This window comes from Berghia stephanieae, chromosome 9 (genome assembly GCF_034508935.2).
Source record: "Berghia stephanieae isolate SIO BIC M18660-M18661 chromosome 9, UCSD_Bste_1.3, whole genome shotgun sequence".
Classification (NCBI taxonomy): domain Eukaryota; kingdom Metazoa; phylum Mollusca; class Gastropoda; order Nudibranchia; family Aeolidiidae; genus Berghia; species Berghia stephanieae.
The window spans coordinates 17133299-17205387 of record NC_088368.1 but is presented as its reverse complement, the minus strand read 5'-3'; the positions used below and the strand labels follow the sequence as shown (position 1 = coordinate 17205387).

At 37.1% G+C, this 72089-nt stretch overlaps 1 protein-coding gene across 1 annotated transcript; it reads left to right on the top strand.

The window, feature by feature from the left end:
- The first annotated feature begins 21821 nt into the window (after nt 1–21821).
- LOC144979313 (uncharacterized) lies at nt 21822–64369 on the top strand. The gene is made up of 2 exons (XM_078925944.1): nt 21822–22508; nt 63763–64369. The coding sequence occupies exons 1-2, from the start codon at nt 22497–22499 to the stop codon at nt 64342–64344; spliced, it is 594 nt and encodes a 197-aa protein (XP_078782070.1). The 5' UTR covers nt 21822–22496; the 3' UTR covers nt 64345–64369.
- Nucleotides 64370–72089: the final 7720 nt, after the last annotated feature.

Here is a 72089-nt window from a genome sequence, read left to right as displayed (position 1 = left end):
TGAATTAATAATAAAGTTTATCTTATCTTATCCTATCCTATCTTGTCGTATCTTATTTTATCTTATCTTTCAATACCGCTTCGTGACGGAGGGTCACATTTGAAAATGCATGCTTAAACAAACCATATGCTGTAAATTGAATTATAATCCTCAATTTTCCGGCGAATCATCATTTAATCCCAGTTTTAAACATTAGCTAAGGGAATTAGGGTAAAATTGTGCAAATTAGTGATGATAGCACCAAATTTGGTACAAAGTAACTTGAGACCACTATTATTCGATGTTGATATAGAACCACATTGAGAAATTCCTTTAACAGAGTATAATAGCGAGATGAAAATCCGCCTATATGAGCTAAACTAAAACAAAGGGACGTAATCCATGAAATATTTGTTGACGATTCGGCGCTTCAATAATATATTATTTTTAGCCCGTGTAAGCGGTTGATTATTTTGGCTTAAATAATTATCATTGTTAAAAATGTGACTTTATGTGATATAGGACAGTATGGGCCGGTAGTATAGCTTTATTATGAGGACTGGAAGGGAGGTGGTGGAGAGGAGGAGATGGTGCTGGTATTAGTTTTACTTGTGTTGTGTTGGTCGTCATCGTGGTGAAGATGATGGTGGCAGTGATGTTGGTGATAATGATGATGATGATGATGATGATGATGATGATGATGAGGTGATTGTGGTGATAATAGTAGTGATGATGGTGATGATGTTGATGAGGTGGTGGTGGTGGTGATCTTGGTCGTGATGATGATGATGTTGATGATGATGATGTGGTGGTGGTGATGGTAGTGGTAGTGATGTTCATGATGATGATGATGATGATGAGGTGATTATGGAGAAAGTAGTGTTGATAATGGTGGTGGGGATGATGATGAGGTGGTGGTGATCGTGGTAGCGGTGATGATGACGATGATGTTGATGATGATGATGATGATGATGATGATGGATGATGATATGAGATGATGATATGAGAATGATGATGATGATGATGATGATGTATGATGAGGGTGGTGGTGGTGACAGTGGTAGTGATTATGGTGATGTTGCTAACTATTAATTTCGAAAATGAAAGACTTTCTTGGTGATGTATATTAACATTTTTAGATGATTAGGATCCAACAAAAATCATATTTATTAGACAAATGTCTGTGGAACACATTTTTCTTGGTAGGCTTGAGAGAATTCAACAGCAGCCTTTTCTAGTTTATCCTGATCTCTTTGAATTATTTTAACGGCGCAAGATAAGCCAATACCTCGTTGTCAGCTTTTTCCATGGCAGTGTGTTCAAGAAAATCATATTATGTTGTCTTGTTGAATGCTAAAAATGTTTCCTTTCCCGAGGTTAGCCTGGTAGGGCCGGCTGGAGTCTGTCTCTGAACCTGATTGGGTGAACATACGACTGGGTGCAACCTCATTCACAGCATTCTTTGCTATACATCTTGATTAATTCTGGCAATTTATGGACCCCCCTCTCTCTCTCTCTCTCTCTCTCTCTCTCTCTCTCTCTCTCTCTCTCTCTCTCTCTCTCTCTCTCTCTCTCTCTCTCTCTCTCTGCCCTGTTCTATACTTGAATGTTTTATATATAGCATGGCTCCAAAAAGGAGCGCTTTTGTGAAACACAACGAATAACAACTTGCAACAACCTAACAGAAAACATGAAACAACTCCAAACAGATGCTATATTATTAGACTTTACTAAATCATTTGATAAAGTCAATTACCATACTTTGGCTGTTAAACTTTGGAGGTATGGAATCATGAGCAACACACACGACTAGATAATGGATTTTCTCACTAATCGTAAACAACTGAAAGAGCAATGGCAGACTCAGCTCCAGTATCACAGGTGTGCCCCTAGGTACCGTACTAGGTCCCCTCTTGTTCCTTATCTACATCAATGATTTACCTGAAAGATTGTCGCTAGGAACTCAACTGAGACTATTTCCGGATGACAGCCTTTTGTACAGACCAATAAGGCATAAGAAAGATTCAGAAATTCTTCATCGGGACCTTGGTTCCAGAAAATTACCAACAAAAGAAAGATAATACACAATACACAACAACACACTTGAAGACGTCACCAAAGCAAAATATCTCGGAATAACGATAAACAATCGCCTGACCTGGAAAGACCACATTGCAAACATACACAGGAAGGCAAACTCCATCCTGGGATTCTTGAGCAGAAACCTCTTCGGCTACAAAGTAACCATAAAATAGAAATGCTATAAAGTTTATGTTAGGCCAACACTCGAGTAAAGCGGTAAGGTATGGGGTCCCGATCACACCTCTGAAATTAGGTAAATAGAATCAATCTAAAAAAAAGCTATAAAATTCGTTCAACAAAATCCTCAAACAAATCAAATTCATATATGACACCCCATTTGGAACCATTGAAGGAAAGGAGAGAGAAGAATAAACTAAATGTTTTTTACAAAGGTCAGAAAAACAAGGTCAGGTGTCATTACACGGCCTCAAACAGAACAAGAGGAAACCTGGCAAATTTATGTTGCCACAATCTGTAGTGGACTACCCTCTTCATTCGTTTCTGCCCTGAACTATACGACTTAGGAACAATTTGGATAACTACCAGTAAAACAATTGGGCATGCTGCTGCTGAGCCTTCCATGAGGAAGTTTCAGCTTGAAGAGGACGAGGAAGAAGAAGAAACAATTTCAGCAACAGCAAAACTAGAACCAGCATTTTTTGATGTTCATAAAACGGACATGACAAATCTTCTGATAATGAACTCCCTGCACAATCAAATCGCCATTTGAGAATATGGAAGGAATCTGGACATCGTTTATAATTTCTGCAGCCACGCGGGTATTTTCGTTCCTGTCTTTTGTCATTATTGAATGGAGGGAAGCTTCATCTTATTGTTGCAAAGCATACAATATGTCCTATTTCTTGTGATTACGTCATCTGAGGGAAAACGCATATTCTGCCTCCTTGGACAGTGGGATGATGAGAGATTGTCTAGATCGGGATAATTTGACAAGTCTTCTTGTGATTTCTCATTTTTCACAGCGAGCCTTCTGATTTTTTGTGGCCGTATATCAAGAGCAACATAATTTGTGCCATTTGGTATCATTTTGCTTCAGGACCTCCAATGTATCCTCGGAACGGTCTTCAACAGACAAATCTAGCTTGTCACTATCATTTGCTAATCCGTTAAAAGTCTTAACACCATAGCTGGTAGAACCCTACACTACAAAATTCACGTACCATTGACCACAATTTCCACTTTGACAGAGCTGGGCATTCTAATTTTTTTTTTAATAATTTTTTACCGCTTGACAAATTAATCATTTTGACCAATCCACTTCAATACTACACTTTGCCATTATATAATTGTTAGTAGTTAGTACAAGATTTAGTACATTGTCAATGCCATGATTTAATGGGTTAAGTGACTTGATCACGGGATTGTTGGTTGAGGCGGTTCATGACGAATGTGTTAAAGAAGATGATGATACTGACATTTTCAACCTGAAATTTGATTTTAACCATATTATTACGCAAACCACAATAATAACATAACTGTATTGAATTAGCGTGACACATAAAATTGATGCTTAAGCGATATCTAGGTGCTCGGTATGCTGCTAATGATGATGGCCACGACGACGACGATGATGATGATGATGATGATGATGATTATTATTATTATTATTATATTATTATTATTATTATTATTATTATTATTATATTATTATTATTATTTATTATTATTATTATTATTAATTATTATTATTATTATTATTATTATTATATTATTATTATTATTATTATTATTATTATTATTATTATTATATTATTATTATTATTATTATTATTATTATAATATAATATATATATAATTAATAATATATATTATTATTATTATTATATTATTATTATTATTATTATTATTATTATTATTATTATTATTATTTTATTATTATTATTATTTATTATTATATTATTATTAATTATTATTATTATTATTATTATTATTATTAGATGGGTAAAAGGCGACAGAGTTCTAGTAGACACCGTTTCGTGACCTCGCCGACCCGAAGACAGACGACACAACTTCACAACGAGCAACCGCAGAATGCGATGCATTGTTTACAGATATCTTCACATGAGCGGGATTCTATTATTTTCAAATAATTCTTATTTAATAAGACATTAAGAAAATAAATATTATACTCCTTGAAAGCTATCGGAATATTCAAAACATGAGAGGGAAAATAATCTTTTTTTTTTTTCGTATTCGTATTCGGCCACCAAAACTTTGATTTCTTCGATTTCACAATCTCATGTTCCGCGTTCCAGTGCCGGTAAAATTTGAAATAATTTGGTATAACAAATTGGATTACTTTTGGATTAAAAACAAATACTTTTAAAAATTATGTTACTCTCTTGGTAAATGAATGAATTTGATAAGTTGTATGTTATGAATAATTGATAAGTTATACTTCCAATTTCGATTTAAGAAACTGTGTACTCGGTACCGATGACGTAGTCTGTGACCTTTTGACACCAAAGCAAAATGTCGTTGTGAAGGCGGCAAGTTTCATCACCACCGTGAATTTTTGCACGATTTAAATTGTTGATATCTCAGCTCTTGGAGTAATGAGAAAGTGGTTCTATATCACAATTTAAACCCTAGAGCACGAACTTTTTCTCATTAAAAAATCATGCTTTCATCACTAATTTGCACAATTCGGGGGTTTTGTGTCCCTAATTCCCCTTGCTACATGTGTTTACATGGCAAATGTACGAATAGAGAACGCAATTTCGACATAAGGAATCCAAATGCGGCAACGAGAATTCATTTTGGCGTGCAATTGTATTTGTTTTATTGTGAATATGAGTAGCCTAAGCACTATTAAAAGATACACATATTTAATAGCGAATTCAAATGCGGCATTGCGAATGCAATACGCTTCAACAGTCGCAACGTCACTTCCCTCGTAGTCAGGGTTGCCAGATCATTTTTGAGTAAGAGACCAAACTAGCTATAGCAGGAGGCCAGATTCCTCGGCAGGAGGCCAAATACCACCAAACCCACCTTAGCCTCGCGAAAACTCTTTAGATTTGTTAAACAATTTATTTCCCCCATTTTTTAAGAAGAAAAGAGAAAGTTAATTTAAAGGAACATTCGCTGTACTCACCTTAATCAAAACACCATTTCGCCATTGCAATTTGTCACTTCTGTGCATTTGTTGATATCGTTGAATTTTTCCTTTTAAACTTAAACAACCTCATAGGTCACATATTTGAGTTGTAATCAGCGCAACGAGAAAATAACGAATAATTGACTTGACACTCCGAAAAAATGTCACATACAACCGAATTATCACGATGGGAATAAAAAGTTCATTCTAGAGGTCTACACACCTGGAGAACTCCTCAACAAAAGTAACCTTTTTACAAATTAAACTGAATTCAACAGGCCGTTTCAACGAACCAAGAATCCATTATTGCTCAGCATTTTTACTACTACAAGTAAATGTGCTCGATCCCGAAGTACACTATTCGTTCTGGTTGTACATGGCAGCTGTAAACAAATTAATCATTTCTTTCCTAACTTGGAAATCCACACAGCATTGCTTTTTGAAAACAAATATGGGCCTTTTGGGCGCGATTGCGTGATAGCAGAGATTCTATAAATAGAAGCATTCGCAAATGCAATCTGTGGCGTTAGCATGTGTTGCATTTAGATATTTGGATTGCCAAATAAAATAAGTTTTACCGGTACCAAAGTAAAACGATATAACGGAGAAAGTCAGAGGAGGCCAAAAAGTTGGTCACAGGAGGCCAAGTGGCCAAACCAAATTTTGGGAGGCCAAATGGCTTGGGAAAAGGCCAAATTTCTCAAATTTGGCCACCAGAAGGCCAAACTAGCAACCCTGCTCGTAGTGACGCATGGTAACTTAGTAACTGGCTCTAAACTATCGGAACAATGGAGGACGCCCTTATGAAATATTTCTTCGACGAGCATAAAAGCGTATCCAGAGGAGAAAAAAAAAACATTATAAATCTGATCATGTTTTTACTTTTACACATTCTGATCACAAGACATATGAACAGTTCTAGCCAGCATGAAGAATAAAAAGTAACGATTTTCTTAGTTTAGAACCACGATGGCCGCCGTTGCTGGGCGATGTGACATCAGACTATTGAATCCAATTTCGGCACATTAAAAAAATAAAAAGCATTTGTCGATTGGGTTTGTTTTTGTTTTCCACAAATAATTAAGAAGAAAACATGGAAAATTAATGTTCCAAGATATCATCCTATGACATAAGAAAGCTTTTTGAAGCATATGAAAGAGTTAAAGATTATATAGGTCTTGACAAAGCATTAGCATTTGGGATGAAGCCATCTACTGCCTATCACATTGTAAAGCGATGAGTTGACAACAAATGGAATGATAGCAAAAGTTTTTAGTTTGGTGGAAAACGGGGTAAAAATGTTTACGCCGCCAAATAAAATCAGTTAAAGATGTCTTAAACTACCATGGGTTTCCCTCCGATAAAAAGAGAGGGAGAAGGGAGGTGTTCGAGAGTATAGATAGAATGAAGATGACGTCACTCAGGTCTTTGTTATTGTTTTTTTTTTGCCATCCGCGTTTGTGAGTTGTTCTCACTAAACTGTATTAACCAGACTATAAAAGTTCATGGTTACACACAGTTTGTGTGTTGGTCCGTTATACTTCCGGATGGCAATGTTGTGAACTCCTTGGCCAAGCGCATACTATCTTTAAAAATCCCCTCTTTAGGCGTACTGTGAAACTACGGAAGTCCTTCCTATGTGTCTTCCCAACGTACGGCAGTTAACTGGTAAATAAAAAAATCACATTTCGGTTCTGGTATATCGTATGAGTCCATAACAAGGGAGGCCTTCCGTAGTTTCACAGCACTTTTATTATAATAAATATTACTTAATCTTCTAGTCATTATGGACTTTCACATATTACAATGTCCAATAAATATTACTATTTATTTAAGATAAGTTTCGTTTTTTAATAATTGGTGTGATTTTTCGGGTTATCAGATCTGTAAATATGTAGACGTTGCTCCCGACCTAATGCAATTTCGAAGCAACGGGTCAAAACCGGCGTGCACTTATTTGCAGGTCTGATAACCGAATTCAATATGAGCTCGTTGTTGAAATGGAAATATCAAACAAAAAAAAACAAAAAATGACGCAAAATAATGTCCATTATAGATAGTATGCGCTTGGCTAAGAAGCTCATAACATTGCCATCCGGAAGTATAATGGACCAACACACAAAACTCTGTGTATCCATGTTTATAGTCAGGTTAAAACAGTTCAGTGAGCATTACTCAAAAACGCGGATGGCAAAAAACAATAACAAAGACCTGAGTGACGTCATCTTCGAACTATCTATAACAATGTTAAACTAGGCCCATAATTGCGTTCGGATGTCGGACCGGCATAGATATATATGCAAATGTCGTACAAAAATAATGTAACAGATAAAATAAGAACAAATGATACTTACAATTTTGGTGCGATCGCAATGAATTGGAATGAATTCAATAAATAGTCCAAGAACAATACAGCAATAACCATGGATGGAGTTCATTTGCACGGACGGATTATAACACGAAACTGCCCGTGTTAACACACTACACAGTTGGGTTCAAATGAAATATAAATAGAACGAAGATGACGTCAATCAGTTCTTTGTTATTGTTTGGGTTTTTTTTTTTTTTTTTGCTATCCGCTTATGAGTAATTCTCACTAAACTGTATTAACCGGACGAAAGATAGTTCGCGAAGATGACGTCACTCAGGTCATTGTTAATGTTTTTTGCCATCCACGTTTATGAGTAATGCTCACTGAACTGTATTAACCCGACTATAATCGTTTATGGATACACGCAGTTCTGTGTGTTGGTCCGTTATACTTCCGGATGGCAATGTTGTAGCTTCTTAGCCAAGCGCATACTATTTATAATTAGGAAGAGATCCTGTCCGTTTCATAATGGGCATGATGTATATTACATTTCCATGTGCTCCAGGGCATTGGTCTCATTGCAAAGTGTGCTCAAAATGACTCACATCGTGAAAAGTGTTCACAGTTTGAAAAATATCCAACGTCACAATTGGTCATTTTGATCAGCATGACTCATGTGTATGTTTACAACTTTCATAAACAAAGCAGCGTGTTTAGATACATTGAGAATTGTCCAATCGTTGTACAGGAACATATCATGTGATCGATGACTAGGTTGGACGAAAACATGAATATAGATAGTATGCACTTGGCTAAGAAGCTCATAACATTGCCATCCGGAAGTATAACGGACCAACACACAAAACTGTGTGTATCCATGAACGTTTTTAGTCGGGTTAATACAGTTCAGTGAGAATAACTCACAAACGCGGATGGCAAAATACAATAACAAAGGCTTGAGTGACGTCATCTTCGAACTATCTATAGAGCAATCCCATTCATATATCAAATATTGGAGGATAAAACTTTTTTTTTAATTCAAATTTTGCATGGTTATCACATATGACCACGACCAAAAAATTTTTGTTTCCGAATGGGCATGGTCTATATTAAATTTTCATGTGCTCGAGGTCATTGGTCACATTGCAAAATGTCTTCAAATTGACCCATATAGTGAAAGCGTTCACAGTTTTTTTAATATCTAACATCATGATTGGTTATTTTGCTCAGCTTGACACATTGAGTATGTTTATAACTTTTGTAAACAAAGAAGCGTGCTTACATTTGTTATGAAATATCCAATAGGCTTCAACAGTCGTAACGTCACTTCCCTCGTAATGACGCATGGTAACTTAGTAACTGGCTCTCAACTATCGGAACAATGGCGGACGCCCTAATGAAATATTTCTCCGACGAGCATAAAAGCGTAACCTGATCATGTTTTGACTTTTACACATTCTGATCACAAGACATGAAAAGTTCTAGCCAGCATGAAGAATAAAAAGTACCGATTTTCTTTGTTAAGAACCACGATGGCCGCCGTTGCTGGGTGACGTGACATCAGACTATTGAATCCAATTGTTTTACAGCAACAAATCATGTGATTGATGACCTGGTTGGACATTCAAATTGTTTCCTCTCTGAGTTTTATTTTACAAAATCAAACTGTAACAGAGATAGATATATAAAATATTTTGTTAAATAGTGTTTACTGGTGCAGTAAGTTACAATATTCCACATGAAATTGTTTTTAAAAGAAAACAATAACTCATCATAAGACTACCGTGAACATTGACTCACTCAATTCAATGCTTGTCTAAGAAGTTCACAACATTGCCATCCGGAAGTATAACGGACCATCACACAAAACTGTGTGTTACCATGATCGTTTATAGTCGGGTTAATACAGTTCAGTGAGCGTTACTCATAAACACGGATGGCAAAAAAAAACAATAACAAAGACCTGAATGACGTCATCTTCATTCTATATATATCAATCGGATCATAAACGTTTAAGATTGAACACAGTTTTGTGGGCTGATGGTATGTTTACTCAGACGGGCACATACAAGGCTTTCTATATAGCTATATACAGAAGGCCTTGGCACATAGCATAAATACCTTTCTTTTATTTTAAGTACGAAATGCAGCAAAAACGGAGATCTATTTGGTTCGTTGGATACACCCGTATTATGGCAATCAAATATTCAAGAAGACTTCTTTTTAGAATTCACCGACCAAACGCCATTTCTCAATTTTGGATAGAAAAATAGTTCAATCAAACATCGATCGACAAAAATGATCCCCAATTTCGTCGATGTCTCTAACTCCTAGGACACACTCGGTCAGCATGGAGTTCAGCAATGGGAGCGATCTGTATTCATGTTTTCGTCCAACCAAGTCATCAAATACATGATTTGTTGCTGTCCAACGATTGGATATTTCTTCAGAAGTGTACACACGCTGATTTGTTTATGAAAGTTGTAAACATACCGGTGTCAAGCTGAACAAAATGACCAATCGTCATATTAGACATTTCAAAAACTGTGAATACTTTTCACTATTTGGGTCACTTTGAGCACATTTTCCAATGTGACCAATGACCTCGAGCACATGGAATGTAATATAGATCATGCCCATTGCTAACGAGTCTGGGAGTCTCGGCCTTAAGATACAATTTGACAAGTTGGCGGTATTTTACTCCATTGATATATGAAGTTAAAATTTCTGGCCAAATTGTAAAAATTGTATTTTGGCTTTTTGAAAGACGTGTCATTGTTATGAAAGACAAAGAAAATAGGGAACTTTATATATAGATAGAATGCGCTTGGCCAAGGAGTTCACAACATTGCCATCCGGAAGTATAACGGACCAACACACAAAACTCTGTGTAACCATGAACTTTTATAGTCTGGTTAATACAGTTTAGTGAGAACAACTCAAAAACGCGGATGGCAAAAACAATAACAAAGGCCTGAGTGACGTCATCTGCATACTATCTATACGAACAAGAAAGGAAGTGAGTTGGAAAGTCCAGAAGACAACAGAGAATAGAACTTCTCGGCGGCGATGGGGGTTCGAACCGTGGCCTTCGTAAAGTTATAGTTAGTATGCGCTTGGCTAAGAAGCTCATAACATTGCCATCCGGAAGTATAACGGACCAACACACAAAACTGTGTGGATCCATGAACGTTTCTAGTCTGGTTAAGACAGTTCAGTGAGCATTACTCATAAACGCGGATGGCAAAAAAACAATCACAAAGACCTGAGTGACGTCATCTTCAAACTATCTATAGTGACAAAAAAAATGACGTCAAAATGCCAGTCTTTTGCCACAAAAGAAAAATCATGAGTTGTATTCAATAGTTCAACCAATGAAATGACTTGTTTCCATGAGCTCTACTAACGACAACTCACTGGGCAGTGCAAAAAAAAAAAACAAATAATGACGTCAAACTGCCAGTCCTTTTGGATTTCAGTATCAGGCTATAGATAGTATGCAGATGACGTCACTCAGGCCTTTGTTATTGTTTTTGCCATCCGCGTTTGTGAGTTGTTCTCACTAAACTGTATTAACCTGACTATAAAAGTTCATGGTTACACAGAGTTTGTGTGTTGGTCCGTTATACTTCCGGATGGCAATGTTGTGAACTCCTTGGCCAAGCGCATTCTATCTTTAGATAGTTCGAAGATGACGTCACTCATGTGTTTGTTATTGTATTTTGCCATCCGCGTTTATGAGTAATGCTCATTGAACTGTATTAACCTGACTATAAACATTAATGGATACACACAGTTTTGTGTGTTGGTCCGTTATACTTCCGGATGGCAATGTTATGAGCTTCTTAGCCAAGCGCATACTATCTATAACATAACGAATAACGATGGCTACGCTCGAACCCGAGACCTTACTGGTGCGACAACTCCGCCTGGCCGGGGAGATCGTGACTCTACCGTATGAGTTATTATTCACGACCCCTTTAGGTAAAATATTGTTATTGGTGGTTGGTGCTTTCTTTGAACAATATTAAATATCGATAGTAGCGCTTGGCGAAGAGAGCTCATAACATTGCCATCCGGAAGTATAGATAGTATGCAGATGACGTCACTCAGGCCTTTGTTATTGTTTTTGCCATCCGCGTTTGTGAGTTGTTCTCACTAAACTGTATTAACCAGACTATAAAAGTTCATGGTTACACAGAGTTTGTGTGTTGGTCCGTTAAGCTTCCGGATGGCAATGTTGTGAACTCCTTGGCCAAGCGCATTCTATCTATAACGGACCAGCACACAAAACGTGTAATCATGAACTTCTATCGTCGGGGTAATACAGTTTAGTGAGAATCACTAACAAACGCGGATGGCAAAAAACAATAACAAAGGCTTGAGTGACGTCATCTTCTTTCTATCTATAACAACAGCTTCAAAAACAAAAAATAAAAAAATATCAAACACGAAACATGTCTGTTTTTGTCCTGTCAGGAACTATAAATATTTAGGTGTTGCTGATTTGACGTTGTTCAACAATACGCTTCAACAGTCGTAACGTCACTTCCCTCGTAATGACGCATGGTAACTTAGTAACTGGCTCTAAACTATCGGAACAATGGCGGACGCCCTTATGAAATATTTCTCCGACGAGCATAAAAGCGTATCCAGAGGAGAAAAAAAAACGTTATAAATCTGATCAAGTTTTTGGACTTTTACACATTCTAATCACAAGACATATGAAAAGTTCTAGCCATCATGAAGAATAAAAAGTACCGATTTTCTTTGTTTAGAACCACTATGGCCGCCGTTGCTGGGCGACGTGATATCAGACTATTGAATCGAATCAACCAGTAGATTTTTGACCAATAAAAATATGGAATTTGTGACACAACCTTAAACGTGCTCGGACAAGCATGGTTAGTTGTTTATAAACAATAACGTGAGTAGATAGTATGCGATTGGCTAAGAAGCTCACAACATTACAATCCGGAAGTATAACGGACCAACAAACAAAACTCTGTGTAACCGTTGAAAGTTTATAGTCTGGTTAATACAGTTTAGTGATAATTACTCATAAACGCGGATGGCAAAAAAGCAATAACAAAGACATGAGGACGTCAACCTCATTCTATCTATAGATAGTATGCAGTTATCATATATGAATGAATACAACCCAAGATTTGTTTTCTTTTGGGGCAAAAGACTGGCATTTTGACGTCATTTTTGGTCAGTATCAGCGTGGCCTTCGTAAAGTTATGGCCTGATACTGACGAAAAAATTACATTAAAATGCCAGACTTTTGCCACAAAAGAAAACAAATCGTGAATTGTATTCAATAGTTCAACCAATGAAATAACTTGTTTCCATGAGAACTTCTAACGACAACTCACTAGGTGATGCAAAAACCAAATAATGACGTCAAACTGCCAGTCCTTTTGGATTTCATTGTCAGGCTATAACATAACGATGGCGACGCATAAACCCGCATTGTCGATAGTCGGCCCTGACAAATTAGTTTGTTGAGTAGGAGGAACGAGCATCCATTAATTACATAAGCTTTGAAATCCATTGACAGTAAAATCCTGACTTATGACGGATGGGGGGGGGGGGGCATTTACTGTTTGGTTTTGGGTGCGGATTATTGGGGTTTGTTTTTGTTTTTGTTTTTACCTTTTGTTCGATTGATTTTTGTTTTGTTTTTTGTTACTGATTTTTTCTTGTTTCGCGGAGGTTGAAGAGGAAAGAGTTGATTATTGTTTGTTTGTTTTATCGATTTGTTTGTTGTTGATTTTGTTTTGTTTTTAGTGTTTTTTTTTTGTTTGTTTCTTTTTCTTTTTGGTTTGTCTCTTCTTGTTGTTGTTGTTGTTGTTGTTTTTGTTGTTGTTGTTGTTGACTTTATATATTTACAGCTCTTGTGGGACATTTAATGGGCTATTTTTAAAAAGCCTCTTCAGTGTGAGATATTTGGAAAGTTGGATGTCTTTGAATCGATCAATAATTGAATCAAACCTTTTTTTCTGGTGGCTTGCTTGATAACGGGTCCTCGGAGATGTCTTAACCACTCAGCCATCCCCCACTCCTCAAGACAAAAACAAAACAAAACAAACAAAAATCAGTCAATTCTTTAAAAATATTTTGTTTCATTTTCTTTCCTTTCTTATCTTACAGAAAATGCATCTGGTCGTCATCGTCGCCGTCATCACCCTCGCCCAGGCCATCAACGTCCACTGACAATCTTACGATACTCCTTAAGTTCGGGGAATCCCGAACAATCTCGAGAGCTCGCGAGAAATGGGCATGATCTATATTAAATTTCCATGTGGTCGAGGTCATTGGTCACATTGCAAAATGTGCTCAAAGTGACCCACATAGTGAAAAGTGTTCACAGCTTTTGAAATATCTTATATCACGATTGGTCGTTTTGTTCAGCATGACGCACGGGTATGTTTACAACTTTCATAAACAAATCAGCGTGTTTACATTTGTTAAGAAATGTCCAATCGTTGGACAGCAACAAATCATGTGATTGATGACCTGGCTGGACGAAAACATGAATATAGATCGCTCCCATTGGGAGATCAACATTATCCGGCCGTAACCAAAACAATATTCGACGACGTCATAAGCTGTGACGCCGGTGGCCGTAACCAAAACAATATTCGACGACGTCATAAGCTGTGACGCCGGTAATGATGACGCATTCGACCGATTTAGCCGGTTTATCAAATACAAAATAGAGAGGAGACGTCAGGAACGATCAAAGCAACAACAACAATCACTAATATAGTATACGATAACATCGTTTTCACAAGTGTAAGCATTGTATTTTTATTGAATAACCCGGAACTCAAACTATATTTTTTTTAATTATGCCTTTTTTGCCACGACATCATAAGACATCGTCGCCTAGGCATTCCACGAAGGAATATAGATAACTCATCAAACAAGATGTCTGATGTCAACAGGAATCACCCATGTTGTCCAAGTGAGCAAATTGGGGGTTAATAATCTTGCTCAAGGAAAAAAACGAAAGTGCTGAAGTGGGGCTCGAACCCGGGTCCTCCCGGGTCACAGTGGAATGTCTTAACCACTCGGCCACTTCGCCCCCCCCCCCCAAACTATATTAAGATTATAGTAAAAATTTTAAAAAAGGCATTCGTGTTAATAGCTTGGCATGCATAGCAATCGTAGGTCACGGAGGAACCACCAATTGAAGTATGAGAATCATTGTGTCGTAGCTGTGACGTGGAACGTGCGGCTATGTGGTCCTTTTTTTGTTTTTTTGTTTGGATAACTTTTTAGTCTCCTACAGTAGTTTTGAAGATAAATAACTGAACAAGTGTGTATGAAACGTGCCAGACAAAGCAAGAAAGAATAAAACGCAAAAAAAATAACATCGCAAAAAAATAAGTCGACTTCGACTGGGGATCGAACCTCAGACCTTCTGATTACCGGTCAGACATGCTACTACTACACCACAGAGGCTACCGGTAGTTGGGACAATTTTAATACCTATATGTGTCAGTGAATGACATACTCAGTCGGAAGGTGAAAATTTTGGATTTGCATTGTTTTTGCATTTTCTGAAAGAATATGCTCCCCAGAGCATTATAATCTTTATTTGAGGTAAATCGGGTGATCTTTTATGAAGTTATGGGAAAGGTATCCAGCAACTATTCTCAACTTTCATATTTTTTCAACTTGACTAGCTGTAAAAATTATTTAGAAGTGAAATTAAGCTGTGATATTTCCTGAAAATGTACAAAAAGGGTTGATTTAATCATTTATGTCAAGAACTCATTTTTTATAAAATAATTGACCTTCTAACTAAACTTGGCAAAGTTTTTCACCATCCGACTGACTATGTCATTCACTGTAACATATTCTGACTGGTATTCATAAGTCGATTAATGACACTATTATCACAACCCTAGAGCAAGCTATTGCAATAATCAAGGCTATGTGGTCTTGTGGTATGACACTCGTTTTTGGATCGGAAGGTCCTGGGTTCGAGCCTCGCGCTCGGCGCATAGTTGAGTCCTTGGAAAAGGCTCTTTACTCACATTCTCTCACCGTACTCAAGTGTAAAATGAGTACCTGACGGTTGGCAGCGTTGTCTCGGTCCGAAAAATTGTAATATCGCCTAACAGGCGTCATGTCCCGTCCTACATGATAAATGTTGCTGTTGACCAGGGACCTCTTGTAAAGCGCTTTGAGCACATTTAGTGGATATTGTGCTATATAAAGCTCAATTTTTAAATTAATTTTTTATTTACTAAAAATCATAGAGGCAAGAAGAAGTTTAGTAGTATTAATATCAATAAGCATTCTAATAGCACCAATAGATCTAAAGATTGGCAGGATTTAGTTACATTAGTGACATAGGCAGACATTAATTTGGTATCAAATATTATAACTCCTAAGTTTCTCACAGGTTCCTTAGTGAAAACTTATCGTATAGAAAGTATGCGCTTCGCTAAGAAAATTACAACATTGCCATCCGTGATACTTCCGGATGACAATGTTCTGAGCTCCTTAGCCAAGCGCATACTATCAATAGTCTGGTTAATACAGTTTAGTGAGAATTACTCATAAACTCGGATGGAAAAAAACAATAACAAAGACTTAAGTGTCGTCAACTTCGTTCTATCTATACCCGTGCCTGCTCTCTCGCTTCTTCGTTGGATTTCATTATCGATTTATCAAAATCGAATTTTTACTCGATATTGTCTTATGTAATCGATATGAGACTACTTACACTTAAGTACATTAACCTCACGCACTATTTTACTGCGGAAGTGGTTATTCCTATTTTCCAGGGGGAAAATTACTTCATTTACCGATATATAATATGTGTACCAACCCCTGAAACGGTATTATGCCGGGGGGACGTTTATTTATTTACAGGTCTGATGATCCAACTTGATTTGGACTCATTGTTCGGCTATGTGGTCTTGAGGTATGACACTCGCTTTCGGATCGGAAGGTCCTGGGTTCGAGCCTCGCGCTCGGCGCATAGTTGAGTCCTTGGAAAAGGCTCTTTACTCACATTCTCTCACCGGTGTAAAATGAGTACCTGGCTGTTAACAGCGTTGTCTTTGTCCGAAAAATAATAATATCGCCTGACAGGCGTTATGTCCCTTCCTACATGTTAAATGTTGCTGTTGACCAGGGACACCTTGTAAAGCGCTTTGAGTACATTTAGTGGATATTGCACTATATAAAAGCTCCTTTTTTACATTGTTGTTATAATGGAAATGCTATCAATCCAACACAAAAAATTGTTCATTACAATAATGTTAAATCTAGCGCATAATTTTGATCGGCTTTCAAAGCTGCTAATATATATCAAGTGTCAAGATGATTTTTTTTAACTTGAAAAAAAACTTGAGCTTTCATATACGTAATGCAATATCCACTAAATATGCTCAAAGCGCTTTACAGGGGGTCCCAGGCCAACAGAAACATTTAACATGTAGGACGGGACATGTAGGACGCCTGTTAGGCGATATTACATTTTTTTTCGGACAGAGACAACCCCGTCATTGGACAGGTACTCATTTGATACCTGAGTACTGTGAGAGAATGTGAGTAAATAGTCTTCTCCAAGGACTCAACTATGCGCAAAGCGAGGCTCAAACCCAGATCGACCTTCCGATCCGAAAGCGAGTGTTATACCACAAGACGATATAGCCGCATGACATGGATGATCCCAAACTTATCCGAAAAGTCTAAGAATTATTAGAGTATCGTGTGTCTTGAAAGCACTTCCCCTTCCTACTCCTACCTTTCGGAACTAATACTCTTCAACAGTCCTTCCTAATGACGAATGCTAACTTATTACACTGGCTCTATCGGAACAATGGCGGACGCCTGTATGAAATATTTCTCCGGCGAGCATAAAAGTGTATCCAGAGGGAAAAAAACATAAATGTGATCATGTTTTGACTTTTACACAATGCATATGAAAAGTTCTAGCCAGCATGAAGAATAAAAAGTAATGATTTTCTTTGTTTAGAACCAAGGTGGCCGTCGTTGCCGGGCGTCGTGACATCAGACTACTGAATCCAATTGAAAGATATTCAAAACCCTACCTCTTACGTTCGGCCGGTGATTCTACCAAACGAGTTGTCCCTCGAATGCGCAGAAATGATGTAATGAGATCCTTTTCTCATTTCGGATCCTCTGTTTGGAACGCCTTACCACAGAGCATTCGTGAAAAAGAATCTTTGTCTATTTTTAAACGTTCCCTGAAAACATTATATCTATTTCTATTTTAGTAGATGATATGAGAAGCAAGATAGGCGTCTGGTTTGTGTTGTGTTGTGTGTGTATATGTGTGTGTTCTTGTGTGTGTAAATGAGTATGTTTCACCCACACTAATTTGGAATTTAAACGCTTAGAGTCTGGTGTCTCGGAGTTATAGCTCTTTATCTTGGCTAAGAAGCTCAAAACCGGAAGTATAAGGGGCCAAGACACAAAACTATGTGTAATCGTGAACTTTTATAGTCTGGTTAAAACAGTTTAGTGAGAATTACTCATAAACGTGGAAGGCAAAAAACAATAACAAAGACTTTAGTGACGTCATCTTTGTTCTATCTATAAGTTTTCAGCATTATTACAATAATGTTAAATCAAGCTCATAATACTCTTTAACAGTCGTAACGTCACTTCCCTCGTAATGACACATGGTAAGTTAATAACTGGTTCTAAACTATAGGAACAATGGCGGACGCCCTTATGAAATATTTCTCCGACGAGCACAAAAGCGTATCCAGAGGGGAAAAAAACATTATATCTGATCATGTTTTGACTTTTACACATTCTGATCACAAGACATATGAAAAGTTCTAGCCAGCATGAAGAATAAAAAGTACAAATTTTCTGTGTTTAGAACCACGATTGCCGCCGTTGCTGGGCGACGTGACATCAGACTATTGAATCCAATTGTTCTCGGCTTTCAGAGCTGCTAATATATAATGTCAGAGTGATTTTTTTTAACTTGAAAAAAAAATTGAGCTTTCATATAATGCAATATCCACTAAACGTGCTCAAATGGCTTTACAAAGAGTCCCTGACCAACAGCAACACATAACATGTAGAACGAGAAAAGATGTCTGTTAGCCGATATTACATTTTTTTTTTCGAATGAGACAACGCTGTTAACGACCAGGTATTCATTTTACACTTGAGTACGGTGAAAGAGCCTTTTTTTCAAGGAGGCTCGAACCCAGGACCTTCCGATCCCAAAGCGAATGTCATACCACTAGACCACATAGTCGCGCACAAAATACAATTTCGGGTTTTAGTTTTCGTGTCTGTAAGAGACTAGATCTATTTTATCGTCGGAAAAAATATAATTTCGCCTAACAGGCGTCATGTCTCGTACTACATGTTAAGAGTTGCTGTTGACCAGGAACCCCTTGTAACGCGCCTTGAGCACGTTTAGTGGATATTGCGCTAGATAAAAGCTCAAGCTCAACTTTTTATTATGTCGGACACAACTAGGTCTCTGCTGTCTAAATGGGTTTTTTAAAGTAATGCTACTATAAAGCTGCCATAACAGTAGACGGAAAAGCAATAGAACAAGTAGTGGCGTATACATACCTCGGCCTGTACATTACAGAAGATGTCAGATCTATTGCAGATGTTGACTCTCTCCTTACCAGCTATTTTCAGAATTTTCCCCGAAACTTCACCTCCACCTAATAATTCTTAAACGTACATTCTATACAATATTGTTTAGCAAAATGAGCTCTAAAACACAGTTTCAAGTTTTTATAGCTATAAAAAAATATTCTTTAAATTTTGTGATGTACAAAAGTAATAAAAATAAGAACATTGTTAGTTGGATCGTAACGATTGTGACAATTTTCCTATAGATGGTAAGAAAAAGGTTAAAAGCATTGCTAATCAAGCCTCATGAAAAGGAGAAAATCCTCACTAGCATAAAAAAAACATCAACAGAAACAAAAGTACGTATGGCTAAATGTTACGTATGGTCCACATTCCTAGGTGCTTGTGAAACATGGACCATAATGAAGGAGACAGAAGGAAAAATTGATGCCTTCGAGATGTGGGTGTTCCGCAGAATTCTGAGAGTATCGTGGACCAGAATGAAATCAAACATTCCGGTTCTTATTGAGACAGGCCAAAAGTTAAGAAAACCTGTTGGCTGAAGTTAAAATGAGAAAGCTGAACTTTTATGAACCCGTTCAGAGTCTCAACACCATCCAAAAATCAGTGCTAGAAGGAAAAGTAGCTGCCAGAAAGACACGGGGCAAATCAAGGAAGTCCTGGATAGGAAATGTGGAGGCAACAACTGACAAAAAGATCATCGACTGCTCAGTAATGGCCCTTGAGAATGGCGTTCCATGACATTCAACCTCAGTAGGGAGACGGAACTCCGCTAAGGTATGTACGTTTTGTTTTTGTTTTTGTTTTTTGTTTTGTTTTTTGTTTTTTGTTTGTTTGTTTTTTTATGTTGTTGGCTAAAAAATTGGTTTGAACACAAAACTTTTCGTGTTTGTATTTTGTTCTTTTTTGTCGTTGTTTATTACTTTTTACGCGGTGAAGTAATAATGAGTGTGTGGGTTTGTTGCTATTTCATACAATGGAAAAGCTGGAAATCTGTTCAGTGGATTAATCTTGTAAAAAGTCACGAGCTGGTGAAGATTTATGTGTTCTTTTTTCTGTTTGATTAACTCTCTCAGAACAAAGGGATAAAGAATCTTGACCAGAATATTGGAAGCTACACCAACATTTCATTAAGGCGTATTTGACAACAGGCCTGAAAACTATGAACAAAACACGTATTTAAAATTTTGGCCAGAAAACTCGTCCTTCAAAAATCGATCGATTAAAATGACCGTCGTCTTGTCAAAAACTGTCAAATCTGTGACTTCCTTGGAGAATTCCGTGAAGTCCCAGGTTTGAGAGTTTTTTGACAAGGGGGGGGGGTCGTTTTAATCGATCGATGTTTTGATGACGAGTTTTCTGGCCAGTTGGTAGAGCACTCGCTTCACACTCTAATGGACCAAGATTGATTCCTTGCGAAGCCGTTTTTTTAATTTTTTGTTACCCCCCCCCCCCCACTCTTTCTACCCAGTAGTGATTGGGTAGATGGGTCTGTTAGGTCTGGCGGAAAGTACTTTGCGATTGACTAGCGTCCTATCCAAAGGGTAGAAAACAATTGCTTTTTTCCGTTTCACCCTATAGAGGGTTAAACTCCGGCTTCGTGGGCCTCAAGGCTCTAAAGGAAGGACAACTTTGGTATTTGCTTCAAGCAACATGCGTCAATTAAAAAACATGAGCTTTTATATAGCGCAATATCCACTTAATGTGCTCAAAGCGCTTTACAAGGGGCCCCTGACCAACAGCAACATGTAATATGTAGAACGAGACATGACGCTTGTTAGGCGATATTACATTTGTTCCGAAAGAGACACCTGAGTACGATGAGAGAATGTGAGCAAAGAGCCTTTCCCAAGGACTCAAGTGTGCGCCGAGCGAGGCTCGAACCCAGGCCACATAGACCGCAATTAAAACCAGTTTGAGGCGATAGGGAACAAATTCCTTCTCCTCTCCGTGATCTAACTTAATCGTCATCACCCCCCCCCCCCAACACACACACACAAAACCATATATGAGCATATATAGAAGGAACGATTTTGACGTCACTCAGCTCTTTGTCATTTGGTTTTTTGCCAGCCATTTTTATGAGTAGTTCCCACTTAATATTATAAATCAGTCTATAAACTTTTATGGTTGCACAGTACATAAAATAAAAAAAGAAATAAATAAAATGCCCTTTATTCATCTCATAGGATAAATGTGTCTCTAAGGTCTATTCCAAGGGAAGATTGCAATCACCCAGGCGTCAGCCGCAGTGCAGCGCCGCAAATTGAGCCAGGGCGAGTTGACTTGCTCAAGGCGAAACAGCGCAGCGGCGGGTGATGGAACTCGGTACTTTTCGGGTACGAAGCAAAGACCGTATCGCTGAGCCACGCTGTCTCCTTGTGAGAGTTTTGTGAGTTGGTGTCTTTAATGTGACTGGCGGATACTGTGAGAAGTAGTACCTAACCGCATAGCATCAATATTGAATTCCACGATTGGCGACAGAATTCGATTCCCACCAAGTTTGTCTCGTGTTACCAGCCACACACTCACACACACACACACACACACACACACACACGCGCGCGCACAGAAGGCTCACTTTCGTGACTGACTTGTAAAGGCAGAATTTGCGAGGGGCGGGCGGTTTGCTTTGCCGACGATAACTTGGGACAAAATCCAACGCGACCGATTCATCAACTCCGACTCAAATCCGCGGAATAAAATTCCGCTATCTACCTGCGCGTATATCTATATATAAATAAAACCACGGATCGTCTAAGATTACTATCAGGTCTTTCGGATAACACCTGCAGGAATTGTCTACTGTTATGACATCAGTCTAACTAGATATAGCCACGTTTTCTGGGAACAATTATAAATATCGTTGCATAGTCTTATATTTCAAAACAGATTGTCACATGAAAATATAATATATCCCTGCTGAGAAGAGATCAGATCTTCAATTCAAAAGTTGCGAAAAACATTGGCTGGGTGATTCTGAAGCAAGTTTATATTACACAGATTTGATATAAAGATATAAGATCGTCTCTCCAACGGTTTTGCTGTCTTATTTTCCTGCTGCCGTCTTCACTTAAGCTGAAGAATATTCGTTGAAGGATTTGTTAACGGCAAAAACTAAAAATAGATTTTTAAAAGCGGCTTGTTGTATTTTTCTTCAAGTTTATACAAACTTTGTTTTAAAACGTCTTTAAATTGACATAGAAACTAGAAAGTCGTCCGTGTGTATAACAGTTCATTGGGATTGATTCTTCCGTCAAACTGTCACATCGAACGCTGGACGATTTCTGGACTTGAAGGAGTTAAAATCACAGTCGTCGAGTGACTGGTTGCTGGTGTTGTATCAACATCCTTATCGTTCACGTCATTCTGTTCACCATGTACTCTTGCGTAAGTATAGCCTATACACTTATAGTATTCATTTATGGCCAAACGTCTCTGAATGGTATAATATCGGTGGGTACCGTATGCCAAAAATAATTTTTTGAAACACCCACCAAGGGTGATATCAATTTAACGTGCTTAAAGCACTTTACAATGGGTCCCTAGCGACGTGCACTTATTTGCAGGTCTGATAACCCAATTCCTATGGGCTCATTGTTGTCATGGAAATCGCAAAAAATTACGCAAAATATTCTCATAAGTGGGTTCGGATGTCAGACCTGCATATATTTACACGTCGGTCCTTTGCCAACAGCAACACTCAACATGTAGGTGATATCACAAACACTTTTTCCGACAGAGACAACGCTGTTCACGACCAAGTACTCGTTTAAAAACTTTGCACTATGAGAGAATGTGAGTAAAGAACATTATGCGCCGTGGAGAGCGGGGTTCAAACCATGGACCTCCCGATTCAAAGAGGGGTGTCATACTACGAATAGTTTTATTTTTTAATAAATGTATATAGTGTTCAGATAGTCCTTTTGGTAGAGCACTAGCTTCACACGCAAAGGGACCGAGTTCAATCCCGGGTGCAGTCGAGATTTCGCTGACCCACCTCCATTTCTACCCAGCAGTGATTGGGTAACCGAGTCTGTTAGATCTTGCGGAATGTACTTTGCGATAGACTAGCGTCCTATCCAAAAGGATAGCAAGCAATTGCATATTGCACGTTTCACGCTATAGGAAACCGGGATAAACTCTGGCTCCATGGGCCCAATGGTTCCTAAGGATTACTATTTTTTAGAAAGAAAAAGATGTTTATTGTCAGCTGTAAAGCATGTGAACGCAATGCTAGTGGCATTTCTATGTTTATAAATTCGATCTTTGACAACTACACCTCTCCGATATTGTACCGTTTTGGGTAAGGTCACAATTTATTTGTCGTTTATCCTCTACAACCATCTCTCTTTTTTTTAAATTGAGCTTTATATAGCGCAATATCCACTAAATGTGCTCAAAGCGCTTTACAAGAGGGTTCTTGTCCAACAGCAATATTTAACATTTAGGACAAGACGTGACGCCTGTTAGGCGATATTACAATTTTTCGGACAAAGACAACGCTGTTAACGGCCAGGTACTCATTTTACACCTGAGTACGGTGAGAGAATGTGAGTAAAGAGCCTTTTCCAAGGACTCAACTATGCGCCGAGCGCGAGGCTCAAACCCAAGACCTTCCATTCTGAAAGCGAGTGTCATACCACTAGACCACATAGCCGCAGTTCATTGGCTTGTATTTTCAAAAGGTCCCACGGGCCCATCACTGCGAATGTTCAGTTACAATCAAATCAAAACAGGGAACAGTCACGTATTACTTTGACGAGCAAATGCATTCAAAACTGTTTTGAAAGTTTCTAAGCCTTCAACATTCGTTATGTCCGGTGGCAGGACATTCCCTGCCATTTATTGTTCGTGGGAAAAAGCTGTGATTGTAAGTGTCCATTTTTGTAAATGGTTGTATGTATAGATAGTATGCGCTTGGCTAAGAAGCTCATAACATTGGAAGTATAACGGACGAACACACAAAACTATGTGTAACCATGAACGTTTATAGTCTGGTTAATACCGTTCAGTGAGAATAACTCACAAACGCGGATGGCAAAATATAACAACAAAGGCTTGAGTGACGTCATCTTCGAACTATCTATTCTGATGCATTGTATCTACGTGTAGCGTGTCTATCTGATTTGCTTTTTATGTAGTTTGGGATGAGGATGGGTGCGGTTTTTTTAATGGAGCTTTTATATTGCGCAATATCCACTAAACGTGCTCAAAGCGTTTTACAAGGGGGTCCTTGTCCAACAGCAATATTTAACATTTAGGACAAGACATGACGCCTGTAAGACGATATTATAATTTTTTCGGACAGAGGCTGTTAACGGCCAGGTACTAATTTTACACCTGAGTACGGTGAGAGAATGTGAGTAAAGAGCCTTTTCCAAGGACTCAACTATGCGCCGAGCGAGGCTCGAACACAGGACCTTCCGATCCGAAAGCGAGTGCCATACCACAAGACCACATAGCCGCACAATCCCAATGGGTGCGTTTGGGTCGTTAATGGTTATGTGTAAGGTACGGGATGCCTTCCGCCGGTTTTTCAATCGTTTCCAGTCAAGAGACTGGAGGGAGGATGTTACGCAAGCCGGGTCTCTGGATCATTTGTGCCGTACTCTGAAAAGAAAATCATTATGTAAAAATTTGGCCATAAAACTCGTCCTTTAATTATAGATCGATTCAAATGACCCTCATCTTGTCAAAAACTCCCAAATCTGAGAGATTCGCGAAGCCTATTCCAGCGTTTTATCCAAAGGGTTGCAAGCAATTTGCTAATATCCGCTTCATGCTATAGAGACCGGGATAAATTCTAGCTCCATGGTTCTTATCGGTCTGAAGGACAACTACTTTTTAGATAAATAAAGGATCTAGATTTAACCAAGACATTATTTTACAGATAATCCAATTTCTATCTTCTAGTAATATGTCATGACGCCATTACTTTAACCTCCTCCAAATCAACTATAGGAAAATCGTCACATTCGTTACGATACAACCAACATTTTTCTGATTCAAATTTCTCTTGTACATCATAAAGTTTAAAGAAAATGAACAGTGTGCTGTAGATCAGGTTTTGCAAAGGAAATGATGTAGATATCGCAGGAACTTACTACTATTGTGTTTGAGTGGTAAAAAATCTATTTTGATTAGTTTGGTGTGAAGTTTTGGGGAAAAGTTTGCAAATAGTTGGTAAGAAGAGAGATCTAGTTTATAGTAAAATAGAGGGAGTAAAAATGACTCTTATAAAAGATACAACACAAAGAAAACAACGTTTCGGCCTTTGGCCTTCTTCGGGTAAACAAGAACATTTTATAAAAGTCATTTTTACTCCCTTTATTAACTATAGATAGTATGCGCTTGCATAAGAAGGTCACAGCATTGCACTGCGGAAGTATAACGGACCATCACACAAAACTATGTGTAACCTTAAACGTTTATAGTCTGGTTAATACAATTTAGTGAGAACTACTCATAAACGCGGATTGCAAAAAAAACAATAACAAAGACCCGTCAAATTCATTCTATTTATTCGTTTTACTGGCTCATTTCGGCATCTCTAGATTTTAATATTAAATCTAGTGAGATGGTAGAAAAGTTCTCGGTACAAAAAGACATATTTTTTCACTGTCTATATATGGATCAAACGTGTTGTTTTAAAGTTTTACCAGTATTTTGCGACTGACTGAAAAAGAACATTGAGCCCGAAACGTTCCGTGTTTTAATGTTTTGTTCATTTTTGAAGCCACTAACGTGTCATCACGCCATTACGTTAAATCTGGTTAGACGGCGGAAAAGTTTTTGGCACAAAAAGACATATTATTATTTTTCACAGTCTATCTGAATTCAACGCGTTGTGTTTTAGAGTTTTAACAGGATTTTGCAACTGACTGAAGCAGGACTTTGAGCCCGAAACGTTCCGTGTTTTGATATTTAATATTAATTTTTTTATTCATTATAATGTAAACATTTGAGTGTATTCCGGAAAAGGTGGTAGATTACAAATCTGTAACTTATAATAATAATAATTGAGCTTTTATATAGCGCAATATCCACTAAACGTGCTCAACGCGTTTTACAAGGGGTCCCTGACCAACAGTAACATTTAACATTTAGGACGGGACAACGCCTATTAGGCGATGTTACAATTTTTTATCGGACAGAGACAACGCTGTTAACAGCCAGGTCCTCATTTTACACCTGAGTACGGTGAGAGAATGATAGTAAAAAGCCTTAACCAAGGACTCAACTATGCGCCGAGCGAGGCTTGAACCCAGGACCTTCCGATCCGAAAGCGAGTGTCATACCACAAGACCACATAGCCGCCATTACGTTAAATCTAGTGAGACGACGGCGGGTGTTTTAACCCTCCCCTTACCACACAAATGAAAATCGTCACATTCGTTACGATGTAACCAACACTTTTCTTGTTCTAAGTTCATTTCTGTTATAGTTATAGCTATAAAAACTCGACACTGTGTTGCAGAGCTCATTTTTTTTCTGAACAAAACAAGCAAATGATCGTTGCTATTCTGTTTGAAAAATATATTTTTGTGTTGAGTGAGTATGAAGTTTCGGGTAAAATTCTGAAAATAGCTGGTAAGGAGAGAGTTAAATAATATATCTCATAATACTTTGTTCGTTGTTGTAGTCATATGGTAAGACTCTCGTCAACGGACTGGTAGGTACCTGGGTCGAGTCCCACTCCAGGCTGTTTTGGGGGGGGGGGGAGGTGGCGCAAAGACTAAGTTTTAAAAAAAAGACTTTTTACTCACATTATCTCCTGTAGTCAATTTTAATTCTCTCCTTACCAGCTACTTTTGGAATTTTCCCAAAAACTCACACCCACCCAGCACAAAACAGACTTTTCTTACTCAAACAAAAAGTAACATGTGAACTCTCCAACACAGTGTTTAGTATTTATAGCTGTAATCAAAGCAATTATTTAAATTTTGTGGTGTACAAGAGAAATCAGAATGATAAAATTGTCGGTTACATCGTAACGAATGCGACGATTTTCCTTTATCCTATATTTCCTATAACCATGAACGTTTATAGATAGTATGCGCTTGGCTAAGAAGCTCATTACATTGCCATCCCGAAGTATAAGGGACCAACACACAAAACTGTGTGTATCCATGGACGTTTAGTGAGAAGTACTCATAAACGTGGATGGCAAAAAACAATAACAAAGACCTGAGTGACGTCAACTTCGTTCTATCCATACCATTTTGAGGCGATGGATTACAGACAGTTATTCTATTTTGTCTCCAGACTATCTTATCTTCCTTCTATTTCTGCCACTGGGATGTGCGGCTATGTGGTCGAGTCCTATGACACTCGCCTGCAGACTAGAAGATCCAGGGTTCGAGTCCCGCTCTGAGCGGCGTATATTGAGTCGTTGAAAAGGGTTATTTTCTCACATTCTCTCACCGTACTCGGGTGTTTAATGAGTACTCTGTCGGCAAACAGCGTTGTCTTTGTGGGGGGGGGGGGGAATGGAACATTGCCTAATACGGGTTATGTTTCGTACTAACATGTTGCTGTTGCTTGGGACCTCTTGTAAATCGCTTTAAGCACGTATAGAGGATATTGCTCTATAGATAGTATGCGTTTGGCTAAGAAACTCATAACATTGCCATCCGGAAGTATAACGGACCAACACGCAAAGCTATGTGTAACCTTGAACTTTTATAGTCTGGTTAATACAGTTCAGTGAGAATGACTCACAAACGCGAATGGCAAAATATAATAACAAAGGCTTGAGTGACGTGATCTTCGTTCTATCTATAGATAGTTCGAAGATGACGTCACTCAGGTCTTTGTTATTGTTTTTTGCCATCCGCGTTTTTGAGTAATGCTCCCTGAACTGTATTAACCAGACTATAAACGTTCATGTATACACACAGTTTTGTGTGTTGGTCCGTTAAACTTCCGGATGGCAATGTTATGAGCTTCTTAGCCAAGCACATACTATCTATTGATCAAGCGATAGAACAGTAGGTATTTTACTTATACACATACCATTGAAAACTAACGTTCTAAAAGCAAGACGCTTCAACAGTCGTAATGACGCATGGTAACTGAGTAACTGGCTCTTAACTATCGGACAATGTCGGACGCCCTTATGAAACATTTCGCCGACGAGCATAAAAGCGTATCCAGAGGGGAAAAAACCCATTATATATCTGATCATGTTTTGACTTTAACACGTTCTGATCACAAGACATATGAAAAGTTATGGACAGCATGAAGAATAAAAAGAACAGATTTTCTTTGTTTAGAACCACGATGACCGCCGTTGCTGGGCGACGTGACATCAAACTATTGAATCCAATTACAAGGAGCCAAGCCGGTCATCTTTGTTTATTTTATATTTTATTTCGATCGCTTCCCCTGAAAATTGATTTGAATTCTAGGTTAAGAAAATGTTAAATGAATCAAAATACTATTATCAAAAGAAAATAATAATATTGTTTTTAAATTGCATATAGATAGTATGCGCTTGGCTAAGAAGCTCACGACACGGCCATCCGGAAGTATAACGGACCAACACACAAAAACTATGTGAACCTTGAACTTCTTTAGTCTGGTTAATACAGTTTAGTGAGAATTACTCATAAACACCGATGGCAAAAAGCAATAACAAAGACCTATAAACAGAAAAGATTGGAAGATTCTTTGAAATACAGAAGAAAAAAGGGGGTGGCAGTCAAATACAACATTTTTTATCACACATTCTTCTTCGACAAAAATTATTATAATATTGTATGGATAGTTAATACACGGACAGTTTAAAATTCATAACCGAATACTCCAAAAGTATAAATTATTTCAAAAATGGTATTTTCAGAGAGTCCAATAACTTAAAATATGCAAATCAACTAGCGGATATATAACATATAGTTACTAAAAAACGCATGTATTTTACAGTCAACTTCATTTTACAAATTATCTTTGTTTGTTTATTGGTTTTTTTTTTGTTGTTTTTTTTTTTTTTTTTTTTTTTTTGGTTTGATTGTTTTGGATTTGTTTGTTTGTTTGTTTGTTTGTTTTTGAATTGTTTGTTTGTTTCTTTTTGTTTTATCTGTTTGGGGGGGTGGGTTATTTTCTTATTTGTTTTTTGTTTTTGTTGTTGTTGTTTTGTTTTGTTTGGTCTTTTTTGTGTTGTTTGTTATTTTTTTGTTTGTTTGTTTTTCTTTCGTTTTGTTTTTGTTTTGTTTTGTTTTTTGTTTTGTTTTGTTGGGTTTTTTCATGTTTTAATTTCTTCTTGTTTATCAAGCTATGACCGTGTTCCTGATAGTGACATTGAGTTGATGAATATTCATGACACGATTCTATTACATTTATTATTTTTTACACGACCTTGATTTGAGAAAAACAAAAACAAAAATAAATCGAAGCTGGTTATTTAAAGTTTGAAATTTAAATTTATTAAATTTGTGTTAAATTTTGATGCTCCATCCCGTGAATGTTAATCCCGGGATCAAATTGTAGAAAGGTGTGAGATGAGGGCAGCGTCAAATTGTGACGTTGATATCTGGATAGAGGGTGGGGGTGGGGGAGTTCTGACAGGTGAAATGTGCATCATTTGATAACCTGGTTATGATGAAGGCAGCTGTCTACTGCCCAGGTCTTGATGCAGGTCACTGCTCTGGAAAAACATGTATTTATATATTTGGCCAGGAGACTCGTCCATCAAATATCGATCGATTTAAATTACCCTCATCTTGGAAAAAAAACTCTGAAACCTGGGTCTTAATGAAGTCTTTTTATCATTCCCAGGTTTGAGAGTTTTTAAATACGTGTCTTTTCATAATACGGCGGTGAAAGGGTTTATGACATAAGGAAGTTGAGGAGATGCCCTCGGCTAATGAGGAGGAGGTGGGCGGATGGGTGGGAGGAGGGAGGAAAGCAGGGGAATGAATGTGCGGCTATGTGGTCTAACGGTATGACACTCGCTTTCGGATCGGAGGGTCCTTGGTTTGAACCTCGCGCTGGGCACATAGTTGAGTCCTTGGAAAAGGCTCTTTAATCACATTCTCTCACCGTACTCAGGTATAAAATGAGTACCTGGCCGTAAACAGTGTTGACTTTGTCCGAAAAATTGTAATATCGCCTAACAGGCAGCATGTCCCGTCCTTCGTGTTAAATGTTGCTGTTGACCAGGGACCCCTTGTAAAGCGCTTTGAGCACATTTAATGGATATTGCGCTATAAAACTCAATTATTATTATTATTATTAATGAATAGGATTCAATACTCTGAAGTCACGTCCGCCCAGCAACGAGCAGCTTGGTCCTAAACAAAGAAAATCGGTACTTTTTATTCTTCATGCTGGCTATAGCTTTTTCACATGTCATGTGATCAGAATGTATAAAAGTCAAAACATGATCAGATTTATATTGTTTTTCTCCTCTGGATAACTTATATGCTCGTGGGAGAAGTATTTCATAAGGGCTTCCGCCATTGTTCCGATAGTTTAGAGCCAGTTACTAAGTTACCATGCGTCATTACGAGGGAAGTGACGTCACGACTGTTGAATCCTATTGGTGAAAAGGTAGATTGAAGGATTTAATGTGTTTGTGAGTGAGATCTAAGGCTTTTGTTTTTGCTGTTGTTGTTGATCATGTTGTTGTTGTTGATCATGTTGTTGTTGTTGATCATGTTGTTGTTGTTGATCATGTTGTTGCTAGTGATGGTGATGTTGTTGAGTAGTAAGAAGATAAAGTGAAGGAAGAGGAGGAGGAGGGGGGGGTAGAAGAATGATGGTTTTGAAGATAATGATGATGATGATGATGATGATGATGATGATGATGATGAGGATGATGATGATGATGATGATGAGGATGATGATGATGATACGAGATGATGACTGATTAATGACGATTAATGATGATGATATGGATGAATGATGATGATGATGATGTGTGATGATATGATGAGAGGATGATGATGTGAGGTGATGATAATGACGATGATGATGAGATGATGATTGAGATTGATGATGATAAGACGTTGACGGTATATACCGATGATGATGATATAGTATATGATGATGATGATGATGATGATGATGATGATGATGATGATGATGATGATGTTGATGATGATGATGATGATGATGATAACGACGATGATGACGGTGATGATAACGACGATGATGACGGTGATTATAATGACGATTATAATGATGATGATGATGATGATGATGATGATGATGATGATGATGATGATGATGATGATGATGATGATGATGATGATGATGATACATTATATTATATTAACGAAGCCGTTCGTAAAGCAAGCAAAGCAATAATCTTTTCTTATCGTTCATCAAGAATTGTCAATATTTGATATTGATCTAATATATAATTGACAGAAAATCATTGTATCCAATGTTATTTTTTTGCGACATGTAAATAATGACACAATTGATTCCAAGACATATCCGACTATAGTCGTTTAAGGTTAAACACAGTTTTTTGTGTTGGAATGTTTAATTTGGCTGGTGGATGTTGTGAGTATTTTACCTAAACGCCAGTGAAGCTCATAGTGAGTTATCGTTAGTTGTGCTCAAGGAAATAGATCATTATCATCATCATCATCATCATCATCATCATCATCATCATCATCATCATCCTTAGTATTATTGTCATTGTTATTACTTTTATTATAATCTTTATTAGTATTATTATTATTAGTATTATTATTATTATTATTATTATTATTATTATTATTATTATTTATTATTATTATTATTATTATCATTCTTCTTATTATTATCATTATTATTACTTTTATTATTATTATTATTATTATTATTATTATTTATTATTATTATTATTATTATTATTATTATTATTATTATTATTATTATTATTACGAGGGTGAGTCAAAAAGTAATGGGACTCTACTTATTACTTAAAAACAAATTGAATCAATACCATTCATCATACCTCAAATTAAAGCTTGGCATTAAGTAGAATGCTACTTCTCAACCTAGTCTCCACCTCTCTCAATAGCCACAGTCCACCTTTTTGTAAAGTCATGTAGAGTAATACGCTTCAACAGTCGTAACGTCATTTCCCTCGTAATGACGCATGTTAACTTAGCAACACTGGCTCTAAACTATCGGAACAATGGCGGACGCCCTTATGAAATACTTCTCCGGCGAGCATAAACGCGTATCCAGAGGAAAAAAACATTATAAATCTGATCGTGTTTTGACTTTTACACATTCTGATCACATGACATATGAAAAGTTCTAGCCAGCTTGAAGAATAAAAAGTACATATTTTCTTTGTTTAGATCCAAGATGGCCGCCGTTGCTGGGCGACGTGACATCAGACTATTGAATCCAATTGCAAAATGTTCGCACAGCTGAATCGTGACTTTTGATTCGCACACTTTTGGTGATTTAAATTTTCGGAAATTTTTTTCAATATCTGAAATACGTTAATTACGTAATCACAGTATTTAATTGTCTCAACCGATGTTCCTTCTTGCTTCTTGAGACAGTAGAAAAAGTGGCAGCTTCTATTTTGCTCCTTTAAACTCCAAAGTTACTTACCTGAAATCACGAGATCGACGAGTATCAATGTTCCTTCTTCCCTGGGATGATGTATGCAGATACACGGAGGAAGGGGTTTTTTTTCAAATAGATATAGATAAAATATATCAAACAACGTATGTTCAAAAGTAGAGTTATAGGTTTGAATGACTGGTGTGCGAACCGGTGAAAACGTGTGCGAAGCGATGAACACATAAAGAAAAGTGTGCAAAGCGATGAACACAAGGGTATTTTTGGGGAAGTACAAAACGGTAATGTGACGAGTTATAAATGACGCTAGAAGAAAGTAATAGCATTCAGAATAAAGACTAATAAATGGGCTTCAAAACAGTATGTGCAGATTTGTACCTTCCCTGTGGAACTCCCGCCTACTGTCATTCTAATTCAGTCATGTCTGCAGATCGCGATTTAGCCCAATATGTCGCGAGTTGTGCGAACATTGTGCAATTACTCTATCCCTTCCTCGTAAAACTGAGTTGACTGAACTTTGAGCCAATTTTTCACTACTGTCTTGGCTTCTTCGTCATCTTCAAAGCAATGTCCCATCATTGCCTCATCATCATCACAATCATCATCATCATCATCATCATCATCATCATCATCATCATCATCATCATCATCATCATTATTACTGTTTATAATTTTTAGAAAAAATAATATCTAAAATTCATGAACATAATATTGAATAATATGTCTGAAAAGGCTCTCAATTATGCGTTCAAAATTCGCCAGTATTCAATTACTCATTGTTGAAAATTACACAAATGAAATTTAAATTTAACTAAAGAACTCCTCCAGACACCAAAAATATTCTGACTCTATCGAATTGTCTCTCAGACCACTCTCAAGGGAGATGCCAGTGCATAATTCATAACTTCGTCTTTCGTCTTTCGTGGATAAAGCACATGTTATATTTGATCTAATAGATAATTTTTTAATGTTACAGTCACGTCTCGTTATTAAGAAACTGTGTGGCTTTCTGGCTAGTAGATTGACGGTCCTCTTCTGGTGTTAAACGTTATAAGAAGTATATATATATATATATATATATATATATATATATATATATATATATATATATATACAACTGTTTGTTATTGTAACTATTGTTATATTATTATTACTATTATTATTATTATTATTATTATTATTATTATTATTATTATATATTATTATTATTATTATTATTATATTATTTATATTATTGTTGCTGTTGTTATTATTATTATTTGATATTATTATTATTACTATTATTATTATTATTATTATTATTATTATTATTATTATATTATTATTATTATATTATTATTATTATTATTATTAATTATTATTATTATTATTATATTATTATTATTATTATTATTATTATTATTATTATTATTATTATTATTATTATTATTATTATTATTATTATTATTATTATATATTATTATCATCATCATAATCATCATTATATCATCATCACCATTATTATTACTATTGTTATCATTAGTATAATCTTAGTCACTATCATTGTCATTGTTGTTGTTGTTGTTGTTGTTGTTTGGGTGGGGGTTGTTTCTTTTGTTTGTTTGTTGGAGGTTTGTTTTTACTTTTGTTTTGTTTGTTTTTTGCTTGTTTTGTTTGTTTGTCTTTTGTTTCTTTTGTATTTTTGGGTTGTTTTTTTTTTTTTTTTTTTTGGGGGGGGGGTCTTTTTGTGTTTTGGTATTTTTGCAGTTTTGTTGTCTTGTGGTTATTTTGTAGGGGTTTTTTTTTGCTTGTTTTTAAAAAATTTCTTTTGTTTTGTTTTGTTGTTCTTGTTCCTTTGTATTTTGTTGGGTTTTTGGATGGTTTTTAAAATTATTTTTTTATTTTTTAGTTTGTTATGTTTTGTTTTGTTTTTTGTTTTTTTGTTGCCGTTGTTGTTTCATGATCAATATCTCCAAAAAAGCATCGGTAATATTTAAACTCACATAATGTTAAATACTCAATTCAACACAATAGAAATAACGTCGTCAACAGACAACCAGACAGGGCCTGTTGTCCTGATAAACTTTTCATTTTGTTTTTTTCATTCAACACAACTATGCGCTTCAATAATTCATCCCTTAATCTCCCCCCAAAGACTCGCAGACTTAAGATTTGTTGCCAAAGGTGCATTTTAATCATTAACGACACATTCGCCTAGACTATAATATAAGCTATCAAGCATGCACGGCGCATTCAATCCTGATCTGTTCACTTATCAAGATAATCTTAGATAATTAAAGTGATCCACAGCAATCGTTTGAATATTGAAGTGCTTTCTCGTCAAAGGTTTTCAAACCGTGAATTGTAATTGTCGTCTCTTGCAGTCATGCGCATCTGACCGTGTCTTTCTATTTTTTTTTTCAATGACGTAAATTGTGATTGCAATAATATATATATATATAATTTTTTTTAAAGACCTTCAGAGCCACCAGTCAGGCCCATGAGCTGGATTTATCCCGGTTTCTATAGCGTGAAACGGACAATAGCAACTGCTTGCTGTCCTTTGGATATGACGATAGTCTATCGCAAAGTACTTTCCGCCAGATCTAACAGACCCAGAAACCCAATATCAGCTGGGTGGACAGGTGAGATCAGAAAAAAAAAGTATTAACTGCACGCGGGATCGATCTCGGTCCCTTTGCTTGTAAAGCGAGTGCTCTACCAACTGATCTATCGGGACCCCCTAAATAAATATAGATAGTTCGAAGATGACGTCACTCACGTCTTTGTTATTGTTTTTTGCCATACGCGTTTATGAGTAATGCTCACTGAACTGTATTAACCCGACTATAAACGTTCATGGATACACACAGTTTTGTGTGTTGGTCCGTTATACTTCCGGATGGCAATGTTATGAGCTTCTTTGCCAAGCACATACTATCTATAGACAAAAAATAAGGTAAGAATTTGCATAGGGTATTTTGTAGGACTAAATACGATCAATGTCGTTCACAGTGTTTTATTTAAGCTGGCAATAAAAAGGCAAATTTACATTTTCTATAATACATGAGCTTCTTGGGCGGTTTTTTTTTTTGTATTACAACATTCGTCAATGGCTATAGCCATGTACTCATTTACACCTGAGTTGAGCTTGGTAATGTGTGCAAAGAATTAATGGTGGTAATTCTCTCTCTCTCTCTCTCCCTCTCTCTCTCTCTCTCTCTCCCCTCTCTCTCTCTCTCCCCCCTCTCTCTCTCTCTCCCCCCTCCTCTCCCCTCTCCTCTCCCTCTCTCTCTCTCTCTCCCCCCCTCTCTCTCTCTCCTCTCTCCTCCCTCTCTCTCCTCCCCCTCTCTCTCCTCTCTCTCTCTCTCCCCTCTCTCTCCTCTCTCTCTCTCTCCCTCTCTCTCTCTCTCTTTCTCTCTCTCTCTCTCTCTCTCTCTCTCTCTCTCTTTCTCTCCACCCATCTAGTCTATCTAGAGATTGAACGAGAGAGAGTTTAAGAGAGAGAGTGAGAGGGGGGGAGAACTGAAGATTGAGAGATATCTGAGAGGAGAGAGAGAGAGAGAGGAGAGAGAAGAGAGAGAGAAAGAAAGAAAATGAGAGAGAGATAGATATAGAGACCGATAGAAAAAGAAGGAGATAGAGCTGGAGTGATCGTATGACCATCACAGAGACAAAGCGAGGAAGTCAAAGAGAACGATCAATAAGGCAAATAGAAAGAGTAAGAAGGGAGGCTAGGCAGTCAAATGGAAACCATAACAATAACATAACAATACTAATAATAAAATAGAGTGAGTGACGAAACAGCAATACATTTCCATTCTCATTCTATGCTAAAAAGCATGTGAATCTAAATATTTATAAATGGATAATGCTCACCACCACCAACACCATCCCGAATCTTTTCACACTTGTCATCTAAAATTCTTTTCTTTCTATTGAATCAGTCTTTATAGATTGTCAAATACCGCCAACATTTTTTTTTCAAAAACGCTTTTCTAAATTTGGCCAGAAATGTTTTACTTCAAATACCCATTGGTGTTATGCGTTTAAGTGAAATACTTATAAGTTATACCCGCCAGATCAGTCGTATCAACACACACACTCACACAACTTATCATACTTGAGCATTTATACAGCGCGATGTCTACTAATCGTGCTCAAAGAGCTTTGAAATGGATCCCAAGCCATAAAAAAAAACACTTGGCTTCCACCATAAATCTCCACCTGGACTGGTCCAGGGCTAGCCACTTTCTTTGCTGCACTCCATGTCTTCTACGTAGTCTTCAGGTCGCTAACCAAAGAACGCTTCCAGGTTGTCGGTGGCTGACCTCTTTACAGCTGGCCTCGTGGATTCCATTGAAATACTTTCTTCGAGATGTTGCCATCTTTTTTTATGCATGCCACGTCTGTAACTGTAAACGAATTTCCATTTTTTTGGATGAATAAAGCATATTATTGTTATTATTATTTATTATTATTATTATTATTATTATTATTATTATTATTATTATATTATTATTATTATTATTATTATTATTATTATTATTATTATTATATTATTAACATTATTATTATTATTATTATTATTATTATTATTATTTTATTATTAATATTATTATTTTATTATCTTCCCTTCTCAAAATGTACCCAATACATCATTTCCATTTCCATGATTGTATTGAGGCTGTGACAGGCATCTGTTTACATGGTTCCCATAAGGTGGCATGTGAGATCGTGTCTCTACCATGTGATGTTCAGAATTTGTAGAAGACGAGGGTTGATGAAGACCTGTAGTGTAGGGTTCAGACCTTATTTCAAGTTAAAATTTCTCTGGCTAATAACTCTTAGACTCTTTGTTCGGCTATGTGGTCTAGTGGTATGACACCCGCTTTCGTATCGGAAGGTCCCGGGTTCGAGCCTCGCGCTCGGCGCATAGTTGAGTATTTGGAAAAGGCTCTTTACTCACATTCTCTCACCGTACTCAGGTGTAAAATGAGTACCTGGCCGTTAACAGCGTTGTCTTTGTCCGAATAAATTGTAATATCGCCTAACAGGCGGCATGTCCCGTCCTACATGTTAAATGTTGTTGTTGACCAGGGACCCATTGTAAAGCGCTTTGAGAACATTTAGTGGATATTGCGCTATATCAAGCTCAATTTTTAAAAAAATATAATCATAGAAAATGAAATCGTTAGGTATTATTTTAACCCTCTCCTGACCAACTACTGGAAAATCGTCACATTTGTTACGATACAATGAACATTGTTCTTGTTCAAATTTGTTATGTACATTCCAAAATGTTTGATCAGCTTTAAAAACTTACCGCTTTGTTTAGTAAAGCTGGTTTTGCTTGCTGCAAAAAAATTATGCATAATATGTTCTTATTTCTTTTCACTTCGGGGAAACTTCTGAAAATTATCGGTAAGAGGTAATCGATTGATATTTCAAGTAAAAATTTTCTGTCCAAAATAATTTGGGTGTCATGTGAGACCGTAATATCTTCTCCATGTGAAGTTCAGAATATGTCGAAGACAAGAGTTGATGAAATCCTGCAGTGTATATTCCGGGCCTTTTTTCAAGTTAAATTTCTCTGGAAATATATGTCTCAGGTTTGAGACATTTTGATACGTTTGGCATCATTCATGTTTGATCGATATTCAAAATAGAAAATGAAATCGTTATGGATTATTATAATCGATCCGATATTTCAAGTAAAAATTTCTGGCCAAAATAATTTTGGAAAAAGACGTGATTTTTCCGGAAACAGCAAAGCACAATACACTTTACAATAAATAAATCTATAGACTAAAACTATCAAATTCTAAAAAATCATATTCTTAACAATTTGGCCATAAATTTTCGTCCTTTAAATATCGATTGATTAAAATGATCCCCATTTTTATCTACCGATATTTGGAGAAAAAGTTTCCTGACCAAAATGTTTAAAAGGTGTTGTGTTGTTCGTTGTTTTTTTTTTATCAGAGTCCAACAGTAAGCTCTTCGCGTTAGCTCACGTCTATAGATCGCCACTCAATCAAGACTAAAGAATTTTTGATTAATGGTACTGGAAAGTAAATTATTGTAGCGGTTGGGGAATAACATACCTATTCTGCAGTACTCTGGAAAAACTAATGTTTAAAAATTTGGCCAGAAAACTTGTCCTTCAAATATCGATCGATTTAAATGACCCTCATCTTGGCAAAAATCTCTCAAACCTGGGACTTCGCGAAGTCCCAGGTTTGAGAGTTTTTGCCAAGATGAGGGTCATTTAAATCGATCGATATTTGAAGGACAAGTTTTCTGGCCAAATTTTTAAAAACACGTTTTATTTTTTCAGAGTAGGACAGTATTGTCATAGAGTTCTATGTGTCTTTATGTACAGACATTGTCCTTTGGCTTAACGTGAAGCTGCCTCATGTCTTCTATCATTATTTCATGCTCTCTGTTTGGCTTTCTTCCTGTTTGTTCTCTCTCTCTCTCTCTCTCTCTCTCTCTCTCTCTCTCTTCTCTCTCTCTCCCTCTCTCTCCTTTTTCTCTCACCTCTCTCTCTCTCTCTCTTTTTTACCTTTCACCCTCTCTTCTCCTCTCTCCGTCTCTCTCTCTCTCTCTCTCTCTCTTTTCTCCTCTCTTATATATATATATATTATATATATATATATATATATATATATATATATATATATCAAGGGGAAGGCCACGAGGAACATGGAGAAGAATTAAAGAAGCTGATATACAGAGAAGTGGTAAGACCTGGAATGAGAAAACAAAGTTACCTCGGGATAGAGAAGGATGGAAACTGTTTGTCTGTGGCCTATACCCTCCTGACCCAGGGTGAAAAAGGCAATGATGATGATGATGACGATATATATATATATATATATATATATATATATATATATATATATATATAAAAACATTGCCTCATAAGCTTTAAGTCTCGTCCTGAGTGGTTCTGTTGGATGGGGACTCTTTGTAAAGCTGATATTATATCACATTTAACAGATGAAGCCCTAAATAATGCTCTAGGTTTGGTTTGGTTTTCGTGGAAACCTCGAATTTTTCATATTTTTGACAAGTTGTGAGTCATTTGACCGATGGCAATGGATCTTTAAAAATAAGTTTGCTGATCAAAACACAAAACAATGAGACTTTTCTATTTCCTACTGACACAATAGAATAACATCATTATTTTTCGTTGTTCATTTCATTCAATTTCATCTGACTATTCAGATTGCTGATTTTAAAGTATGTATTTTGAAATTATCCACATTCTAATTTTAGATTTTTAAAATTAACAAAAGTACAAGAAAAGGTTATGTCAAAACGCCTACGTTTCTTTCCTATCAATATCAACATTTGAATGCGTCTATACGTTTCAACTTTCAAGTTTACCTTATTAAGAATACATTATCCTTAATTCAGTCATGGACACTCTCCTCACGTTAGCAGGAACAAAAGAATTTATTAACGAAAGAGAATAGACACGGAGCACTAGAATTCGGCTTCAGAAAGACTCCATTTTTTAAATATTTTTTTGGTGCGTGATCAACCATTTGAATGCATGTCACAAGTTAGTATTATGGATACCTTTGTCCTCGCTCCTGGTTTGATTTATCAATAATAAATACTTTCAAGAGTCATGAGGGATTGGCCTCAAACCCCATTTAGTCACACCAAGATAAAAGAAATGAGTTCTCTCTCTCTCTCTCTCTTCATGCCAGGCGAATTTACAACGATTTCTCACAGCCTGAACCAGGATCTCTCTGCATATCAGAAAGTTCTCTATTCATATGAGGCCGAATTAATCCCTGACACTAACTAAGGCAACTGAAACAATTAACAATATGGATGGAGAGAGCAGCTATACTCATCGACTATGACTGAATCGCACAATTCTCAACAAGCGTCATTCGGACTGCAAGGCAGACCACTACTACTACTACTACTACTACTACTACTACTACTACTACTACTACTACTACTACTACTACTGCTGCTGCTGCTGCTGGTGGTGGTGCTACTACTACTACTACTACTACTACTACTACTACTACTACTACTACTACTACTGCTCCTGCTGCTGCTGCTGCTACTACCAGTATTACTACTACTACTACTACTACTACTACTACTACTACTACTACTACTACTACTAGTACTACTACTACTACCACCACTTCTACTACTACCACTACTACTATTACTACTACTATTCTCACAACAAACAAGGTCCTATCACTGATTGAAGGCCGAAACTTTGGCAACTTTCATATCCGAGGAATACGAGCTGACTTATGTACGTCCATAAGATCCACCTCAAACGATTTGATGTCCCAAAAATGATAAAGCACATTTCCATACAGGCTAGAGGACATGCATGTCGAATAACGATACCCCCATCAAGACCAAACGCCCACTTCTATTCCCTCTTCCCACCTTTTATTAGAATCGTCAACCGTGTCTGATCGTAGCCATCGTAAAGTTATGGCCTGACACTGACCAAAAATTGACGTCAAAATGCCAGTCGTTTGCCACAAAAGAAAACAAATCGTGAGTTGAATTCAATTGTTCAACCAATGAAATAACTTGTTTCCATGAGCTTTACTAACGACAACTCACTAAGCGGTGCAAAAACCAAATAATGACGTCAAACTGCCAGTCATTTTGGATTTCAGTATCAGGCTATTACATAACGATGGCTACGGTATCAGGCCATACATAAGTTAACGAAGGCCACGGTACAATGCGGAGGTGAGGAAGAAGATATCTTGCCAGATAATGTTGAACTCGTAATATTAGTAAAGAATCACCACCCTGCGGGTATAATAAGTTATCAATCAATGCGAAGGTATTTAGAAGTGCACTATAAAACCCCATCCATCACAAAAGCTGGATTAAATAATGTCATTTATATTCTGTTGAGAGAATCCAAAAATAACTCTCTTGTCGTGTTTCATTCGTTCTCCTTTGGCCTTTGGTACTATGACGCAATTCGCCTACAGTGATTAATGACGTATGTCTTCGACAGAATGACATTGTTTGATTTCGTATAGATAGTATGCAGATGACGTCACTCAGGCCTTTGTTATTGTTTTTGCCATCCGCGTTTGTGAGTTGTTCTCACTAAACTGTATTAAACAGACTATAAAAGTTCATGGTTACACAGAGTTTGTGTGTTGGTCCGTTATACTTCCGGATGGCAATGTTGTGAACTCCTTGACCAAGCGCATTCTATCTATATGAATTATACACACACATACACACACACACACACATATATATATATATATATATATATATATATATTATTATATACTCGTATATATATATTATATATATATATATATATTATATATATATATATATATATATATATATATATATTCCGACAGAGACAACGCTGTTAACGGCCAGATACTCGTTTTACACCTGAGTACGGCGAGAAAATGATGTGAGTAAAGAGCCTTTTCCTGGGCTCCACCATGCGCCGCTCATAGAGGGACTCGAACCCAAGACGAGAAACCTTACCGCTGAGCTACAGAGTTATGGAAATATGCTTAAAATTATACCAATATCATGAACAAGCCCATTACCCGCTTGATTACTTGCACGAGTAAAAGTTATCAGATTCGTTCATTGATGCTTTGTAATTTTGGTTACCAAAAAAAAAACTTTCATTGTTGTTAATGAGTTCCTTGGCCAACAGCAACACTTAACATGTAGCACGAGACAGGACCCCTGTCGTTGTTAATGAGTTCCTTGGCCAACAGCAACACTTAACATGTAGCACGAGACAGGACCCCTGTCGTTGTTAATGAGTTCCTTGGCCAACAGCAACACTTAACATGTAGCACGAGACAGGACAGGACGCCTGTCGGGCGATACGACACTTTTTTCCCCGACAGAGACAAAGCCATATATTCATTTTACACATGAGCACAGTGAGAGAATGTGAGTAAAGAGCCTTTTTCAAACATTCAACTATGCGCCGCTCAGAGCGAGACTCGAACCCAGGACCTTTCCGATCCGAAGGCGAATGCCATACTTACAAGACCACACAGAGGCACGCACAGTCTTTTAAAATAAAATTCCAGACCATCAAGGGAGGTAACGATATTTTTCTTTCACACCAAAATTGTTTTTAAACTGTTTTTTTTTTTTTTTTTTTTTTTTTTTTTTTTGTGTTTGTTATATTTTTTGGGTTTGTTTTTTGTCGTATTTCCAACCGCGCCATATAATGGCACCGTTTTGTGGGTTTTTGATCATTGCGTCCGACCCGGCGCCATTGGTAATCTTGAAATGAATTGGGGAAAGAGTTAGATGTTGGGGCCAAAGGATGAAAAGTGGAATGGATTGGATGAGGGGGAGGGGGGGGTTAAAAGTGGAGGGAAAATGGGGAAGGTGTAAAGTGAGTGGAAAATGGATGGCTTTATAGATGAAGGTGAGTAAGTACTCTCTGGCACCAAAGGGACACAATTCTTTCTCTTTCTCTCTCAATTTAATCACATAAACATTACTTTTTGTTCCGCTCTATTCTATCATTGTTAAAACCTGGATATATCGCTTTCTTCTCCCCCCTCTTCCACTCTCTTTTTTAATTTCTGGTTTCTCTCTCTCTCTCTCTCTCTCTCTCTTTCTTTCTTTCTTTCTTTCTTTCTTTCTCTTTCTCTCTCCCTCTCTCTCTCTTCTCTCTTTCTCTCTCTCTCTCAAGAAACCTTACCACTGAGCTACAGAGTTATGGAAATATGCTTAAAATTATACCAATATCATGAACAAGCCCATTACCCGCTTGATTACTTGCACTTGACTTACTTGACTTAGATGCCTTTCGCGTCTCGACCGAAAGATCGGGTCGCCTTGGCTGTTTCCAGTATTTCCTGTGTGAGGTGTCTCCAATATTGCCGGTCCTCTGCTAGGGTTCTCAGATTTTCAAGGTCCCTGCCGTTATGAGACTAATGCTTTGTCCAAGTGTTGTGAGGTTTTTGTTTAGGATCACGGGGAGTGTTGTGATCGGTCTTCCTCTGAAAAGGTTCCCGTGTTTTTGGAAGTATCCCGACATGGCTTGGTTTGCTGGTATGTTTTTGTCCCTGCGTAGTATGTGACCGAAAAGTTGCCATCGTTGTTGTAAAATGTCAAGGGAGATTGGTCTTTCTTTTGTGATCTTATAGAGTGATTCATTTGAGATCTTTTTGGGGTATTTGATGTCCAGTACCCTTCTTAGCTGTGTGCGATGGAAGGCATCCAGATGTTCTTCTTCGGATTTTGTCAACGCCCAAGTGCCGCAGTTATACAGAAGTACCGGTTTTACAAGAGCATGGTACAGTTTCAGTTTGGTTTTTCTCTTTATTTTGTCACCTCAAATCCATACATTGGTGAGTTTACTGAGTGCGGCGTTTGATAGCTGTTTTCTTCTTTGTACATCCTCGGTGTCTCCAATTAGTGAGCCGACTTTCTTTGTTCTTTTCCATTCCTCTTTGTTCCTCGATATTGTTGTAAATTCGGTTTTATTGGCATTGATTTGGAGGTTATATTTCATGAGGGTATTTTGTATGATGTCTATATTTGCTGGTGTTGATCCAATAAAATCGACATCATCTGCATAGGCGATTTCTCTAGGGATTGCATTCTCAATATGAGTCGTTGGTTTTGGAATGACTTTTCGAACTTCTTTCAGAGCGTGTTCTAAGTATATTGTGAACAGAATCGGGCTCAGACTATCTCCTTGGGGGGTCCCGATGTTACTTTCGAACTGCGTCTGTTTTGTGGCCCCGTATATCCTTGGTTGTATCTTTGTGTTGCTGAGGAGAAATCGGATTATTCGGAGCTCGTCTTCGTCTACTATTTCTGTTAATATCTCCAAAAGTTTTCCTCTGTCGATCGTATCAAAGGCTGCGGACATATCGATTCCGGATATTGTTATGGATATGTTTTCTTTGAGTGCCTTTGCTGCCAACCATTTATGTGTCCATACAACGTCCGATGTGCTTCGGTCTTGGCGAAACCCGCTTTGGCTATGTGATAGATAATTTTCTATTTTCGGTCTAATTCTGTTGAGGACAATAGTTGACAGTGTTTTTCTTATGGTATTCAGTAATGTTATTGGGCGCAGGTTGTTTACGGGTCCTTTCGTTTTTCCTGGTTTTTGTATTGTAATTAGGACACCGCTGTTTATGTCCCAGTCTTTGTGTGTTGAGAATGTTTTGTTCATTATGTTTGCAATGCTCAGATCCAGGGAGAGGGTACCGCATTTCAGCAATTCAGCGGGAATTTCATCTTCGCCTGGGGATCTGTTATTGTTTAGGCACTTTATGCTATTTCTAACTTCAGTTGTTGTGATGTGGTTGTTTAGGTCTCTAGGGTTTCCTGAGAAGGGCGATATTTGTGAGACTTGTTTGTGAAATTTCTGCTGGAAGTGGTCAGTTACAATGTCAAGGATATCGTTGGGATTTGTTGTCTGTTTGCCAAATTTATCCTGTAGTTTTGGGTTCTCGAATGGTTTTCGGTTCAGAGATTTCGTCGCTTTGAACATAGACGATGCGTTATTTTTGGACTTTTCTATGTCTTCCACTTTTTTGTCTAATTCCTCGTTTCTGTGTTTTATTGTAAGTGATCGAATTGAATGCAGTATTTTGTTTCGTTCCGTTTTCAGGTTTATTATTTCTTCCGAGTCTTTCGTGTTTTGTATCCTGATCCTAAGTTCTTTTTGTTGCCGCGATAGATCGTTAATAGCGATGTTAGGCGTTCGATTTGGTTTGTTCTTAGTTGTATTAATAGAGCCTGCACTTTCTTCCCCCGCATATTTCATTGCCGCTTGCGTCTCTTTCCATTCATTGTTTGGATTACTGTTTTGCTTTATTTTCCATAGACTTGAGTTAAGTTCATATTGGTAATGAATGCGACATTCTCGCTCATTTACTATTTTTGCCGTGTTTATTTTGACTGCCGTTTTACCTTTCTGTCTTCGTTGTCTGTACACATTTATGTTGAAATTCGTTTTTACAAGTTTGTGATCGGATGTTAGCAGTGTACCACCGTATGATCGCGAGTTGGTTGAGTAGTGTTTATGGCGGTGTCGACATATGATATAGTCTATACTCCGTTTTACAATGAGTACGTGCCCCGAGGGGAAATGATGTGAGTTAAAGGAGGTAGTAAAGAGCCTATTCTGGCTCCACATTGCCCGGGGGCCACAAAACACTCATAGAGGGACTCAACCAGCAAAGAGCGAGAAAGGAAGACACTTACGTGCGCTACAGAGTAGTTATTGGAAATATGCTTCTTTTAATAAAATTCTACCTATTTCATGAAACCAAGCACTAGTACGCTTGATTATGATTATTGCGCAGGCGAGTCAAAAGTTGTCAGATTGGTTATTTGATTGCTTTGTAATTTTGGTTACCAAAAAAAAATTTCTTGTTGTAATTGTGTTCCTTGCGCACACAGCAACATAATACAGTAGACGAGAATGGCCCCTGTCGGTGTAATGCGTACTTGGCATACAGCAAACAGATTAACATGTAGCACGAGACCGGGACTGTCGTTGTTTAATGAGTTCCTTGGCAACCGCAAACTTAAATGTAGCACGAGCCAGGAAGGAGCCTCTGTCGGGCGCAACGCACTTATTTCGACAGAGGCAAGCCATCCATATATTCATTTTACAATGCGCACGTGAGCGAATGTGAGAAAAGAAGCCTATATTATAAACATAAAATATGCGCCCCGGCCTAGAGGAGAACGAACATGATTTCATCACGATGCGACTTAAACTTACTCCACATGTCCGCACAGTCTTATAAACAAAATTCCAGACCAACAAAGCGATTATAACGATATATAAAATATTCACCAAAAAAGTTATTAAAACTTTCTATTTTTTGATATTTTTTTTTTTGTATGTTTTTTTTTTTTTTTTTTTTTTTTTGTCGATAGTTTCCAACAAAAGCAGCAAAAATAATGGCACTCTTTTGTGGGTTATGTTCATTTTGCGTACCCTCCCGGCCCCATTGGGGAATAATGAAAGTAGGTTGTGCCAGAGTAATTAACGAGACTTGTCAGATGCTGCGAATTCATATGATAATCTTTTATCATGAATAGGAAAGCTGACTATAAAAGTAGAAGTTACTGTGGGCACAGACAGAATTCTTTCTCTTTCTCTCTCAATTTAATCACATAAACATTACTTTTTGTTCCGCTCTATTCTATCATTGTTAAAACCTGGATATATCGCTTTCTTCTCCCCCCTCTTCCACTCTCTTTTTTAATTTCTGGTTTCTCTCTCTCTCTCTCTCTCTCTCTCTTTCTTTCTTTCTTTCTTTCTTTCTTTCTCTTTCTCTCTCCCTCTCTCTCTCTTCTCTCTTTCTCTCTCTCTCTCAAGAAACCTTACCACTGAGCTACAGAGTTATGGAAATATGCTTAAAATTATACCAATATCATGAACAAGCCCATTACCCGCTTGATTACTTGCACTTGACTTACTTGACTTAGATGCCTTTCGCGTCTCGACCGAAAGATCGGGTCGCCTTGGCTGTTTCCAGTATTTCCTGTGTGAGGTGTCTCCAATATTGCCGGTCCTCTGCTAGGGTTCTCAGATTTTCAAGGTCCCCTGCCGTTATGAGACTAATGCTTTGTCCAAGTGTTGTGAGGTTTTTGTTTAGGATCACGGGGAGTGTTGTGATCGGTCTTCCTCTGAAAAGGTTCCCGTGTTTTTGGAAGTATCCCGACATGGCTTGGTTTGCTGGTATGTTTTTGTCCCTGCGTAGTATGTGACCGAAAAGTTGCCATCGTTGTTGTAAAATGTCAAGGGAGATTGGTCTTTCTTTTGTGATCTTATAGAGTGATTCATTTGAGATCTTTTTGGGGTATTTGATGTCCAGTACCCTTCTTAGCTGTGTGCGATGGAAGGCATCCAGATGTTCTTCTTCGGATTTTGTCAACGCCCAAGTGCCGCAGTTATACAGAAGTACCGGTTTTACAAGAGCATGGTACAGTTTCAGTTTGGTTTTTCTCTTTATTTTGTCACCTCAAATCCATACATTGGTGAGTTTACTGAGTGCGGCGTTTGATAGCTGTTTTCTTCTTTGTACATCCTCGGTGTCTCCAATTAGTGAGCCGACTTTCTTTGTTCTTTTCCATTCCTCTTTGTTCCTCGATATTGTTGTAAATTCGGTTTTATTGGCATTGATTTGGAGGTTATATTTCATGAGGGTATTTTGTATGATGTCTATATTTGCTGGTGTTGATCCAATAAAATCGACATCATCTGCATAGGCGATTTCTCTAGGGATTGCATTCTCAATATGAGTCGTTGGTTTTGGAATGACTTTTCGAACTTCTTTCAGAGCGTGTTCTAAGTATATTGTGAACAGAATCGGGCTCAGACTATCTCCTTGGGGGGTCCCGATGTTACTTTCGAACTGCGTCTGTTTTGTGGCCCCGTATATCCTTGGTTGTATCTTTGTGTTGCTGAGGAGAAATCGGATTATTCGGAGCTCGTCTTCGTCTACTATTTCTGTTAATATCTCCAAAAGTTTTCCTCTGTCGATCGTATCAAAGGCTGCGGACATATCGATTCCGGATATTGTTATGGATATGTTTTCTTTGAGTGCCTTTGCTGCCAACCATTTATGTGTCCATACAACGTCCGATGTGCTTCGGTCTTGGCGAAACCCGCTTTGGCTATGTGATAGATAATTTTCTATTTTCGGTCTAATTCTGTTGAGGACAATAGTTGACAGTGTTTTTCTTATGGTATTCAGTAATGTTATTGGGCGCAGGTTGTTTACGGGTCCTTTCGTTTTTCCTGGTTTTGTATTGTAATTAGGACACCGCTGTTTATGTCCCAGTCTTTGTGTGTTGAGAATGTTTTGTTCATTATGTTTGCAATGCTCAGATCCAGGGAGAGGGTACCGCATTTCAGCAATTCAGGGGAATTTCATCTTCGCCTGGGGATCTGTTATTGTTTAGGCACTTTATGCTATTTCTAACTTCAGTTGTTGTGATGTGGTTGTTTAGGTCTCTAGGGTTTCCTGAGAAGGGCGATATTTGTGAGACTTGTTTGTGAAATTTCTGCTGGAAGTGGTCAGTTACAATGTCAAGGATATCGTTGGGATTTGTTGTCTGTTTGCCAAATTTATCCTGTAGTTTTGGGTTCTCGAATGGTTTTCGGTTCAGAGATTTCGTCGCTTTGAACATAGACGATGCGTTATTTTTGGACTTTTCTATGTCTTCCACTTTTTTGTCTAATTCCTCGTTTCTGTGTTTTATTGTAAGTGATCGAATTGAATGCAGTATTTTGTTTCGTTCCGTTTTCAGGTTTATTATTTCTTCCGAGTCTTTCGTGTTTTGTATCCTGATCCTAAGTTCTTTTTGTTGCCGCGATAGATCGTTAATAGCGATGTTAGGCGTTCGATTTGGTTTGTTCTTAGTTGTATTAATAGAGCCTGCACTTTCTTCCCCCGCATATTTCATTGCCGCTTGCGTCTCTTTCCATTCATTGTTTGGATTACTGTTTTGCTTTATTTTCCATAGACTTGAGTTAAGTTCATATTGGTAATGAATGCGACATTCTCGCTCATTTACTATTTTTGCCGTGTTTATTTTGACTGCCGTTTTACCTTTCTGTCTTCGTTGTCTGTACACATTTATGTTGAAATTCGTTTTTACAAGTTTGTGATCGGATGTTAGCAGTGTACCACCGTATGATCGCGAGTTGGTTGAGTAGTGTTTATGGCGGTGTCGACATATGATATAGTCTATTTGGTTGTGTATTGTTATCATTTTGTCTTGGGTTTGGTCTTTCCTTTGTCCTACCCATGTTGTCTGGTGTCTTGATGGGTGGTTGAAAGCACTGTTTGTTATGAAAAGTTTTCTCTGTTCACAGAACTGGACTAATTTTTCTCCGTTATCGTTACGTTTTCCTTTTGAGTATGATCCTAAACATAGTGTGTCACTGTCGAGACGTTTTCCTACTTTGGCATTAAAATCTCCAGCAATTATTAATATTGATTTGTTTCCTATTTTGTTCAGTGTATCGTCTAGGTCTTTGTAAAATTTATCAGTTTCCTCTGGGTATTGTTTTGCGCGTTGACTTGTTGGTGAGTAAACATTTACGATTGAGATAGTGAACGTCTTCTTACCGTGATCGTCTTTGTTATCGTTATTCTGGTTCCTTGAATTGATCTTACACTTAAGCTCAAGAACACATATTCTGTCCGAAACATTCCATTCGTCACTAGTCAAATCCCTGCAGTTTTTATTTATGAGAAATCCACATCCATAGTGAGGTGAACTGGAAGCAAAGCACAGCAGTCTGTGACCATTTATTGTTTGGTCGACGCCATCTTGGATCTTCGTCTCTTGTAAACACAACACATCGATTTTATAACTTTCTAAATCTTGACACAGTTGTTCCTTTCGAATGTTACTTTTAATAGATCTTAAGTTAAAAGTTCCAATATTAAGATTAGTCCACATCAGGTAAAAATTAAAGATTCCACACAGTGAATAAATGGAAACATAAGACTATCCACTGAGCCGAAGCTCAATGTCAACAGGTGTCAGCCATGTTGTCCGGACAACATGGCTGACACCTGTTGACATTGAGCTTCGGCTCAGTGGATAGTCTTATGTTTCCATTTATTCACTGTGTGGAATCTTTACTTGCACGAGTAAAAGTTATCAGATTCGTTCATTGATGCTTTGTATATTGGTTACAAAAAAAAACTTTCATTGTTGTTAATGAGTTCCATGACAAGATAAAAGCAGTGCGTTTTTTTGTTTGTTTTTTTTTTTTTTGGGGGGGGGGGTGGGGGTTGTTTTGTTTTTGTTTTGTTTTTTGTTTTTTGGATTTTTTGTTTTGTTTGTTATTTGTTTTGTTTTGGTTTGGTTTGGTTTGGTTTTGTTTGTTTTGTTTGTTTGTTGTTTTTTTGTGTTTTTTTTTTTGGGGGGGGGGGGGGTTGTTGTCATTGATGTTTTAAGTGGTGTTGGTGTTGGTGTTGTTGTTGTTGTTGTTGTTGGTGTTGTTGTTGTTGTTGTTGGTGGTGTTGTTGTTGTTGTTGTTGTTGGTGGTGGTGGTGGTGTTGGTGTTGTTGTTGTTGTTGGTGGTGGTGTTGGTGTTGTTGTTGTTGTTGTTGTTGTTGTTGTTTTGTACCACTGTACATAATATTCTGGTTGGGGTCTTTGACCTCCCATGGCGGGTAGGAGGTCACTTGCTTTGTCTTCTATATCCCCTATATCATCCATTTCCCAAGGTTCTTTCTGTCCTTGTCTTGGAATGGGATTTCTTGTTTTTGTCCCGGCCCTGGCTGGAGTCCTTTCTGTCTTTGTCTTGGAATGGGATTTCTTGTTTTTGTCCCGGCCCTGGCTGGAGTCCTTTCTGTCCTTGTCTTGGAATGGGATTTCTTGTTTTTGTCCCGGCCCTGGCTAGAGTCCTTTCTGTCTTTGTCTTGGAATGGGATTTCTTGTTTTTGTCCTGGCCCTGGCTGGAGTCCTTTCTGTCTTTGTCTTGGAATGGGATTTCTTGTTTTTGTCCTGGCCCTGGCTGGAGTCCTTTCTGTCTTTGTCTTGGAATGAGATTTCTTGTTTTTGTCCTGGCCCTGGCTGGAGATCTTTCTGTCTTTGTCTTGGAATGGGATTTCTTGTTTTTGTCCTGGCCCTGGCTGGAGTCCTTTCTGTCTTTGTCTTGGAATGGGATTTCTTGTTTTTGTCCTGGCCCTGTCTGGAGTCCTTTCTGTCTTTGTCTTGGAATGGGATTTCTTGTTTTTGTCCCGGCCCTGGCTAGAGTCCTTTCTGTCTTTGTCTTGGAATGGGATTTCTTGTTTTTGTCCTGGCCCTGGCTGGAGTCCTTCCTGTCTTTGTCTTGGAATGGGATTTCTTGTTTTTGTCCTGGCCCTGGCTGGAGTCCTTTCTGTCTTTGTCTTGGAATGGGATTTCTTTATTTTGTCCTGGCCCTGGCTGGAGTTCGTTCTGTCTTTGTCTTGGAATGGGATTTCTTGTTTTTGTCCTAGCCCTGGCCGGGGTCCTAGGAGTCTTTTCTCGAGATGAACCTGAAATAAAAATTTCCCCTGTGAATGATGTATGAAAATTTTGAAACGAGTGCACTACCGAGTGAGCTATCGAGACCCGTATGTCGGGATAAAGTAACTATTAATCTATTTGCAGGTTTTAATCGTTAGAATTAATCTCAAATTCTGGTTCAGTGTAATATTTCTAAAGGATTACTTTCAACTCTTCTTCATTCAGTACCGTCAGAATATAATACCAGATAGATACATTGGGTGGCGTGTAAGTGATTGTCATTGTCACATTGTTTTATAGAAGGAGCGAAATAAGTTACAGTGAATGACACAATCAGTATGATGGTGAAAAGGTTTGAACTGAGATATTTCCAAGTTTAATTAGAAGGTCAAATTTTGATCAAAAATGAGTTCTTGTCATAAATGATTAAATCAACCCTTTTTGTACATCTTCGGGAAATATAAAACCTTAATTTCACTTCTAAAATTTTTTTACAGCTAGTCAAGTTGAAAAAGTATGAAATTTGAGAAAAGTTACTGGATACTTCTCCCATACATCTGACCATAACTTCATGAAAAATCACGCAATTTACTTCAAAATAAAGATTTTTCTAAATGCTCTGGGGAGCATATTCTTCAAGAAAGTTCACCCCAAAAAAATGCAAATCGAAAATGTCCACCTTCCGACTGATGATGCCATGGACTGACACATATATACACTTAGATAACCACGCCTCTTTGACAGTGATTTGTAAATATGTGACCCGACGTCTCAAAACGATATTATGTCGGGAGGAACCATACGCTAAAAAGTCTGATCACAGCTAAACTGTTCAAATATTTGAATTGTTGATATTTAGCATTCTAAAATATGATATCCATTCTCCTCAATAAAGCATAAAAACTCAACGTCAGTCTGATATTTCTGGCTATAAATTCAATTTTCAGCTTCTTAATCATCCCGACTTATTACCGTTTTGAGGCGATGGGTCACATATAGCAAACGACACAGGTTTTGCTATTGATGGCATGTGTCTAAGTAAAATACGCACTGGTCTACCGCTTGGTGAATAGATAGAATGAAGATGACTTCACTCAGGTCTTTGTTATTTATTGTTTGTTGTTTTGTTTTTTTGCCATCCAAGTTTATGAGTACTTCTTACTAAACTGTACGAACCAGACTTAAAAAGTTCATGGTTACACATAGTTTTGTGTGTTGGTCCGTTATACTTCCGGAAGGCAATGTTGTTAGCTTTTTAACCAAGCGCGTACTATCTAGAGATAATATGCGCTTGGCTAAGAAGCTCAAAACATTGCCATCCGGAAGTATAACGGACCAACACACAAAACTATGTGTAAACTTGAACGTTTATAGTCTGGGTAATACAGTTTAGTGAGAATTACTCATTAACGCGGATGGCAAATAACAATAACAAAGACCCGAGTGACGTCAACTTCATTCTATCTATAAAACGAACACAGAAATCTATGTTTCAACTTAAACGTTTATAATTTGACCGAGATAGCTTGTCACACATTTGGCGCTATAAAAACAATAACAATAATCAGAGAACGGTCCAATTCATTCACGTAATTGTTTATAAACAACCAACTATGTTTGTCACAAATTCCATGTTTTGATTGGTCAAAAATCCACTGTTGCGAGTGGCATCAATAGCAGCGAATAATTTAACAATTTGGGTCCAATGTGTATAGTATCGTTTTAAACAACGTATGGACCAGTTCATCACACGCTTGGTTTCTTTACCGTTGAACGAGTTGTCAGATCGTTGAATAGGATTCAATAGTCGTAACGTCACTTCCTTCCTAGTGACGCATGGTAACTTAGTAACACTGGCTCTAAACTATCGGAACAATGGGGGACGCCCGTATGAAATATTTCTCCGGCTAACATAAAAAAGCTTCCAAAGGAAAAAAAAACACATAAATATGATCATGTTTTGACTTTTACACATTCTGATCAAAAGGCATATTAAAAGGGAATGAAAAGTTCTAGCCTGCATGAAGGATAAAAAGTAATGATTTTCTTTGTTTAGAACCAAGATGACCGCCGTTGCCTGGCGGCGTGACATCAGGCTACTGAATCCTATTGATGCCTTTGTATTTTTGTTTACAAAAAAAATTCACAGTAGTTGATGAGTTCCATGTTAAAGTGACAGCATGGCGATTATTCGCTACTTTTTTCTTTCTTTCTCATCTTTTTTTTATTTTATCCTTTTTATTTTGTTATTGTGTTTTTGTGTTGTATTGTTTGCTTTGCATCACTGGCCTTATGGCAAATCAAACCATATTATTATTGTTTCCTTGATGGCAATTCAATGTACAGTATTTTTTCCCTTATGGCAAGTCAAAGTATAGTATTGTTTCCTTTATGGCAATTCAAAGTACAGTATTTTTTTTTCCTTTAAGGTAAGCCAAAGTATAGTATTGTTGCCTATATTTATACCTGGTTAAATCAACAATTCACATATCAATTTGGCGGTTTTAATCGTTAGAATTAATCAAACATTCTGGCACAGTGAAATAAAAGAGTTACTTTTCACTGCTGTAACCAATTTAATTAAGTGTTAAAAGCTATCTGGAATAAGTATTCTATTGGGGTTGTTTGTTGGTCTAATGACGGTCTAGATAGAATTAATTTGACATCACTCGGGTCTTTGTTATTGTTTTTTTTATTTTTGCCATCCATGTTTTTGAGTAATTCTCACTAAACGTTATTAACCAGACTATAATAGTTCGACAAATGGATGATGCCAAGTCTGCAAAGATAGATCATCATCAAGCCCTACTGCAACCTCCTCGTGGTGTCGAACGGTAACAGGTCAAGCTGGCCAACTGCAGAGGGCGACAAGAATAGGCAATGGCAAACCATTCTTGTAACTTTGCCGAGTTAACTGCATGAATAAGTCCAAAAAGTTAAACGGTGACAGCGTAAAGGGGAGCATGTTTTCACGGAAGACTGCTGCCTCGCTCGGTTGGGAGCGTGATGTTCGTCAGGTCACACCGAACCGTCAGCCAGTTACTAGGCGAAATAAATTTAACAAATGTGACAAAACCAAAATTGGGACATGGAATGTCAGGACCTGTGCCCAAAAAGGAAAACTAAACAACATTTTAAAAGAAATGAAACGGCTCCAAATAAATATTCTTGGCCTGGCAGAGATGAGATGGAAAGAGCAGGGAACAATGTCAAAACAAGAAAACAACACGACATATAAGATCATATGGAGTGGTGGAACCTCTTTCCAAAAAGGAGTAGGGATGATCTTAGACCAAAAATCAACCAAATTTTACAAAGGGCACGTAGCAATCTCAGACAGAGTTTTGCTGGTTAAGCTAAGAGGACCTGTAGTTGACACCAATATTATTCAAGTTTATGCACCAACAGAAGAGGCGACAGATGCAGATATGACAGAGTTTTACCATTCACTAGACAAAGCAAAACGAATGTGTAAATCACAAGAAGTCCTTATGGTAATGGGGGACCTAAATGCTAAGATTGGCAGAGGCAGAGATGGTGACATAATCGGACCACATGGACTCGGAGACAGAAATGAACGAGGAAACATCTGGGCAGATTGGTGTAGAACAAATAAATTAATGATTTCAAACACCTGGTTTCAACAACACCCAAGAAGAACCTGGACATGGCAATCACCAGGGGACAGAGCAAGGAACCAGATAGACTTTATAGCAGTATCATCAAGATTCAGAAATGGCATATTAAATTGCAAAACCTACCCAGGCGCCGATGTAGACAGTGACCATGTCCCAGTTGTTTGTACAGTAAGGATAAAGTTTAAAGCTATTCAGAGAACAGCTGGTAGAATAAAGAGGGATTACAGGTTATGCAAAGACAATGGCATACAAACAAAAATGAGAGAAGAATTTGAAAATGCACTCATGATACAAAGCCAAAGTGAACCTGATAACGAAAAATGTGAAAAACAATTTGATATATTCCAAAAGTGTGTCAAAGCAACTACAGAAAAGCATTTACCAATAGCTCAAACAAACAGCAAAAAGGAATGGATGACAAATGAAATTCTAAACCTATTTGAAGAAAGACGAAAATGCAACAGAGGGTCTGCAGAATACCAAACATTGAACAACCACATTAAATCCAAATGCATCGAGGCACACGAGAACTATCTAGACTGGAAATGCTGCGAAATCGAAAGAGAATACAAACCCAACCCCCAACAAGCTCACCAAAGAATAAAAGAACTATCAGGGAAAAGGAAAAGCAAAGCAGCAGGAAGTTGTATCCAAAACAAACAAGGGGAACTGCTATTTGAAGAACAACATATAGAAAGCCGATGGGTAGAATACATAGGCGAACTGTACAATGATCCAAATAGAAATGAACCACCACTGAAATTCAAAGAACCATTAAGCGGACCAAACATCACCAAAAGTGAAATTGAACATGCCATGGAACGAATGAAGGATGGTAAAGCAACAGGCCCTGATGAAATATCTGTAGAGGTATTAAAAAGCCTAGGAGATCTAGCAATTGATGAACTTCACATATTATTCAACAATATATACAATACTGGGAAAATTCCAGAAGATCTCTGTAACTCTATTTTCATAGCAATACCAAAGAAAGCAGGTGCAGTCAGATGCGAAAATTTTAGAACTATAAGTTTAATAAGTCACATCAACAAAATACTGTTGCGTATAATTATCAACAGGCTAAGGAAGAAGATTAACCCCGAAATCGCAGAAGAACAATATGGATTCCAACCTGACAGAGGGACAAGGAACGCAATATACCTCCTCCGTGTTTTAAGTGAAAGAGCTATACAGGTTCAGACCCCACTATACCTCTGTTTTGTCGACTACAAAAAAGCTTTTGATAGAGTACGCCACGAAGAAATACTAAAACAACTGCACTCCATTGGCGCTGATGAGAAAGACCTCAGACTCATGCAAACATTATACTACACCCAGCAGGCATCTATCAAAATCGGAAACTCTACAGGAAATTCCATTCCTATTAAGAAAGGAGTCCGTCAAGGGTGTGTTGCCTCACCAGATCTGTTTAATCTATACCAAGAAACAATCATGAGGGGCATAAATAATATGGAGGGAATAAAAGTAGGAGGTCATAACATAAATAATATAAGATACGCAGACGATACGGTACTCATTGCAACATCAGAAATCCAACTTCAAAAGATTGTTGACAAAGTGTTAGTAGATAGTGAAGCCAAGGGAATGGAAGTGAATATCACCAAAACAGAATGCATGGTAATACAGAAAAACCCCGAAAACAACAACACCTGCAATATAACGATTCACGGCGAGCAGCTTACCAACGTAGAAAGTTTTAAATACCTAGGTTCAATAGTGACAACAGATGGAAGATGTAACCGAGACATACGAGCAAGAATAACTCAAGCCAAACAGGCCTTCATGGACCTGGGAAACATTTTGAAAAACAAACAGATGTCGTTCGGGATTAGATTCCGAGTCTTGAAGTGCTACGTGTGGCCAATCTTGTTATACGGATGCGAAAGCTGGACTACAAATGCAGAAACACAAAAGAACATTGAAGCTTTTGAAATGTGGTGCTTGAGAAGGATGCAGAGAATATCGTATACCGCACACAAAACGAACGAAGAAGTGCTAAAACAAACATACCAACAAAGGAAACTAATGCCCTTAATAGTGGATCGACAACTATCCTTTTTCGGACACATAGTAAGGAAAGATAAGAATGAATACCTGGCAAGTTGTGGAAAAATACCTGGTAAACGCGCCCGGGGAGACAAAGAAAAACACTCATAGACCAACTGAAGGGCTTCACCAACCTAACAATCCAAGAGCTGTTTGAAAAAGCAAGAGACAGGGAGGAATGGAGAGAGATAATTCATGCAGTATCCGAAGCCTGGACCAGGCATGGAACCTAGAAGAAGAATAATAGTTCATGGTTGCATATAGTTTTGTCTGTTGGTCCGTTATAATTCCGGATGGCAATGTTGTGAGCATCTTAGCCAATCGCATACTCTCTATACAAAATGAAAGTAAGAATCACCAATAGGGCAATCAATTTTCCCAATAGCCTTTAACAGTTGTGACGTCACTTCCCTCATAATGACGCATAGTAACTTAGCAACTGGTTCTAAACTATCGGAATTATGGCGGACGACCTTATGAAATACTTCTCCAACGAGCATAAAAGTGTGTCCAGAGGAGAAAAACATTATAAATCTGATCATGTTTTGACTTTTATACACTCTGATCATATGACACGCGAAAAAGTTCTAGCCAGCACGGAGAATAAAAAGTACCGATTTTCTTTGTTTAGAACCAAGCTGGTCGTTGCTGGGAGACATGATATCAGACTATTGAATCCTATTCACATCTCTGGCATGTTATTTTTAATCCAATATTTTGATTGAGTACGTTTTGATACAAATATAACATGAACAAAACCATTCATAGTTGAAGAAATATATTTTGATTTGTTATGAATTAGATTTTATTGATAATATTCATTATAGTAAAGTTCTCCCTAATTTTGCGTGATGGTACGTTTAATCTGGCAGGCAGATGCGGTGGGGATTCTAAACACATAGCATCAATACATTTTTTAAAAGGTATGGCATCGCGGCACTCGGTCAAAATAGAGAACGGTCTATTTGGTTCGCTGGATACAAAAGCAATATGGCAATCAAATATTCATGAAGACTTTTGTAGATTTCACCGCCAAAACTCCATTTTGCGTTTTTGCTTGAAAACTATTAATTCAAATATCGATTTTAAAAATGGCCCAACTTGGCAAATGTTTCTCTCTGAGAGTCTCAGGTTAGGAAATTTTAGCAGGTCTGAGAGTCTCGTGTTTAATATTATTGACAAGTTGGCGCAATTTGAATCGATTGATATATGAAGCTAAATTTTTATGGCCAAATTGTAAAAATTGCATTTTGGCTATTAAACGATAGGTTATTGTTGTGAAAGACATGAATTAGGAAATAATATTTATATTTGATACAAGAGACTAAATTTACAATGTAAAAAAAAAACAATTTTAAACTTTACCATTTTTTTAAAAAAGAGATGTATTTAATGGATGTATTGTTCGGAATCAAATTTCTAGATGTTCATTTCAAAATAAGCTTGATGAAAAAGATAGCTGAAATCGCTTTTAGCTCGAGGCTTTGTTTATTTTTAGTTTGGATTTTTAGAATGTACAAATAAAGAACGAGCACCACGCTTGCATATGAGAAGCTTTTAGGTAAAATATTGTTAATGTTGCTTGGTGTTTTCCTTGGACAATAATAAATACATTAATAGCTTCAAAAAAATTAAAATAGCAAAATATCAAACACGAAACGTTCCAGACTTAAAACCCTATTTCAGCCTCATAAAAAACGCTAAAACACCAATCTACAAACTCAAACATCTACAAATATTCATTTTCACCCCGCACTATGAAAGCATGGCCTTCGTAAAGTTAACATAACGATGGCTACGATCAAAGACTAAAACGCTCTTCCCGAGTCATGTGTGAACTCAACATATTATTTAGAAAGACTAGTAAAAAGCCCGCAATTTCGCGGGGAATGAACTATTTCCATTCGATATTATACCCACCATTAATTAATGAGGGCAGATTGGTAAACAACGTTGTCTGTGTAAGTTGGTACATCCTCTGTTGATTTTTATGTGTGGCCCAACATGATGTGTGAGCCGCTATAGCCTCTGACCCGTGACACAGCAACATATAGTTGTCCGTGTATGAAAACAGGTTGTGGTAATAAAATCAACTGCGAAAATAAACCTGAAGTAGCAGACGTGAGCAGAGTTAAAAGACGATCCTGGGATCGAGAACTTACCTTACAGTACAGTCTGGTGATCATGTTTGGTGGCGTTTGGCACCGTTTTTATGCACCTCCACTGACTTTAAATTATAAAAGGAAATCAAATTATCTGTTTATCTATCTGTAAAAAGTACATTTCTAATTTTCAAATCTTTCAGTAGAGTTGTGCGCCGTATATTTTTTTTTTATTGACTCAAATGTCACAATGTTCTCCACAAGGCTAGACTATATTTTTTTAAGAAAGGATTTTCAATTCCATTGTATTTATCTTCCAACAACATTCTACATGTTTTTATATTTCACTTTCTAAACTGCATTACACAGTTCCCCCCCCCCCCCCGCCTCCCCTCTTTTCACTTAATTAATTGCGCACCTTTTTTAGAAATATCTAGCATTATGTTTTAATTCGTGCTTCCTTACAAAGAAGCATACTCATTTCCTGCCAACCAATGTTTTGTTTATTCATCTTAACTACGCCACTACCACATTATCTCATTCATCTTTGGTGTTTCATTCATCCTATTTTGTTGATAAAGGGGAAACCCGAAACGTTCATGTGATCTGTTTTTGTTATTAAATTGAAGTTTACATTCAATTTCACATGATTATTTATTTCTTCGAGCTTCGAGCAGCAACATCTACATTAAGTGAATACATTATACTGGGGATGTAGGAGCTTTCGGAATGTCTCCCCTTTACTTAACTTATGGAAAAACAAACACCCTAGCACCTTTAATAAGACTTATGACTAACCTCTCGAGCTAACCCTAATAGAAAAAAACAACTCTCGGACTGCTTTGCACTACCTTTCAATACTTAACAAATCAAAATGGCGGCCGAAAATCAAAACAATGGTCAAATTAGGAAATTTTAAACTTTCACAAATCTATCAAGGTTTGTTCTAGAGTTTTTAAAATACTTCTATATAATGACAAATTGAATAAATAAATGCCTGACAAAATATCAACGGTGAAAATACAAATTTAAAGAATACTGGGGACGTAGGAGCTTTCGGAATGTCTCCCCTTTACTTAACTTATGGAAAAACAAACATCCTAGCACCTTTACTAAAATTTATGACTAACCCTAATAGAAAAAAAATCCTTCGATCTCGAGCTAATCCTAATAGTAAAAAAAAGAATCAAAATGGCGACTCAAATACCTTCATGTGATCAAGTGAATAATATCACCATGAATGCCACGATTTGCTGAAAAATGCCAACACACACACACACACACACATGTATACACCACACACAACACGCACACACACAAACACACACACACGCACACGCACATAAACTTTATAACAACACTGATCACCGAAAAATCAACAACACAACGGAAGTAATAATAATACTTGATGTCATAAATAGATGACGCAAACTGACAACTTTTTACAGTGACGAAATTGGTTGATTTTGGGAGTCTAGCCGTGTCGTCGGTACGTATTTTATGATATCTGGGTGACTCAACGAACATTCAAACTGACTTTAAATTATAGAAGGAAATCAAGTTATCTGTTTGTCTATCTGTAAAAAATACATTTCTAATTTTCAAATCTTTCAGTAGAGTTGTGCACCGTATCAATTTTTTTATTGACTCAAATAAGCACAATGTTCTCCGCAAGGCTATATTTTTTTAAGAAAGGATTCAAACGAAAAGATAATCAAAATTCTTCAGCCTAAACACCAACAGTGGCTGACCCATGAAACAACCCTCTCCTCCCTCGAATTGAGTCGATTTCGAGTAACATGCAGATTCATATTCTCACGAAACTGTATTAACCAGACAAAAAAAGTTCATTGTTACATAGAGTAACATAGCACATTATAGGTGCCGTACTTATGTACAATGCAACTCATACATACATACATTTAGTTTTGTGTGTTGGTCCGTTATACTTCCGGATGGCAATGCCATGAGCTTCTAAGCCAAACGCATACTATCTATAGATGCTGTGCGCTTGGCTAAGAAACTCACAACATTGCCATCTGGAAATATTACGGACCAACATACAAAACTATGTGTAATCTTGAACGTTTATCGAGTGATTAATACAGTTTAGTGAGAATTACTCATAAACATTTATGGCAAAAAGCACAATCAAGGACCTGAGTGACGTCTTCTTCGTTCTATCTATATTGTCAGTTTGCGTTTGTGTGTATATGTGTGTGTGTTTAAACCACCTAAACATAAATTTTTACGATGGGTTCTATATTGTGTCCGTTTTTGTGTGTCTGTGTGTGTGTGTGTTTCTGTGTTCGTGAGAGAGAGAGAGAGAGAGAGAGAGAGAGAGAGAGAGAGAGAGAGATTTTCCTTAAATTTATTCACGGGAGAAGAATTATTCAGGATCCACAGAAATACAGACATAACGACAGTAATTTGTTGTCAAATGTTTGCTCGGGATTTTAGACACAATGACAACTAATAAACATTGACAACTAAATTGAAGCTAACATTTGGATGCTCATCTTGTGAGAGAGAGAGAGAGAGAGAGAGAGAGAGAGAGAGAGAGAGAGAGGGAGTGTATAGAGTGGGACTACAGAGAGGGGGGCGGGACAGAGAGAGAGTGAGAGAGAGAGAGAGAGATTGTGAGAGAGAGAGAGAGACAGACAGAGTAAAATATCGACAGAGAGGGAGTGTATAGAGTGGGAGTATAGAGAGGGGGAGGGGACTGGGAGAGAGAGAGAGAGAGAGGGACAGAGAGAGAGAGAGAGAGAGAGAGAGAGACAGAGAGAGAGAGACTTGATTCTAAAACTAGTCATTAAATGAGCTATTTCATCCAAACCGCCATACTCTCGAAGTACCCATAATTACAAATTTGGCCAGAAAACTCGTCCTTCAAATATCGATGGATTTAAATGACTCTCATCTTGGCAAAAACTCTCAAACCTGGGACTTAATGATAATAATAATAATAATAATAATAATAATAATAATAATAATAATAATAATAATAATAATAATAATAATAATAATAATAATAATAATATATAATGACTATGATGATGATGATGATGATAATAATAATAATAATAATAATAATAACAATAATAATAATAATGATAATAATGATAACAATTAAAATAATAAGTATGATTATTATTTTTTATTATTATTATCATTATTATTATTATTATTATTATTATTATTATTATTATTATTATTATTATTATTATTTATTATCATTATTATTATTATTATTATTATTATTATTATTATTATCATTATCATTACTATTATTATTATTATTATTATTATCATTATTATTATTATTATAATGATAATGATAATAATAATAAAAAAATTAATGATGTTGATGATATTGATGTTGATGATGATGATGATGATGATGATGATGATCATCATCATGATGATGATGATGATGATGATGATTGTATGAACACCAACACACGTGTATGTACTAAGGTAATCCACGAAATCTTTCACCGTGCCATTTCAAGGAGGCAAAACGTGCCATAAACCAGCATCTGCTCTGACAAATTAGGGTGTTGAGTAGAATGGACGAGCACCCGCCATGAATTCCATAAGCTTTATAAAATCTTTTACACCGAAATCCTGAGTTATGACTGATAGACAGTCCATTGTCCCTAAGACTTACTGGTCAGTTATTTATTTATTTGTTTATTTTAATACGGATTATAGGGGATTCTTGTCTGGTTGGTTTTTCTGAAGTTTTTGTGGGGGGTTTTTAATTTGGGGGGGGGGGGTTAATTTGGGGGGGGGGTGTTTTGTTTGTTTATGTTTTGTTTTTTTGTTTTTTGGTTTTCTTTTGTTTTTTTGTTTTTCTTTTTTTTTATTGTTTGTTTTTTTTTTTGGGGGGGTTTGTTTTTGTTTTTTGTTGTTTGTTGTTTTTTGTCTTTTTTTTTTAAGGGTGGGATTTGGGTTGCTCGCAAGTTTTATTTTATTTTAAATTTATATGTCTACTTAACATTTCATTTATTGATTTTGGTTTGTTTGTTGAGGTAGGGAGAAGGGTAATTTTTCTTTTCTTAACTTATGCAACACACTTAAGGAGCTCCAAATAAGAAAGATTTTCCAGGTCTGAGACCATTTGGATAGTTGGATGTCATTTTAATTGATCGATATTTGAGGCAAAAGTTTTTTCTGGTGACTCGATAACGGGTCCTCGGAGTGTTACAGCGGTGCCATAACCACTCCGTCACCCCCATTCCTCAAAAAAAAAAATTAATTAGTATATTCTTTAAATAAATTTCTTTCTCTTTTTTCTTACAGAAAATGCATCTGGTCGTCATCGTCGCCGTCATCACCCTCGCCCAGGCCATCAACGTCGACGCCTCACTCAATCTCCTGCCCATCTTACGAAACGGCAAAGTTCGGGAAATCCCGGATAATCTCGAGAGCTCGCGAGAAATTGGGAGATCAACATTATCCGGCCGTAACCACAACAACGATAACGTTGTATTCGATGACGTCATAAGCGGTGATGCTGATAATGATGACGATGACGACAAAGATCGTGACGTGGCACGCATTATCCCGCACAATTCGCTGGAGTTGTTAACGCCCATCCAGTATGCCCACGAAGATCAGCGAGTGAGAGAAGTTGTAGATAGCGTCGTGATCGACCTTATTAACCAGTTCGTCAAATACGAATTGGACAGGAGACACCAGGAACGATCGACGCAACAGCAACCGCCAAGTCCATTGCTGAGGAAGCGTTTATGGGGCCAACGACGAAACGTCCAAACTCGTTTTGCTTCGTTCGGATCGAAATTGTCGCCTAATCGTAAAATGGGTGTCAGCAGTTCGAGGGCGACTATCCTGAGATACGGACGAAGCACTCGTCATGAATAAATAGAAAGATATTGGTTGCTGTTTGTGGTGGTGGTAGAGGAGGAGGAGGAGGTGGTTGTGGGGGGGGGGGGTTGTTATCTTTTAGGGGGTTTTTTTACTCTTTTTTTTTTTGACAAGAAGCGGCAATTTGGTTAAAACTTTATATAAAGACAACACGGAAACTACTTTTTAAAGCTATGTGACCCGAAGTTTAAAGACGGTGTTATGTTATAATGGAGCGGATGCTGAAAAATCATATTTACCCCTCTCCTTGACCAACTCTAAGAAATTCGACTCATTCAATAAAACTTTTTTTTCTTTTTCGGGTTCATCTTGTACATTATAAAATTGAAGACTAATTTTGTTAAAGCCATAAGAACGTAATGCTGTTATGTAGGGAGTGACTTGCTGAACTAAACTATGTATAGTTTGGATTTATTGCTTTTAAATAAAATCAAGAAGCAGGCACCGATGTAAGATAAAGAACTGAACAAGTGTGTATGAAAGGTGCCAGACAAAGCAAGAAAGAAAAATACTAGAAGAAAAAAAAACATCCCAAAAGATCAGTCTCTCTCGACTGGGGATCGAACCTCAGACTTTCTGATTACCGGTCAGATGTGCTACCATTACAGTGTAGAACAAACATCTGACCAGTAATCAGAAGGTCTGAGGTTCGATCCCCAGTCGAGGTCGACTGATCTTTTGGGGATGGTTTTTTTTTTGTTCTTGTATTTTTCTTTCTTGCTTTGTCTGGCACCTTTCATACACACTTGTTCAGATCTTTATCTTATAATAATGATGTGTGGTGTATGAAAAGCAAGCGTTAAATTTCACTAAAATTAGATAAATTTTGTTAGAAAAAGTATTAGTTAAGTGTTTTTTGAAAATGTCGTTTATACAAAAAAAACGAAATCATAATCAATTGAGGGGTAGAATAAAATATTTCTTAAACTCTTGCCTTTTGGATTTCGAAATTTGTTCTCAACTCGAACTCGCAAGCTCGGGCAACGATCGTAATGACGCATAGTAACTTAGTAACTGGTTCTAAACTATCGGAACAATGGCGGACGCCCTTATGAAATACTTCTCCCACGAGCATTAAAGCGTATCTAGAGGAGAAAAATATTATAAATCTGATCATGTTTTGACTTTTATACATTCTGAAAAAATGACATGTGAAAAAAGTTCTAGCCAGCATGAAGAATAAAACGTACAGATTTTCTTTGTTTAGAACCAAGCTGATGGTTGCTGGGCGGACGTGACATCAGACTATTGAATCCTATTGTATAATCATTCTCATCAATCAACAATATACATTTAATCCAAGTTTGTTTTTATTAATCATAGATCCAATTTTCAGCGTCTAGTCCACAATAATTACGCAATGCCGTTTAATGGCGGAGGGACACATTTTATTGTTATTGTAAACTATAATATTATTATTTCCAGTGGATTTCCATACTGTTGAAAAACGTTTTTATCATTTTACCCGTTAGTTGTTGGAAAACGTGTTTGTTTTATAATATTTTCATTTTTATCACTCATTTATGGAGACATCCTATTATTATTTCCAGAAAAGAAAATGAAAAAGATAGTTGCATTGTAAATGTTTATTATATCAGCTATCATACAAAAATGCTATTTACGCGCAGAGATATCCTCGCCATATTGGTACTACTTAATCTCAAACATTCAAACTCACTGGAGGGGGGGGGGGAAGAATATAAATTTTTTCAGGAGAAAAATCAAGGTGACATAATTAATGACATAAGGGCTGGTTACGTTCAAAATGTTGAAGATGTTCCCAATAGGGTGCCATTATGGTATCCTACTCTGAAAAGAAAACATGTATTCAAGATTTTGGCCGAAAACTCGTCCTTCAAATATCGTTCGATTAAAATTACCCTCATCTTGTCAAAAACAAAAAAAAACTCTTAAACCTGAGACTTCCGACATAGAGACGACTATTGTCACAGATGTTGGGTTCATGCTAAAATGTTAATATAGATAAAGTGATTTTTTTTTTCTTTTTGCCAAGATGAGGGTCATTTTAATTGATCGAAATTTGGGGGGCGAGTTTTCTGCCCAAAATTTTAAATCCGTGTTTTTCCAAAGTACAGCAGAATATTGTTCGTCTTTGTCGACGTGGAACTATTTGCAGGTCTGATAACCGAACACAACGTGGGCTTGTTGTACTGGACACTTTTTAGTGTTGGTTTGAAAGTAGGTCTATGACGATTACTCTAATGAGCCTTTAACACTTTGGGTTATCAGACCTGCAAATAAGTGCACGTGTGTCAAACAAGAGCGTTTTATCTACTTTTACATTAATGGTTTGTATTTTCTTAATCATAGATTACATGAAAAGCTGAGAATAATATTTTATATAGTTTAAATTGAGGTCATATAAATAGGTCATACAATAAAGTAAATTTGATTGAGTTGAAATTTGGTTCACTCAGATGAGAAACAGGGAATGAAAATTTATCGGTCAATGTTTTAAAGATAATTTGTTAATTTGAGTTTGTTAATGCTTGTCTCATTGAAATATGAGGAAATATATCAAGGTTAAAGACCGCAAAAATTAAATACGATTCGTAATTTGAGATAATGTAATTTTGATACACTTTTTTTTTGTTTGATTTCTGGGTTGGGATAGTTTAAATTGTTGCTTCTTTTTTAGAGGTTTATTATATTTTATTTATTTATTTTAATATAGGTTTTTAATGTTTTGCTTCTTTGTTGGGTTTTTTTTTTTTTTGTATTTATTTCCTTTAGTTTTTTTCTTCTTCTGTTTGTTTGCTTTGTTTCAGAATGAAACTTAGTTTTCTCTTAATATCAATTTTATTATAATGGTGTTTTATTTTTTATTTTTGGGGAGAGGGGCGTATTTATTTATTTGCTTTTCTGTTTTCATCTTTTGTTTTGGTTTGTATTATTAGGTTTTTGTTGTTTTTATCTTATTTTTGTTTCTTTTGTTGTTTTTTTTCCTTGGGAAGGGGTTGTTTTATTTTGTTTTAATTTTTTGTTTTTGTAGATTGTATCACTCTGAATTGTTCAAATTTTAAAACTTTTTTGGTCTTTCTTTTGGGTTTAGGTTTGTTTGTTTTTGTTTTGTTTTTGTCTTGTTTGTTTGTTTGGTTTCTTGTTGTTGTTTTTTTTTTTTTTTTTTTTTTTTTTTGTTTTGTTTTTTTTTGGTTTAAAAAATTCTTTCTCCAATTTTTAATCGTTATTATCGGGGAAAAGATTGGGAAGGGGAGAGGGGGGGATGGCGTGTTTCATGTATTATCAAAGTCATTATTTGATGCTGATAAAATTATAGGTTTAGTTCAAACCATTCCTTACATTCTGCCTTGAAGACGAGAATGTTTGTGTAACAAAAGTTACTGCCTATTCATAACATTCTGTTGTAGAAATTAAGGACTAGTTGTAATGAATTCGCTAAAATGTGACCCATCCTTCAAGTTCGGTGTTATATCGGAATGAACTCGATAAAGACAAAAAAGAGTTTATAGTCAAATTGACCAGAACTTTTGGAAATTTAAACTCTGTAAAATGTAAGAAACTACAGTCTTTTCAGTGAAGGATTTCATCCTAGTTCACGCATCAAGTTCATACAAGAGACATAGCACCGTTTTGAGATGACTATTCACAAATACATTTCGAGTTCTAACTGAATTATTATTACATGCCGATTATAGAAGGAACGAATTGACGTCTTCAGCTGTCTTTGAACAGCCATTTGAATGATAAGTTAACGCATCAATCAGACTATAAACTATAAACGTTCAAGATTACATATAGTTTTGTGTGTTGGTGCGTTTTATCCGGCTGATGGAAATTGTGACCATTTTACCTAAACGCATAGCATCCATTAAGGTAAAACGAAAATATCATTAGTGGTATTCGTTTAAGAAAAAGACTTACTATATCTGTTCACCACAACAATCTTACCAACCTACAAAACTATATTATGTAAACATAAACGTTTATGGCCCGATTGACAGAATTTTGTGAGAACTAATCAGCAGTCTTGCGGACTAAAAACAATAACAAAGAGAAGAGTGACGTCAATTTCGTTCCTATCTCTAAGTTATTTCTTTACAGGAATAGTTTTTGACACAAAACTTTGAACTATTATTGTCAATGCTATCTATTTGTGATTAAGTAGTTTTCAGGTCTCTCTGGGGAAATGGAATGCCTTCAGAATTGACATATTTTTTTATGAAGTGGACAGGAATCTCGATAGCTCAGTTGGTAAAGCACTCGCTTCACACGCAAAAGAGACCAAGATCGATCCCGGGTGCAGTGGAGATTTTTTTTTCTCATCCCCCTATCCACCCAGCAGTGAATGGGTAGCTGAGTCTGTTAGATTTGGCGGAAAGTACTTTGCGATAGACTAGCGTCCTATCCAAAGGATAGCAAGCAGTTGCTATTGTCCGTTTCACGCTATAGAAACCGGGATAAACTCCGGCTCTGTGGCTCTTAAGGACTACAATTACTTTATGAAGTGGATAGTAATATTTTGACACTATACTTCACAGTTTTAGCGTCAATGCTATAATATTTGTTACTATGTAAGTTTTCAGACGGTTGATGGTATCATCTAAGGTTTAGGGGAGCAGCGTGGCTCAGCGGTACGATCTTTGCTTCGTACCCGAAAGGTACCGAGTTCGAATACCAGCTGCGCTGTGTGACCTTGAGCAAGTTGTCTCGCCCTAGCTCAGTATGTGGCGATGCACTGCGGCTGACGCCTGGATTATTCCAGTCTTCCCTTGGAATAGACACTAGAGACAAATTACTCCTATAGGATGATTAAAGGGAATTATTTATTTTTTTATGTTATATATTTTATTTATTATGTTTTATGAGTTGGACAAATAAGGACGGAAAAGTCAACAGGAACTTTATTTATTCATTTCTTCATTTCTTCATTTATTATTTAATATTTTACATTCATGTATATATTTGTTTACCTATCTATTTATTTATTTACTATTAATCGGGGGGGGGGGGGTTGGATGTAAACGATAACAATAAATTTGATTTTTTGTTTGTTGATTTGTTTTGGGGTTTTTATGGGTTTGTTCTTCGTTGAACAATTAATAATTAACACATTATGTTAATGAATTTATAATGATAATTATGTTAATGCAATGCAATTTTCAAAATAAACATAATTTGGCCCATTATGATATGATAAATTTGGTGTTGCTTTGTTATCCACAGTAACAGAAAATGAAGTGGGTAGAAAAGTGACAGAAGACAATCGAGAATTAAAATGTCGCTGCGATGGGGGCTCGAACCGTAGCCATCGTTAACATTTAGCCTGACACGAGAACCGTAGCCATTGTAAAGTTATAGCCTGACACCGTGGCCTTTGTAAAGTTATGGCCCGACACTGACCAAAAAATGACGTCAAAAGGACTGTCGTTTGCCACAAAAGAAAACAAATCGTGAGTTGTATTCAATAGTTCAACCAATGAAAAATAACTTGTTTCCTTGAGCTCTACTAACGACAACTCACCAGACGCTACACAAACCTAAAAACTGACGTTAAACTGCCAGTCCTAGAGGGTTCTAGTGTCAGGCTATATATAATATGTTAACGATGGCTACGCGAGAACCCACTAGGACTTATAGTTTGACGTCATTTTTTCGTTTTGTGCAACGTCTAGTGATTTGTCGTTAGTAGAGCTCATTGAAACAAGTGATCCCATTGGTTGAAATATTGAATACAACTCACGATTTGTTTTCTTTTGCGGCCAAAGACTTGTCTTTTGACGTCATTTTTTTAAGTCAGTGTCAGCGTTGCCATCGTTATGTGATAGCCTGATACTGAAATCAAAAAGGACTGGCAGTTTGACGTCATTATTTGTTTTTTGCACTGTCTAGTGAGTTGTCGTTAGTAGTGCTCATGGAAACAAGCTATTTCATTGGCTGAACTATTGAATACAACTCACGATTTGTTTCCTTTTGTGGCAAAAGACTGGCAGTTTGACGTCATTTTTTGGTCAGTATCAGGCCATAACTTTACGAAGGCCACGGTGTCAGGCTATAGATAGTATGCAGATGACGTCACTCAGGCCTTTGTTATTGTTTTTGCCAACCGCGTTTGTGAGTTGTTCTCACTAAACTGTATTAACCAGACTATAAACGTTCATGGTTACACAGAGTTTGTGTGTTGGTCCGTTATACTTCCGGATGGCAATGTTGTGAACTCCTTGGCCAAGCGCATTCTATCTATAACTTAACGATGGCTACGCTCGAGCCCGCGGCCAGTCCAAGAGAGTTCCAGTGTCAGGCTATAATATGTTAACGATGGCTACGCTTTGACCCATGAGAGCCCTTGTCTCGGAGTAATCCCCACGACTTGTTGTGACGTGGAACGGAAATTAAGAATTGCTAATGACTCTTAGGTTAGAACGCCTCTTTGGCGCCAAGCCAAGAACTTAAATTGAATAAAATAAATTGAGCATTTATATAGCGCAATATCCACTTAACGTGCTCAATGCGCTTTACAAGGAGTCCCTGGTCAACAGCAACATTTAACATGTAGGACGAGACATGGCGCCTGTTAGGCGATTTTACAATTTTTCGGACAAAGACAACGCTGTTAACGGCCAGGTACTCATTTTACACCTGAGTACGGTGAGAGAATGTGAGTAAAGAGTCTTTTCCAAGGACTCAACTATGCGCCGAGCGAGGCTCGAACCCAGGACCTTCCGATCCGAAAGCGAGTGTCATACCACTAGACCACATAGCCGAACTCTCCAATAAACATTAGAGAGCAAGCACTAATCAAGACGTAATCTGAAAAGTTGTGTATAAGACAGTGTATAACACAGTGTATAGGGAATGAGATTTCAAAACAGATTTAAGAGTAGCGCCCCTTTCTTGGAAGTCGCGTCTTGACAACCGACAGACGCTATCGCCATTATCAGTACCAATCATTAGCGGGAAGTTCAGTAAGTTTAGGAAGGGTTGTCTCATCGTATTGTATTATTTATCAACATCTTTTATTTTTAGTTTGTAGTCTACATCATATTTTGTTAACATTTCATAATGGAGAAAACTAAAGAAAGCTGAATAATAAATTTTGTATTTGGAACGCTTGGCTTGTAGTTGGAGACAAAGCTTCGGTTTGTTTACAAATTATAACCTCCGCCGGTGACGTCCAATCAAGGGACACTACTCTTCCGCTAATCGCAATCCCTTTAGGACAGTATATAAGACAGCGTATAGATAGAATGAAGTTGACGTCGCTCGGGCCTTTGTTATTGCTTTTTGCCATCCGCGTTTTTTTTTAGTAATTCTCACTGAACTGTATTAACCAGACTATAAACGTTTAAGGTTACACATAGTTTTTTTGTGTTGGTCAGTTACACTTCCGGGTGGCAATGTTGTGATCTTCTTAGCCAAGCGCATACTATCTATAAATAGTGTATAATACAGTGTATAGGACAGTGTATAAGACAGTGAGTATAAGTGTATAGATAGTATGCGCTTGGCTAAGAAGCTCATTACATTGCCATCCGGAAGTATAGCGGACCAATACACAAAACTGTGTGTATCCATGAACGTTTATAGTCAGGTTAATACAGTTCAGTGAGCATTACTCATAAACGCGGATGGAAAAAAACAATAACAAAGACCTGAGTGACGTCATCTTCGAACTGTCTATAAATATAGAATGAAGTTGACATCGCTCGGGTCTTCGTTATTGTTTTTTGCCATCCGCATTTTTTAGTAACTAGTAAAAAGCC